The following is a 72,089-nucleotide window of genomic DNA, read 5'->3' on the forward strand; positions in this document are numbered from 1 at the left end:
TTTTAATTACACTTACATACTTCATGCTTTGCTGAATATGAAAGTCTGGGTGGGAGACTTTTTGATGGTTGGTCAGTTTGGTTTTTTCCTTGTAAACTTTAGTGATACAGTGAAACTGTCTTCTGGTTTCCATGGTTTCTAACAAATCAATTTTCCCCAGTTTATAATAGGTGTGGGTTTTTCCTGGCTACCCTCAAGATTTTGTCTTTATCTTAGGTTGGCACCAGTTTGACGCTTATGCTCTGGTAGGCTTTGTTGTTTCCAAATTCATCTAGTTTGGGTTTTGCTGAACTTTAATCTCTAAATTTATATCTGTCCCCAAATCGAGTCATTTTCAGGCTATTACGCTATGTTTCTGTCCTATTCTCTCTCTGCTCTTCTAGGAAACTTCCCAAATCTTACGTCACGTCATTAGAAATTGTCTCACAGGTCCCTGAGGTGCTGTTCATTTTCTCAAATATATTTTTTCTCTCAGATTTGAGAATTTCTATTGATTTTAGATTTTTAAAAAATATTTTATTATTCTCTTTCTTTAAAAGATACATAGATCACACAAATGTTACATTAAATAATATAAGAGGTCTGTTGATGTATTTTTAAGTTCACTGACTCTTCCCCATCTCCATTATTCTCTTAAAACCATTCAGTGAATTTTTATTACAGGTAATGAATTCTTTCTGTACTAAAATTTACTTCTGTTTTATAGTTTCCTTTTCTTTGCTGAGGTTTCTTATGTTTTCACTACCTTTTCCTTACCTTGCTTAACAGAGTATTGCCGTCAATATATATTTTTTATAGAAAATGTGTTTGCAATCTAAGAAAAAAAACATTACTTCACTTTTTTTTTATTGAATTACTAGAGGAATTTGGGCATATTTATGCAATTTATTATTTTTATCAATTAGAATACTTTGTTTTTTTTTAATTTGAAGTTAATGAAAATAGCTGGTGTGGAAGTGGGGTAGGTTAGGAGACGAGCATGTTTGACCTCTGATGGACTGATTGTTCCAGTTATTTAGTAAGAGATGGGATTTGGTTACTTATTAAGCATTTATATATTGAAAATAATTTTAAGTGGTAAGGACCAAGAGAGAGAAAAATGTTAAAAATATCCATTGAAATTGTACTTATAATGTAAAAAGCTAAATATCTAAAGAGATATAGCCATTTAAAATAATATTATATTTTTTAAAGTAATGTGAAGACACATGGGCAAGTTTTATATCGTGAAAAAAATCTAATGGGAAACGGATTTGGCCCAGTGGTTAGGGCGTCCGTCTACCACATGGGAGGTCCACGGTTCAAACCCTGGGCCTCCTTGACCCATGTGGAGCTGGCCCACGCGCAGTGCTGATGCGCGCAAGGAGTGCCCTGACACGCAGGCGTGTCCCCCGCGTAGGGGAGCCCCACGGGCAAGGAGTGCGCCCCGTAAGGAGAGCCGCCTAGCGCGAAAGAAAGTGCAGCCTGCCCAGGAATGGCACGGCTCACACTTCCCATGCCGCTGAAGACAACAGAAGGGGACAAACAAGAGGCAGCAAATAGACACAGAGAACAGACAACCGGGGGAGGAGGGGGATTTAAATAAATAAATAAATCTTTTTAAAAAAAAATCTTATTCTGGGCTTGGCTTTTGGATGAGAAGCTCCCCGACCACTCATAAATAAATTCTTTTTTCCTTCCCAAAATTATTACTGAGTCCTGGCCTTTCCATATGCAAATAATTGAACCTCTCTCGACATCTATACTGCTCTAGACTTATATTTAAACCTTTGATATATGATGTGAATTATAACTCTAGAGCATACGTTTCTTTAAAAGCAATATGTTCCTTATTTGAAGGGTTTAATATTGTTCTGGAGACCTGCCAAATGCAACTTGAAGAACCAAAAATACTATCACTCATTTATCAAAATGTTTCAAAAACCTAAAATGAAGGCAGGAACCATGGAGATTCTAGGAGAAATTGTAGGAAAATATCTTAAAGACCTGGTGGTAGGTGGTGGATTCTTAAAGGAGATAAGAGGAGGATACAGATGGACTACTGATTTTTAATATATGTAGTTTTACTTAGCTGTACTGTAAAAGTTTGGAAATGTTTAGACTGGATGGTAACAAAGAGTGAGTAACAACTGGTTTATAAATGGGGATGTGGCTTAAAATGGCAGCATAGGGATGTAAATGTTAACTGACAGAATGCTAGAGAATAATCTAGGAACTGAATAGCACAGTAAACCAAGAGGTGGATGAGAATTGTGGTTGATGGTCCAAATGCAAGACTGTCCTTTGTGAGCTAGAGCAAAAGTACATCACTAATGCAGGGTCGTGGGAATGTGCAGAACCATGGGAAAAACACCACTGGAGTGACCTATGGACTGTGGTTAGCAGTAACAATCTAATATTCTTGCATCTATGCCAAAGAGGTACTGTGTTGATAATGGGGCAGTATGGAAAATATGTGCCAAATGTACACTCTGAATGTGGTAACAGTCAAGTGATACTATCTTATCTGTAACAAATGTTCCACCACAATGTGGTGTGTTGATAGAGGCATGTTGTTTGGGAATTCCGCACATGTTCCTGATTGTCTTATAAATTTACAACTTCATCATAAAATTTTTTAAAAATAATAATAGGGTGTATTGGGGGGAAAGTACACCAAATGAAAGATAAGGACTATGATTAGTAGTAAGATTTTGACAATATTCTTTCATAATTTGTAACAAATGCATCACAACAATATAAGATGTTTGTGGAGGGTTGATGTATGGTACCCCTGAATGACGTTATGCATTTTGCTTTGTAAGTTCACAATTTTTACTATACACTTCTAGCTTATGTATGTTCATATATAAATGATAGGGTGGGTTGGAGGAACATACTTTGATTAGTACTATTTTGAAAATGTTCTTTATTCATTAGTTTAAAATGTTTAACAACAGTGCAAGCTATGGGTGGTAGGCTGTGTTATGAGAGTCCTGTATGATTTTAGAGATGTTTGTTTTCTAATTTCACAACTATTAATATACACTTTATTGTTTATGTGTATTTATGTGTGAGTGATGTATTTCAATAAATTAAAATGTATGTATTAATATTTAAATAATAAAATGTTACACACAAAAGTAATGATCCCCATATGCCCCACTGCACACACATCCCACCCTTCCCCGCATTAACAACTTCTTTCATTAGTGTGGTTCATTCATTGCAACTGATGAACACATTTGGAGCATTGTCACTTATCATGAATTATAGTTTATATCATAGTTTACCCTCTTTCCCACTCAATTCTGTAGGTTATGGAAAGACACATAAAGGCCTGTATCTGTCATTGCAGTGTCATTCAGAATAATTCCAACTCCTGAAAATCCCCCATATTACATGTTTTATTCCCCCTCCCTGCCTTCACCTCCTCCAGGGGCCCCAGTATCCACATCAATGATACAATTTCTTCCATTGCTAGAATCCCGATAAGTCTATAGTAGAATACCAGTAAGCCCACTCTAGGCTATATTTTATTCCCCAATCCTGAGAATTCTGGGATGGTGATGCCCACTCCACCTCTAATTGAGAGGAGGTCTCATTCTCATATGGCTGATGGATAGGACTCTCTTCCTTGCATTTATAGCCTTTCTCTGTTCCTTGCTATGATGGTTGTCCATTCTCACCTCCTTGTTAGTTGTCCTGGGTGAGTCCAATAAACTGGAGAGTAGGTGTGGCAACTCCATTGAGGCCCAGGGTCCAGCTGGTAAAAGGGCAGACCAAAGATTCAAGTCTCTTGGATGTACACATATCAAATCCAGTGCAAACTATAGGTTCAAAAAAAAGGACAGAAGAGGCATGTGTAGAGAAGTCACACATGAGTCCAACACTCAGGAGCAAAAATTTGAAAGAAGGGCCCACTCATTGGTGTGGAGAAAGTGGCCAGGGTGGCTGCTGGGGGTAGGGAGTGGGAGGAAGAGATGTGATGGGGGGCATTTTTGGGGATTGGAGTTGTCCTGGGTGGTGCTGCAGGGACAGTTACCAGACATTATATGTCCTCCCAGGACCCACTGTGTGGACTGTGGCAGAGTGTGGGCTATGGTGTAGACCATTGACCATGAGGTGCAGTGATGCTCAGAGATGTATTCACCAATTGCAGTGAATGTCTCATGATGATGGAGGAGGTTGTTGTTATGGGGTGAGGAGTGGATGAGGGGGGTGGGGGGCATATGGTGACTTCATATCTTTTGATTGTAACATTAAAAAAATAAAGACAAAAAGAAAAAAAAGAAGGGCCCACTGGCAAAGCATAAACCTCTGGAGCTATGTAGGATGACTAGGATATGTGTGTTTCCAGAGCACTCAGGAGCCCCACTATTTGGGGTAGTATCTACTCTGGCAGTCTATGAGATCCTGATGAGATGTGCATAACTGTTACCTATGGGATAAACTCACGACTCGATTTGATGCCTCTTAGCTATATGAAATCATTTTTGTTTACCTATTTCCCCTTTTATTCAAGGTCCTTTTCCAGATGCAATGCTACTTGCTGCTTGGTAGGAATCCCTCAGTGCCAGGGAAGCTCATCCCTGGGAGCCATGCCCTACACTGGGGGGAAGGTAATGCATTTATACACTGAGTTTGGCTTAGCAAGAGGCCACATTTTAGCAACATGAAGACTCTTAGGAGGTAAATCTTAGGCACCCTAGAGTACTAGGCTAAGCTGTAATTTCAGGAGCAAGGGGTCATAAGAATAGTCACAAATATCATGGGCCCATCATGGACCATCTGTCTTTACTAGTCATTGTCCCCCACTTGGAGGATTGTTGCTTTTCCATTAGAAAATGTGACAGAACTCCCTAGGAAGGGTATTTGATATTCTTTTGGTTAGTATGTGAAACTCTACCCACTGGGACAATGTCCCATGAACATTTCAACACAATTACATTACTTATATGTATGCCCAGGTGAACTTCCTCCCATGTATCCCCCATTACTGACAACCCACCGCAATGATTCTCCACTGCCACAGTTGTAACCCTTCCGTGATCCCAAACTTCTTCAAAATTGAAGCGAAGAATATCACCAAATACAATTAAAAGGGAAAAGAAATAACAACGATAGGTTTAACCATAAGATATAAAACACATAACAATTTACAAAAACTGAAACTTAAATAAAATGAAAAATATTTTTAAAATTTTTTGATGTTTTGCCTTATATTGCTGTAACGTCAGTTGTCCTGTATGTACAGTCACATTTTCTTCCATTTCTTCCCCAGTGTCTTAGTTTTTGTTTTTGTGTTCAAAGAAGTATTAGGTCACAGTAAAGTCACCTACAGAACACTGGGGACTCCCATATATCCAACATCCTCCTCCTTTTTCCCCTTGCCATATTAATAACCTTTTTAAATATGGATAGTACATTTGTTACAACTGATGTACAAATACTGAAATATAGCCACTAACCATGGGCAATGCTTTATATTATTTCTACACTCTAGACCATACATTAAGTTTATGATGAAATCCAACATGGCCTGTATCCATCATTGCAAGATCATTCAGAACACTTCCATTGCCCCCTAAATACTCCCTCCTCCATCTACTCTATTCCTTGTTGCCCCTCCCCTCAGAGACCACCACACTTCGCTCCTTGAATGACAAGATTCACAATTAACTTGCAACAATTCTCAGGTCTTGTCACACTGTTCTGTCCTTCCCAATTAGGAAACTCCCATGCTCTTGAGAGACACCCACCCTTTTGAGAACATATTGGCCCTCCCCAGGATGGGATTTCAACTCCTCCTCGCTCATTATGTGGGTTTCCACCTAAAGAAACAATGCACTATGACAAAACACTCACTCACACCTTCTCTAGATGACTGCCCCAATTGTGCCCTGTCCCGAATGCACCCCCATTCAACTCCCTAAACCAGTAACCCTTCCTTGTCATATTGCTGAGAGGTTTCCCAATATTGTAGTTTCAACCACATACCCACAAATCCCCAGTATTCACCTGCTCCTTCTTCCAGCCCTCTCCCCAGTTCCACGGACTGTTCCCAACCCACCCTCTGCTCCTGTTAAACTTGCACCACCCAAAGCAATAGTATCAATGCACCCGTCAGATCCCTTGACTGCACAACTACTCTCTTCCACCTTATCATAGATTTCACCTACATGGGCATTGGGTCACAATCTTTTTCTCCATTTCTATTTCCTGTAAACCTATCTTGCAGACTCTAGCTCTCTCAGTCTGTTCAATTTGTTTAATTCCTATCAGTGAGGTCATGTAATATTCATCCTTCAATGCCTGACTTCCTTTACTCAACATAAGGCCCTCAAGATTCATCCATTTTATCCCATGTGTTAGTACTGTATTCCTTTGTACAGCTGAGTAATATTCCATTGTATGTATATACCACATTTTGCTTATCCATTCATCTGTTGACGGGCATATGGGTTGATTCCAACTTTTGGCAATAGTGAATAATACTGCAATGAACATTGGTGTGCATATATCTTTTTGTGTCCTTGCTTTCAATTCTCTTGTTATAGATGCAGCAGTGAAACTGCTGGATCATATGACAGATCTATAGTTAGGTTTTTGAGGAACCACCAAACTGTTCTCCACCATGGCTGGACCATTCCACATTCCCAACTGCAGTGCATAAGGGTTCCCATTCCTCCATATACTCTCCAATACTTTTAGTCCTCTGTTTTTTTAATGGCAGACAGTCTAATGGGAGTAAAATGACATCTCATTGTAGTTTTGATATGAATTTCCCTAACAGCTAGTGATGTTGAGCATCTTTTTGTATGCTTCATAGCCATTTGTAATTCTTCTTTGGATAAGTGTCTGTTCAAATCACTTGCCCATTTTTTAAATGGGCTTTTTGTCTTCTTTTTTTCTCCCTTCAAGGTATAGGATTTCTTTATATATGCTAGATATTAGGTTCCTATCAGATACATGGTTACAAATATTTTCTTCCAATAGGTAGATTGTCTTTTCACTTTCTTTATCATCAATCTTTTATTTTGTTTTTTTATTTTTTGTCTTTATTTTTTAATGTTACATTAAAAAAATATGAGGTTGCCATATACCCCCCACCCCCCTCACCCCACTCCCACTCCTCCACCCATAACAACAACCTCCTCCATCATCATGAGACATTCATTGCATTTGATGAATACATCTCTGAGCACCGCTGCACCTCATGGTCAATGGTCTACACCATAGCCCACACTCTGCCACAGTCCACCCAGTGGGTCATGGGAGGACATACAATGCCTGATAACTGTCCCTGCAGCACCACCCAGGACAACTCCAACCCCCGAAAATGCCCCCACATCACATCTCTTCCTCCCACTCCTTACCCCCAGCAGCCACCATGGCCACTTTCTCCACACCAACGCCATATTTTCTTCAATTACTAATCACAATAGTTCATGAATAGAATATCAGTAAGTCCACTCTAATCCATACTCTATTCCTCCTTCCTGTGGACCCTAGAATGGCCGTGTTCACTCCACATCTATGTCACTTTCTTGACAAACTTCTTTGAGGTGCAAACATTTTAAAATTTGATGAAGTTTCATGTATTAATTTTTTTCTTTTGCTGTTTGTGTTTTAGGTATGAAGCTCAGGAAAACATTTCCTATTACAAGTTCCTGTGGATGCTTCCCTACATTATCTTTCAAGGCCTTCATGGTCTTCACTCTTAATTGATCAATCTTTGACTGGTCTTGAGTTGATTTTTGTGTAAGGTGCGCAATGGTGTTCCTCTCTCATTCTTTTGGATATAGATATCCAGTTCTCCAAGCACCATTTGTGGAAGAGGCTACCTTCTGCCAGTTGAGTGGGCTTGGTGGCCTTCTCAAATATCAGATGACTCTATATGTAAGGAACTATATCAGAACTCTCAACTCCATTTCATTAGTCAGTATATCTATCCTTGCGCCAAACATGCCATTTTGACCACTGTAGTTTTGTAGTATCTTTTAAAGTAAGGAGTTTGAGTCCTCCAATTTCATTTTTCTTTTCCAATGTGTCTTTGGCTACTTGGGACCACTTTTTATTCCAAACAAAATCATGGTTAATTTTTCCAATTTGGTAAAAAATGGTGGATTAATTTTTATTGGGATTGCATTAAATCTGTGGATGAGTTTGGGTAGGATGGACACATTTTTGATATTTAGTCTTCCTGTCCATGAACAGGGAATATTCTTCCATTAAGTCTTCTTTGATTTCTTTAAACAGTGTTATGTAGTTTTCTGTGTATAAGACTTTTACATCTTTAAATTTACTTCTTGGTATTTAATTGTTTCATTTACTGTTGTAAAGGGTATTTTTCTCTTGATTTCCTCCTCAGATTGCTCATTATCGGTGTACAGGAATGCTAGTGAATGTGCACATTGATCTTATAACCTGCAACTTTAATGATCTCATTGATAAGTTCTAGAAGCTTTGTTGTAGATTTCTCTGGGCTTCCTATATATAGGATCATGTCATCTGCAAATAGTGAAGTTTTGACTTCTTCCTTCCCAATGTGGATGACTTTTCTATCTGTTTCTTGCCTCAGTGCTCAAGCAAGTACCTCTAACACAACATGTTACACAGGAACATTGATAGTGGGCATCCTTGCCTTGTACTTGATCTTAGAGGGAAATATTTTGGGATTTCCCCATTGTACATGATGTTTGCTGTGGATTTTTCATATATACTTTATCAAGTTGAGGAAGTTTCCTTCTAATACTAGCTTTGGCAGTGTTTTTTTTTATCAGGAAGGGCTGGGGTATTTGGTTGAATGTTTTTCCTGCATCTATAGAGATGATCTTTTGACTTTTAAAATGTGATCTGTTTATGTGGTGTATTACATTGATAGGTTTTCTTGTGTTGAACCATCCTTGCATAACAGGGCTGAAACCCACTTGATCATGTATTATTCCTTTGATGTGTAGTTGAATATAATTAGCAAGTATTCTGTTGAGGATTTTAGCAACTAGGATCGTTAGAGATATTGGCCTATAATTGGTATTAGGGTAGTATGGGCATCATAGGAGCAGTTAGGAAATGCTCCTTCTACTTCTAGTTTTTGGAAGAGTTTAAGCAGGATTTTTGTTAGTTCTTTTTGGAATGCTTGCTAGAATTGACCTGCATAATTATCTGGTCCTGGGCTCTTTATTTGGGAGGTTTCTGATGACTAATTCAATCTTGTTACTTGTGATTGTTCTGTTGAGTTCATCCATTTCTTCTTTTATCAAAAAAGACTTCTTGTGTGTGTCTAGGAATTTGTCTGTTTCTTCTAAATTATTATTCTTGTTGGCGTACAATTTTTCAAAATATCCTCTTATAATACACTTTATTTCTATGGGGTCAGTGGTGATTTCCCCATCCTCATTTCTTATTTTGTGTATTTGTGTCTTCACTCTTTTCTTCTTTATTAGTCTACCGAAGGATTTGTCCATTTTATTGATCTTTTTGAATAATCAGCTTTTTAAAAAATATTTTTTCTAGTTCTTTTTTCCACCTATTTCATTTAGTTCTGCTCTAATCTTTGTTATTTCCTTCTTCCTACTTCCTTTTGGCTTAGTTTGTTGTTTCTTTTTCTAATTCCTCTGGATGTGTTGTTATGTCTTCAATTTTAGCTCTTCTTTTATGATATATGTGTTTATGGCTATGCATTTTCAACTCGGTACAGCTTCAGCTGCATCCCATAGGTTTTGATATTTGTGGATGGCATTTTCATTTGTTTCAAGGTAGTTACTGATTTCTTTTGTAATTTCCTCCTTGATCCACAGCTTGTCTAAGCTTATGTTGTATAACTTCCATATCTTTGTGTCTAATCTGTTCCTCTCCCATTACTGATTTCCAGCTTCATTCCATTGTGGTCAGAGTAATCACTTTGTATAATTTCAGTATTTCTGAGTTCATTGAGATTTGTTCTGCACCCAAGCATGTGGTCTATCTTGGAGGATGATCCATGTGCCCTGAAGAATCGATGTATACTGCTATATTTGTGTATAATACTCTGTGTATGTTTATTAGTTCCAGATCCTCAAGGGTGTTATTCAAAATTTTTGCTTTTTTTGGATTATCTGTCAAGACGTTCTCTCTAATGTTGATAATGGTGTATTCAAGTCCACCATTATAATTGTATAGGCATCTACTTCTGCACTTAGTTTTTCCAGGATTTGCCTCATGTATTTGAGGTTTCCCTTGTTCAGTGAATTAACCTTTACGATTGTTCTTTTTTCTTGAAAAATTACACCTTTTACTAATATGCAGTGTCCACCATTCGCTGTTTGCTTGTAAATTTGTTTTCCAGCCATTCATTTTCGGCCTTCTTGAATCCCTGGATCTAAAGTGGATTTCTTGTAGACAACATATAGATGGGACATTTCCTTATTCATTCTGCCAATTGTGTCTCTTGTCTGAAATGTTGAATCCATTAACAATTACAGTTATTACTGTCACGGAGTTATTTACATCAACTATTATTTTGCAGGGGTTATGTCATATGTTGTTTTTAGGTATTTTTAAAAAAATTTTTGCACTCTCTCCCCACTCTCTATATCCTGTTTTTTCCTTTCAACCTGCTGCATTCCCCTCAGTATTTCTCAAAGGGCAGGTTTCTTACTGGCCTACTCTCTTAATTTCTGTTTATCTGTGACTATTTTGAATTCTCATTTTTGAATGCCAGTTTACTGGATATAGAATTTTTGGATGAAAGTTATTTTCTTTTATCAGCATAACTTTGTACTACCAGTGCCTTCTTGCATCCATGGTTTCAGATGAGAGATCAGCACTTAACCTTATTAAGCTTCCCTTGTATGTGATGGTTCTCTTTTCTCCTACCGCTTTCAGTATTTTCTCTTTATCTTGAGCTCTGGACAGTTTGACAAATATATGCCTTGGAGTAGGCCTGTTGGGATTTATACTGTTTGCGGTATGATGCTCTTCCTGGACATGTACATCCATCTCACTAAATAGGGTTGGGAAGTTTTCACCTATTATTTCCTTCTGTCCCCTATCCTTTCTCTTCTTCCTCTAGGATATCTATAATACATGTTTGAGCGTTTCATATTCTTGTTCATATTCCTAAATCCCTGATGGATTTTTCCTATCATTTTATATGTTGTTTTACTATCTTTTTGATTTCAGATGTTCTGTCTTCCACATCACTAATTCGTTCCTCTGTCTATTCACATCTGCTGTTCTACCTTTTCAATATATTTTTTATTTCTTGGATTGTGCCATTCATCACCATCATATCCACTATCATTTTATGTATATTTACAATTTCTTCTATGTTCTCCCACTGTCTTCTTTTTTTTTTTTTTTTTTTTTTTTTTTTAAAGATTTATTTATTTATTTAATTTCCCCCCCACCCCTGGTTGTCTGTTCTTGGTGTCTATTTGCTGCGTCTTGTTTCTTTGTCCGCTTCTGTTGTCGTCAGCGGCACGGGAAGTGTGGGCGGCGCCATTCCTCGGCAGGCTGCTCTTTCTTTTCACGCTGGGCGGCTTTCCTCACGGGCGCACTCCTTGTGCGTGGGGCTCCCCCACGCGGGGGACACCCTTGCGTGGCACGGCACTCCTTGCGCGCATCAGCGCTGCGCATGGGCAGCTCCACACGGGTCAAGGAGGCCCGGGGTTTGAACCGCGGACCTCCCATATGGTAGACGGACGCCCTAACCACTGGGCCAAAGTCCGTTTCCCCCCCACTGTCTTCTTAATATCCTTGAACTCTTCCTTCACTTCATTTAGTTGGTTCTATAAACTGGGTTTTAATAATATGGCTTTACTAAAAGAAAAAAATGATGAGTCTGGGATCACACATATATTTATGGAAATCAAATTCACTAATATCCTTTTTCATCTTAGAGTTCCACATTTTGTTTATTGTTATATAATTAACAGTCTGGTTTAACATAAATTAAACTTTTTTTTGTAGTTAAACCAAGGATATTGGTTGGTTGCTGTCATTGAATGATGTCATTATGAAAAAATTTTTCATAGAGTAAATGGTTGTGGAAGTTTGTCTACATTTTGTTGCCAGAAGGTAAGATGTCTTCCCATAATACCTAGGACTGTGAATATTATAGGATAATATACCCCTCTGTAATTATGCTGTTAATTGGAAAAATGCAATTTTACAGATGTGATTAAGATTACTAATCAGATGACATTGTGTCACTCAGAAGGGAGATTATGTTAAGGGGAAAGTAGTCAGTGAACTATTTAAAAGTAGAAAATGTACTCCAACTTGTGGCAGAAGAGAAATCAAAGTAAGTGTGTGAAGTCAACATGTCATTGCTGGTTTGAAGTTACAGGGAGTCAGGGAGCTATGTAAGGAAGAATGAGGCAATTTCTAGGAGTTAGGACATGGGGACTTCATATGCAGGCAAGGAACTCTTTTCTGCAATGTAAATGAGTTTCAAAGTAGATTGAAAATTCAGAAAATGTCAACATAATCAGCACACACTTAAACGCATTACCTAATAGCCCTGTCATTAGAAATACTCTGATTATAAGCAGAGATCTTCTCCATTCACATATTTATTTGTTCAAACTGTCATATGCTGCCTTCTGCCAGTGACCTCCTTGGGGGTATAAATTGAGAACCTCCCAGGACTTTGGGTTTAGGGATGGGAGGGGATATCCTTAGCTCTTAATGAGTGTCTACTTTGACTTCTCAAGGTAAAAGAAGATGGGAGGAGGCTGACAGTGGTGGCGTTTACCCACCCATTTCTGGGTTCCAGCACCACACCAGAGATCTAATTAAGCAGTTTCTTCATCATCTATATTTAGAAGAAATAAAACAAAAATGCATTAATACATTTTGGAACTATTCAAATCGAGGCTCAATATAAATGAGACTTTATCCTGCTCCTTCTCATCCTTTAACATTATATATGTGTGTGGATGGAGAACAGGCGTAAGTGGGGAGACTGGGATTAGAAAAGGAAATATCCCATTGAACTTGCAAAATCGGTAAATTTGAAGTAGCTTTTATAGTACATGAAATTTTGAGGAGGAATTTGGAGGTGATGGGACCCTGTATTGACACTTAATAATAATACAATTTCCAATGATGAGGAATAGTTGCCAGCTGCCCCAAGCATCCTTTCCCAGGCAACCAGATTTGGGGAGAAATGTACTGCTACCCACCTCTCCATGTAGCTTTGGTGGAATTCTATAGAGGCCCAGCTACTTTCCCTCCTCCACCTTCACATACTTGAGAACAGGAGGGTACTGGAAACTTCCTGGTCTGTGGAGCCTAGGCACAGAGCAGGTTGGGAGGTGGTGGTACTCCTGTTCACTGACCTGCCTCAGTGGAAATCTGACCTTTGCTCAATGTCCTGTGTAAGAATGCTAAACTACTTTTCTCTTCCACCCTCAGAGAGGGAAGACAGCTTAGTGTGAAAGATACAGGTGTATGGCTAAGTGTGGAGTTATCTGGGCCAGGAGGCTGTTGTACATCATAAGTCTCGGTTTGAAGTCTGTGTGGAATTGGGGAATGTTCAGTAAAGCAGTATTCCTTATCTTCTTCTGATTCCTAACAAGGGGAGTCCAAAGAAAAGGCATAGCAGAAAAAAAGTACCAGCCAAACCTAGAGGTGAAGAAGCACATGATATTTTCACTTTATACAAGGTATCACCAACAATCCACAAGTATTCTCTTTCCAAAATCTCATTGGGAAGGTACTTTAAATGTAGGTACACAAGATTAGACCTCAGGGTGGGGTCATGTGTCAATGACTATACCCACTCTGAAGGGGGGTCTGGAACAGGAGCTAGTTTTTGATGTTATCTGGATACAGTGCTTCAGTGTTTCCTTTTTTCCCTCTTTTATTCTTAAGGACTTCTTTATTTATTTATTTATCTATTTATTTATTTTTCCCCTTCCCCTACTATCCATCTCTGCTGTTTTTGCTTTGTTGTCTTCTCTTCTCATTTTCTGTCCTCTAGGATTCACCAGGATTCGATCTTGGGGACCTCTAATATGGAGATAGGTTCACTGTCAATTGCATCACCTCATGTTCTGGTTTCTGCTGAGCTTTACCTTTGATTCTCCCTTTTTCTCTTCTGATGTGTCATCATTTTGCTGTGAGACTCACTTGCACAGGGCACTGGCTCATCACACAGGCACTCATGCAGGCAATCATGTGGACACTGGATCACCACACGGGCACTCATGAAAGCACTGGCTTGCTATACCAGCACACTTTCCCTTCGTTTTCACTAAGAGGCCCTGGGGATGGAACCCAGGCACTCCCATATGGTAAGCAGAAGCTCTACACTTGAGTCACATCTGCTTCCCAGCTTAGGTGTTTCTTAAGGAGATATTCCTTGATGTATCATGGGCTGGGTGGTGTGGAGCCTAGCAGTAGGATAGGTGCTACATATGTATTTGGCATGGTTGTCATTTAACTTTGAACTCAACACTGAGGTCTCCCCAAGGAGTAGTACCTTGAGGTATGCAGTCACCTCTCCACATTATCTTCACAGTGGCTGGCTTGAAAGTTCAGTCAGGTGGCACTGGAGATAATGTTTCCTGTGTGGCCACATAGACACCTTATGAAAAGTGAAGCATAAATGTAAGACAAGGTTTTGTGTTAACTAAGTAGAACAAAGAAAATGAAGAGGGAGAAAATGATCAGCTGATGAGAAGGAATGTAGGTACCCTAATAAACATTGATTCTCTCACTCTCTCGCATACACACAAACACACAGCTCAAAGACTCAATTCATTGTGCCTGGCCAATGCTCTGAAGGGCACTTTGTTGCCATGTCTGTAGATTTCACATGGGATTTGGATTTTGGTTCAAGAAAAATGGGTGCTAATATTAAAATCTCACTTTCTGAGCAAGGAGAATTCTTCCCTTTCTTCCCTCCCTACTCTGTAAGAATGGCTTAGATCTTCTTGACATTATACTGTTGCCCCCACTGTGATTGGCTTGCTAAAAATTGATCTTTCTAAATTAGGTAGAACCATTTAAATCTCCCCTGATTCAGCCTCAGGACATCAACCACAGGTGTGTCCCATACTTTGCATAAAGATTACAGTGGTTTGGGATCACTGGATTCCTACTCAGCCCCAGGAACTCTAAAGTACAAAATTCACCAGATGGGTCATCTTTGTCCTTATCTACATTTTCTGGTTGAAGCTTGTACAGGGCCAGAAAAAGCAACTTCTTGCTTCATTTCCCTGTCTACAACCTCCAGTGCAAGGTTAAATAGCAATAGTTAGAATCTCCATCCTCTTGTTTTCATCTTAGTTTTCTCCTGCATTGGTATTTGTGGAATTTTGTAGGTGGGATTTATCTGATTTAGGTAGTTCATTTGGTCTGCTTATCTTGAATGGGTGTTGGATTTTGTTAAATGCTCTCTCTGTTGATACAATCAGGTTTTTTTTTACCCTTAATTCACTCCAATACTTTTGAAGATGAGGGGTATACAAGACCATTTATAGGGAAACAGACTTTGGCCCAGTGGTTAGGGCGTCCGTCTACCACATGGGAGGCCCGCGACCCATGTGGAGCTGGCCCATGCGCAGTGCTGATGCGCACAAGGAGTGCCGTGCCACACAGGGGTGTCCCCTGGGTAGGGGAGCCCCACTCGCAAGGAGCGCACCCATAAGGAGAGCCGCCCAGCGGGAAGGAGGGAGCAGCCTGCCGAGGAATGGCGCTGCCCACACTTCCTGTGCTGCTGACGACAACAGAAGCGGACAAAGAAACAAGACGCAGCAAAAAGACACAGAAAACAGACAACCGGGGGAGGGAAGGGGAATTAAATAAAAATTAAAAAAAAAATAAATCTTAAAAAAAAAAAAGACCATTTATAGTTCTGAGAGTAATAAAAGCATGGACTGGGAGTCCAAACATAATTGCTTCATTTGTTTATGCCTCAACTATCAGTACTTTTTAACTTAGATAGACACATTTGATTCCTTCATTCATTCAGCAGACATTTTAAAGTTCCTATATGAAGCTAGGTTTTTTGTGAAATTCAGGAATGTCATAGAAAAGAGGAAAGCAGGCCAAATATAATGTATGGCTTGTTTCTGTATGACCTGAGAGTTAAAATTGTTATCCAAAATTTAAAGGGTTAAAAAATAAAAGGAAGCATAGTATTTCATGCAGGAAAAAACTGTAGGAAACTCAGATTTCAGTGTCTGTATATAAAGTTTTATTGGAACATAGCCACACTCATTTATTTATGTATTGTCTATGGTTATTTTTGTGCTAACATGTCAGAGTTTGTAGCTGCAACAAAGACTATGTGGCCACAAAGCCTAAAATAATTACTGCCTGTCCCTTTACCAAAAATGTTTACCAACCGCTGCTGGTGATGCTTCAGATGCAGGCTTTATTTTGAAGTAACCTCAAGAAGGGGATGACTAAGAGCTATTCAAGACAAAGTAATACAGACGGTACAATAAAAAGTCAATGGCATTATCACTGTGTCCAGGAATGCAATGGAGTTACAAATGTAGACTACCTAGTACCACATCAAATGAGAGGAGTATTCCCCTGAAGAAGACACTTCTTAAATACAGAGAAAAAACTTCACCATGCAAAGTAATTCTGTGGCAGACATTTCAATCAGAACAAGTTGGGGAAGCAGGGAATATTATGGAATAAGTGGGTATTCTATCAGAATTAGGAAGAGTTATAAACAAACAACCAAAAAGGACATGGCAAAAAGTATGGCAGAAATATGATGATAAATTTGAGACGCCACATCATGAAAAGCATTTTGCATCCTTGAGCGGGATTCAATTTCATTTATTTTTGCCATAGGATCTGAAGTACTCAAATTACACGATCAGGTTTATAGGTTAGAAAATAAGTCTGATGGATGGATTTTTTTTTCAGCAGAGAAGATTTGAGTGATGAATTTGAAAGCAAATAGAAGTGCTTGAATACCTAACAGGAGGTGAGAAAATGATTATGGTAAGTGTTCTGAAAAATATTCTGTGAGATAATTAGATGAGATACGGGAGGAATATTGCAAGGTTGCTATAGAGAGATGCAAGTTAGGGAGAAGAATTTTATGGTGGCTGTGATTTGAGCATGCATAAAGTTATGCATGAGAAAGTAGAGTGGGAGCTGTTCACTCTGAAGAGTGATGGAGTAGTGAGAGAAGGAGATGTACTCTAAATAAGGTAGGACAAAATTGAACCAAAGGTGTGTGACCCATAACAACATCATATATTATGAACCACACCAGGCACTCACACTTTGATGAAGGAGGAAATGACAAGTTTATAGCAGGTATTCTCACAGATGAGGATGATCTATCATGATGGATGAAATGTATTTTTTAGTAATAAAGTGGGTTGTCTTGTAAGAACAAGGAGGTGAATTCATAGTGGGTTTGATGAGAGTGAGAATAGAGAGTGTTGGATACTTTAAAGAGAATGTGGCACTGGATGCTTCTCTTAAGGAAAAACTGATGTTAGCATCTTGAGTGAAAATCAAGTGAAAACACATCGCAACAATATCATGTGTAAAAGCAAAGGAGTAATACAGCTTTAAAAGACTAAAAATTTTGGCATATGCCTTAGTAGGCAAAATAGCAGAATTCCCAAGGTTTCAAGACAATCTTTGAATCTACATTCTCAACTAGAAGCCAAGTTGCTGGATGGGGGGCAATGCATTTTTTTTTCCTTTGATATTTTTATTTTGATTGGAGAATGACATGGGGAGAGAAGAGGTTGGAAATATGGATACAAATCATGTTACAAAATGCCTATATTAGAGTGAAGGTTTGAATTTTACTTTGAGGATAATGAGGACTCACTGAAGGAATTTAAGAAGGGACTTGGTGAAACTTGAGATTCAGGAAATTCACTCAATACAGAATTGTGGATGACATATGCCTGAAGACAGAGACTAATGCCATGGAGCCCTCTAGTGTCCAGTGGGAGTAGATGACTACATTGAATGCGAGTTAAAAAAAAATCACTAGAAGTAGAATAGAGAAGAATGGCGAAATGAAGAGATGTGTTGTTTCTGCTAACAAGTGCTCAATAAGAAAGAATACAGAAGTTCAGTATTATAAAATAAAACCATTTTATCATGCTGAAATATACCAAGGATCAGAAATGCAGAACAGGGAAGCAGACTTGGCCCAGTGGATAGGGCGTCCGTCTACCACATGGGAGGTCAGCGGTTCAAACCCCGGGCCTCCTTGACCCGTGTGGAGCTGGCCCATGAGCAGTGCTGAGGCGCACAAGGAGTGCTGTGCCATGCAGGGGTGTCCCTGCCCACATGAAGAGCTGACACAACAAGATGACACACACAAAAAAACACAGATTCCCGTGACACTGACAACAACAGAAGCAGACAAAGAAGAAGATGCAGCAAACAGACACAGAGAACAGACAACTCGGCGGGGAGATAAATAAATAAATAAATGAATAAATAAATAAATCTTAAAAAAAAAAGCAGAGCAGACATAGGAGGGATGGCTTTTTCATATCCAGAAAGTATGGTATATCTCAAATGACTAAGGGCTGGAATAACTTAAGTTAGATCACCACTTCCATGTTCGAAATCTACCACACATGGGAAAGTAAGTGCCTACATACTTTTCCTAAATGAAGTGCTGGGGATTGATTTCAGGATCTCGTACATGGGATGCTGGAGCTCAAATCCCTGAGCTACACCCACTCTCAGTATAATCTTGACATGATAGCTCAACTGTAATGCAATATTTAAGTGGCCTCAATAATTTTGGTCCTTAATTTCAATTAATTACTCAATGATTTCTAATGGGTACATTATAATCATTCATTAACTGCTTCAACTTTTATTTGGCAGCTGCTATTTCAGAAATTTCTTCCTCCACTTATTATTTCAGCATTCTAAAAATCATGCTGTATGTAGCTACATATACCCACAAGCACATTGATTGCATCTGTCTTTGGAACATATGATGCAAAATATTTGAATTATTTTAAAAGCATATATTTTGACCAAGTCCTGAATGTGTACAGAAGCAAAGTACAGAAACTTAGCATTTTGTATGTATCTGGTTGTTTGTAATGTCAGAGAGTATCAAATTAGTTTTTACCTGCTTGAGAACACCATTGACTTCCCAATTTTGATAGTACTATTAAAATTAATATATTCTTTCAATGATATAAATGTCTACTGCACAAATTATTGAATAGAGTGATTCAAGCTATGGTAAATAAATTTAACATTATAATACATTTTGGAACACATATCTTCTTAAATATGTAGGTTTGGCAGTTTGATATTATTTATGAATTCCAAAAAGAAATATTCTAGTTGTAATCTACTCTGTTTGTTAGGCATGATGCCCCTTTGGATATATTAAATTCAGAGGTTTCATTTTTACTTTATTAAATCATGCTTAGGGCTTTGATTCTACCATGTCATATAATGGCCTGGTGTAAAGGGAGGGATGGAATTTGAATTGTACTACATGATTTTGCAAGGATGGATACAGATCACATCAAACTTATCCAAATTTATAAAAGTGTATGGTTCGAAATGTAACACACAATGCAAATCATCAATAATGGTTAGTAGCAACGTTTCAATATTTGTGTATCAATTGCCACAAATATACTATCCACGCTAAGATGCTATTAATAGGAGAAAGTAGAAAACGCACAATGGGTAAATGGGAATCACGTATATTCTGTACGTGACTTTTCTGGAACCTAAAGCTTCTTTGAAAAAAATGAAAAAAATCTGACTCTGGGTGAATAAATGGAAACAAATGTCACTGTACATACAAGACAACAGATCTTAAGAGTGATGATAGCCATATTTTTTAAAAAGTAAATAGTGGGGCTCCTGAGGGCTCTGGAGACATCCAGACACTATAGGTAGGGCAGACAGCCCAGGAGGTTGGCACCCTGTCAGGGGGACTTACTTTGGAATTTACACTCCCCGGTGTGATAGGGTTGGATTCAGTTGTGTTTACCCTGCACATGGCTCTGTTGCCCCTCTATTTGAACCTACACTTAGTAGAATTGTTAGTTGCATGTCCAAGAGACTTAAATCTTTCGACTGTTCATGTGACAGTTTCGCCCTGAATTTCAACAAAGTTGTAATAACTACTTTAAGGAGAGTTTTAAGAGCATTATTGATGAATACAGGTAAGAAACTAAGAGTTCCATTTCTTTTATAGTCATTTTCATTCTGAACCACTGGAAAGACCTTTTCCTATATTTACTAATCAGTTTGGTAAATGCTCATTTAAAAATATGTGCATAATAATATTATTTTGGCTGGTTGGATTTCTCCTGTAATGGAATCAAATTGGTTTCCGTTTATAAAATGGGTCAATCTAAAGGAAGCTGCTAACATAGTTATTTCAACTTATTAGTTACTTTAATAGTTAACTCTGTCCACAGAGTTCCCCCTATAGCTATTATGTATCTTAAAGTATACTGTGACAATATTAAATAAAAATGTCCTAAACAGTATCTCACACAGATATTCCAATGACTTATTAAGTCAATGAACTAAAATTTTTAAATTATATTTGAATTCTGGATGCATATTTAAATACCAAATTGCAATTAAAAAATTAATAAACCCCACTGTCTTCTTAACCATATTTTAACAATTATAACTACTTTTTAAAAATGAGACTTCTGTAAAATTATGTTACTGGCAAAAATAATACTGTCTTGAATGTCTTAAGTCACTTTCAGACATATTTTTTTTTAATTTATTTGAATGGATATTACAGTTTTAGATCATATTTTTTAGGTAAGTTTATAATATACTAACTTTGTATAATAGATTCTTATGACAGAATAGGAAATATTTTCACTGTATAAATACAAAAAAGCTTCATATTTCACTTTGCAAAATATATTTCTAGATTGATTACTTAAGGCTCAGAATTCTTGAATATGAATTGTCTGACTTGGTAAATTTTTTAAAAAGATGCCTAGGAGTTGTTCAAGATATCTATGTTTTTCTCTGAGATTCTTATGAATTCTACAGAGTTGGAGACTTTGAAGACTGTTTTACGGTAAACTGGCGCTTATATACTAATCAAAATCTGAGAAGACTAACCAATCTGGAATAATGTAATTCATTTTAAGAAAGGACTGTAGCTTGTCAACAGTGTTGACAACCATAATTTATTCAGAACCAACCACAGTTTAACTGAACACTACTAGAAAACAGCCACGTTATTCTAATGAAACAAGGACTTAAATTTTTAAGGAAAGAGAACTTTTCATGAACAAGAAAACTATTGTTTTAAAATAATTCCCTCTGCTTATTTTTTTGTGAAAATTAAATCCAGTATGGAGAAGATAATAAACACATTAGATGGCTGTTAGTACATTACTTTAATTGGTTTTAGTATTTACTCTATGATCTAATTTGAACATGAATTTTATGTTTTGGTCTTTATGTTCTATTTATATTATCACAATGAAGAAAGATAGAACAGTAGAAGTATTCTAATGACATAATTAGAAAAGGTAGCATCACCTTGAAACAATATTTTTAAAAGATATATATATTTTTTTCACCCCGACTAAAGCACTTATTTCCATATTTGGAAAATGGGCTTGAAAACACAATGAAATCAAATTAAACTTTATATTCCATTTTTTATTTCAAGCCATGGATATACCATCTAAATATGAATTCAAAGATTCAGGTTAAAATTGCAAAGTAATTTATACATGTAAAAACATGAGTTTAAATGGAGTGTTAAAGGTTTATTATGGAAGCAGCTGTGGCTCAATCAATTGGGCGCCTGTCTACCATATGGGAGGCCCTGAGTTTGTGTCTTGGGGCCACATTGTGAAGGCAGGCTGGCCTACACATCATGGAGTGCCGCCCGGCCTGCAAGTGCCACAGAGAGCCGACTCAGCAAGGTGATGCAAAAAAAGGTTATGTAAAAAACACAGAAGAACGTGCAGTGAATGGATACTGAGAACAAAGCACAAAGCAAGCCACAAGGGAAGAGCATAAATAAATAAAATAAATAAAGACACACAGAAGAACACACAGCGAATGGACACAGAAAGCAGACAACAAGCAAGACATGAGGGGGGAGGATTAAAATAAGATTTATTATGAGACATGATACAGCTATACAAAGTGTTATTAAATTAATTTTTTAAAATTATAATTGTACATAATTATGTATTAGACTAATATCAGGATTAAAGATTACAACTAAATAATTTTTTAGTTATTTTCAATAATGTGGAATGGTAAAATACAGAGGTGAAATTAATATTTTAAAAGTAAACTGATGCTTTTTTTACTCCTTCACTAGAAATTTTATCCTCATGGGATGTAAGTATTTAGCATTTCAAAGGTCCATGGAGTTGGCAATTTCATTATTTTTCTTTCAAAGGTATTGTGTTTTTAATGTTAGAATATTAGTTTTAAAGTAACTTTTCTGTTTCATTTGCATTCTTCATAAACAAAGTACTTGATCTATTTATTTTACCTTGATATTGCAATAATTTATAATAACTCATGGAAATTAGATAGCACACAGAATTTTTAAGGTAGCAATCCCTCCTTAGAATTAGAACATTCAAAAGTCCAGGTCTCCCTCTCTCACCACTCTCCATTAACTTCATTTCCTACATCTCCTAAGAAACCCCCACCATTGTGCACTATTAAAGTAGACTACTTTTTGAATTTTTCCCTAAAATATTCCTGCATGTCTTTCCTTATATGTGCAATGGTATGAAGCTATATGGATCCCAGAAAAGTATGTTCTTAAAGTTAATCCTTTCCTGTGGGTATGGACTCATTATAAGTAGGAACTCTTTCTGAGTAGGATCTTAATTTAAATGTGACGCTCCTCATTCAGGTTGCATCTTAATCCTCTTACTGGAGACCTTTATGAGAAAACGGAATTTAGACCAAGAGAAGTAAGCCATGGAAGCAAGAAGCTGAAAGCCATGAAACCCTGAAGAGAAGGGAGACACCCACAGATACAGCGATGGACCTTGCCTTGTGGCAGAGGAATCCAGGATCGGTGGTAGCTGGTTGTATTGCCTGAAGATGCCTTGATTTGGACATTTTTCTCAGCCTTGAAACTGTAAGCTTGCAAACTACTAATTCCCCATTGATAAAAGCCAACCTATTTTATGGTATCTACATGAGCAGCTTTAGCGCTGTTCTTCTAGTTAGAATGTTCCCTAACTCCAAATATGAAACTACTACATATCCTTCTAGAACACACTGCTTCTTCTCGTTAGAATGATCCCTATCTCCAAGTATGAAAAATCATTCAAGGCCCATTACTAAACTGAAATTTTTTAAAAATATTAATTAATATATGAGAATTACAAAAGTTAAAACAATAGAAAATATCTAGGGAAAATTAATAAACTCTCTTCCCCCTTCTAATGTCTCAATTTAACATAGGCTTTCTACAGTTAAATGCTACTGCCAGCACAAAGATTTATTTCCTTGATCACATTCCAAGTATATGTTGTACTTTGTACGTGCAATTCATTATCATATTCTCTACGAATCTGGTTTTGCTTAAAAATTTGTGTTTCATATATTCAGCCATAACTCACTGAATGTACTGGGGCAAAGTGTGAACTACAGGGTAAACTATTATCATGGGGTGCAGCAGTGCTCCAAAATGTGTTCATCAAGTGAGATGAGTGTGTCACAATGATGAAAGAGGTGGTTGGTGTGGGAGGAGTGGGATGGGGAGGTGGCGGGTATATGGAAACTGCTTATGTTTTTTAATGTAACATTTTTTGAGAAGTATAGATCTTCAAAAAAATACCATTTACAAAAATGATGGGGATAGGGGATGGGGAGTGGGTTATATGGGAACCTCTTATGTTTTTAATGTAACATTCTTTGTGATCTATTAACTTCAATGAAAAAAATTGTTAAAAATTGCACACACTGTTTTAAAGAGAAAGAAAAGTTGTAAAACTCTCTGTACAGTAAACACCACTTCAAAATATTAATTATTCATATATATACACATGCATCATAAATGTATAAAATTAGCAATAAGGAAAATACTGGAATATACCCCAAAAATTGTGTTTATTATTTTGTTACCCTTTGTATTAGTCAGCCAAAGGTGTGCTAATGCAAAACACCAGAAACTGGTTGGCTTTTATAAAGGGTAATTATTTGGGGAAGGAGCTTACAGTTTCCAGACCATAAAGCATAAGTTACTTCCCTCACCAGGCTATTTTCACCTGTTGGGGCAAGATAGCTGCTGATATCTGCGAAGGTTGAGGCTTCCTGGGTTCCTCCCTTCCTGGGGCTTGCTTCTCTTTCCTCTCTAGGCGTACTTCCTGCGGCTCCAGCTCAAGGCTTCAGCATCAAACTCCAACTTCAGAACTTCAATATCAAAAAACCCTCAACTCTGTCCTTTGCCATGCCTTTTATCTGTGAGTCCCCACCCATTAAGAGGTGGGGCCGCAATGCCCTAATGACATGGCACAATCAAAGCCCAAATCATAACTTTATCATGCCCAGGTACAGACCAGATTACAAACATAACCCAATATCTAGTTTTGGAATTCATAAATATATCGAACTGAAACATCCTTATAATTCCCTGGAGGACCAGGGCCTTTATTTAAAGCTCACTGGCATTTGGTGTGTTCCTGAAATACCAAATAGGCTCAGTTTAGAAAAAGAGTCTCAATAAATATTTAAGTAAATTAATGAATTCTTGAATATGTTCATTTTAATATTTAATGTGTTAACATAATAAGAACATGAATTGCTCCCAAGAAAAATTACTAACTTACCATCACATCTTGGAAAAGGATAGTTCCAAATTCTGTTGATCATGTGCTGACAAGCGAGGGCCGGATGGCCTATTAAAATGTACCCAGGATAATACTCAAAAGATATTGATTGTCTGACACCATAATCTGAACTGATCATATACCCATTTTGAAACGGAGGAGGATCTGGGCAGTTATGTAACTCATAGTCTGAAATAAGCAAATAAATAAAATCAAATTATGACAATAAATTAATCTAAAATTTATAGAAAAAATATGATTACAAATAGCTTTTTATTTCTAAAGATAGGTTTTTAAAAACGAATTTTCAAATTAACATCTTGAAAAAACAAACAACACAGCAGGATTAAAACAACATGCATTTATGAAGACTTACTATGTCCTTTAGAAGTAATATGACGCATACCAAAAATGAATTTGACAATATTTAACTTAGAAAGTATATCGAATGAATTTGATAAAAAGTCAGTAATACAGAGGCTAATAAAAACGAGTCTATATGGAATGCCTGATACAAATATCCCTACTATTCCCTTTTAGTTTAAAAGTGAAATATAGGACCATGCTAACCAAAGTGCTTCTAAGGAGGAAATATATAGTTGTTTCCTTTTGTTTTTAGTTTGTCTGGTACATCCATAATAGTGAGATTTATTTGATTTTATTTCTTGAAAAAACACCTGTAGAATCACTAAGTTAGCAATTACCATCAGTACAACATTTTTATAACATATACTTTATTATACTTTATCATTACGTCCTTTGTGTGCTCTAAAATAAATTCTAGGTAAGATGATAGATAATAAATGTTACTTGCAATCTGTGTGATTCAAAAATGTATCCATAAATTAATAAAAGCTAGATAATCCATAAATTAGGTGCAATTTCCTGATGATCATATCATCTTTCAACTAACAGAGACAACCTGCAGACAATTTTCCCCTATCTACACTTGTACAGGGGAATGAAAATTTTAAGCACTAGAAGCCCACTGTATCATCTTTTAGAGTATGTTGTTACACACAAACGTGACAGAGAATTCACTTCTAATACAACAACGAAGCCACATTGTGCAGAACCGATTCCAGAGGAAACTGTGCTCAGCTTCTCCTTTCCTGTATTCCTGCTGAAAACAAATCAATGATTCTGAATCGCAGGCAACACACAATTTAAAAAGAACAAGAAGTAATCCATTATTTTCCTCACTATCAACTGAATGTAGAGTAGTAATATAAAGGATGCAAGTGACTGCTAGAGAGGCCTTTCATAGGGAGAATAAAGTAAAAAGGAAATTTTAATTTTATATTTAAGTTCTTTTATCAGGTGATAAACATTGGTGAAAGTGTAGCGTTGAAATTTTAAAATAAATGCTGAAAAACTTTATGCTCTTTGATTTGTGCCAGGCATTTCCCAGGGTTTGGAGTATAATTTTCTGCATGAATTACCTGACAAAATAGAGGCAGAAGAGTTGAGGATATGGCAAAAGGAAAAAAATAGCTGAATGTGCAAAATTGATGGACATATGAAAATGTCTAAGGCAGAGGAATATTAAGTAGTTCTTTAAGACTGAAATACAGAGTACGGGATTTGGAAATGCCCAGAAATTAGACTTCTGTTTTCCTGGAAGAGGAATTGGACTGCATATCATACTAAGTGGACTGGATTTTACTATAAAACCAATGTGGGAAGCGGATGTGGCTGAGGCAATTGGGCCCCCATCTACCATATAGGAGGTCCAGGGTTCGATGCCCAGGGCCTCCTGGTGAAGGCAAGCTGGCCCATGGGGCGAGCTGGTCCATACAGAGTGCTGGCCTGTGCAGATTACTGCCCCAAAGAGGAATGCTGCCCTGCGCAGGAGTGCTGGCCCATGTGGAGAGCTGGCGCAGCCAGATGATGTAACAAAAAGAGACAGAGAGGAAAGATAATAAGAGATTAAGCCAATCAGAGAACTGAGGTGGTGCAAGAGAATGATCGCCTCTCTCCCACTCCATAAGGTCTCAGAACTGGTTCCCAGAGCCGCCTAATGAGAATACAAGCAGACACAGAATAACACAGTGAATGGACACAGAAAGCAGACAGTAGTGGGGAGGGGAGGGAGGAGAAATAAATTAATAAATCTTAAAAAAAACAACCAACCAACAAAAAGAACAACGTGGGAGCCCCATGGAAAGATATTAAATAGAGCTACAAAGTGGACTTGAAATTTGAAAGATCAGTGTAGTTGCTGTTAGAAGTTTAGTAAAAACGTGGACATTAATTATCCTGTGGAGTTGTGAGGTTTTATAATTAATAGATTTTTCTTATTTAATAGCTCAGTGAAATGGCATTTTCCTCTTTATATTTAACAATATTTGATGCTAGTGAGTCAACTGGATCATTTGATTATGGAAGTATAATTTGCAATAATCTTTTGTGAAAGCAATTTGAATAGAGCTATAAAAAATCACTTACACCATTTGACCTAGTAATATCATCTACAGACATCTCTACTATGAGAAAAATTTCAAAGAAGAAAGAACTCAGTATTCACAGTTGTTAGTTACTACATATGTATTTGTTTTTTCATGTTTTCAAAATAATAAAGATACCATGCACCAGAACAAAAGACTAAGACGGTTAGACCCTGTGATGGTTAAGGCTATTGTGTCAACTTGCCCACATGTTTGGTCAAGGAAGCACTGGGGTAATTGTAATTACAAGGGCATTTATGGACTTTAGTCACCATTGAGTTTACTGCAGTGGTAGATCATAGATAGCTGGTTATAATTACATCCATCAGGGAGATTACCATCAGCAATGAGTGACACTTAACCCAATCCTTGAATCCGTTAAAAGAGGAAGTGATTCCAGCATGGAGAGAGAATTTCCTAGCTCATCTTTGGACAGCCAGCATCTCCCAGACCTCGTCAAGGATCTTCGTTGGGCTTCCATCAGAGCTCCTGGTTGCACTTTGCCTGCAGAACCTGGACTTGTGCATCCCCACGGCTGCATAAGAGACTCTGATAAATCTCTTACTATTGACAGATATCCCTTACTGATTCTGTTTCCCTAGAGAACCCTAACTAATGTCGACCCTTTCTTCAGTTAGCAGATTAGAAGAAATCCTGAATTTTACATTTCTGTTTTCCTTGATTTGTTTATTATTTTCATATCTTCCACTGTATAATGTCTCAGAACAAAAGTCAAGTAAGCAGTTGAAGAGAAACTGAGAGCAAGAAAGACAATAAATGGCAAAGGCTTTTTTCAACATTGTTGGATAATTCCTAGCATTGACTCCCCAAAGAACCAGAACTGAACAAAACCTAGTGTTAGACAAAGTCACACCATAATGGGAGTGAAGTCAATATACCTACAGGAAAGAACCGAAAAGTATCTGAAAATCACGACTCCACAACTCATTTTGTCACATAAACATGAGGACCTTGTGTAATTATTTCCTAATTGTTTCCAAAGTCACATCTTGATTGTACCATATCAAGATGGAATGAAGCACTTCCTAATCATCAAGATTGTAATGAAAATTAAATAAGTTAATTTATAGAACTTTATAAACTATAATATGCTATAAATGGAGTAGTTTTGTTTTAATTTCTAACATACCTGAATTTTATAAAGAGTTACATATAGGATGTATTCGTAATATGAAAGAGGGAACAAGTGTCTGAAGTTGAGAATTTACAGTAATAGGATGCCATTCTTCCACAATATCCTTTAGAATTAAATGAGTCGGTGTAAGTTTTATTTACAGAAAATCAGACATAATTTACCAACATTAGAATGAATTTTATGGTGAAGTTATATTATACTATGGAACTTCCCACAATTAGAAGGAGAAACGCTATATAAGAAATTATGCCAGGTCAATAAACATCATAAGCATAACTGTTAAAGAAATTTAAAGTACTAAAAATCATTTGCAAAAGGACAAGAGCTTTTAAGTCACAGTTATTTGAAAATGGAATTTGAGTTTACCATAAAGATGATACTTGCATAGTCTGTAAGAGTGAGTTTTCTGTTTTCACATCTTATAAGTACAGTATCCGACTGCTCGAATCCTCCGCATAATACAGGCCTTCAAGGAAAAAATCTAGAGGTGTCCAAAGGAAAAGAGTATTCAAAACCATAAGAAACGAGTCTGTCATACTAGAACACACCCTCCGCGTGATGGACGCGGTGGTGCTCTGCTGTCCCTGGCCGGGCCTGAGCCGCGCGGGACTCGGGACCGACATGGATGGGGAACGGGACCGCTCCCCGCGCTCTGCCCGCGGGGCCTGCCTCTTCCCCACCTGCTTGGCTGGTGCGGGGACGGGCAGGGGCGCGGATCCGGCCCTCCGCCCAGTGGCCATCCCTCGTTCGCCTGTCCTGGCTCTGTGTTCCCGCTCAGCCCCTCTCCGCGGCGGGGTGGTCTCGCTGTTGCTGCGGGAACGCGCCTCGCCGGCCCCTCCTGGGCCCCTGGAGCGCTGCGGGTTGTGCCTCAGGCGCCCGCGGCGAGCGGCGGCGCTGCTCCCGTTCCCGGCGTCCCCTGCGCGCCGCCGCAGGCGCCTTTCCTGTGTGTGCCCCGGATGACGCCAGGGGGTCGAGAGCAGTTACGGGCACTCCTCTGCCTGGGAGGGGGCCCGTGTGCGTCCCAGGGGCAGCGCCCTGGCCAGCTTTTGGCCAACTCGAGGGCTGTCCTGTTCTGCCCGAGTTGCCCCGAGGGGCCGTGTCGCGGGGCCCCCACAGACCTGGTGTTTGCAGGAGCTTTAGAGTTGGGCCTTCCCTAAGGAAATGCGCGAGGGAGGCCGGGAGCTGTGTGTGGTGCCTTTGGGTGCCAGGAGCGCCCTCGGGGTGCCTGTCGCTCTCCAGCCCGCTGCATCCAGTGGAATGGAGAGGGGCCCTCAGCGATAAAAAGAACACACCTCAAAGGCTAGAGTGGCATGCCTCTCGTTATTTGATTTTCTAAAGTTATGCCCTGTGTGATAAACAGGGTGCTTGGAAAATTATGCTAATAAATGCGGAAACAGGAAACATTAAAGCAGAAAGTCAACACAAACCTTTCTTTCCCTTTCTTTTTCTCTATTTCCCACACATACACGCCTTTTTCCCGTGACTCCATTGTGCTTCTCCCTAGGACAATCTCACAAAACACAAAGCCAGGCCACTATTCTCTCTTCAAAGCGCCAACCCAAGTGAAGGCCATAAAAACACCTCTTGAAAGCCAGGGCGAGTCGTCCGGGAAAGTGTCCACAGGACATGGTATCCCTCCTTACAAAATTGTTTTTTGACTAAAATTTTTTCATAGACTCATGTCACAAAAAGAACAAATAATTCCAAACTGTGTTTTAACGATCAACAAATTCCCTTCTGAGTTATACTCTGTAGATAAAATAAGCAGGCTTGTTCTCATTCTTGTATTTGCTTGAAAAATAATTATAATAAGAAAGTCCATTGGAGAAATGAGTCCTCTAATATACAAAAACAAGGCTAAGAAAGAGAAAAAGCGATCAAAAATGGCTTGCCGTTTCCATGGGAGGAGAATCAAATGAAATTATATTCAACACAACCTAACCATCATTGGATGGTTTCACTCCTGATTTAACGTGCGTTTGTGGTATTAATACAAGCACACGCACATACACTCACACATCACTCATGCATTTTAACAAAACTTAATACAATATTTTGTTAAATTTTGTTATAGAGTTTGCTGTATCGTTTTAGAACTGCAGTCATGTTCTCTTTAAAGCTAGATAAAACTAGAGCTGAAAGGTGCTGACCTATTTCTGCTAATATAATTAACCTCTGTCAAAGGGATCAATATGGAAGACTGCAAAGTCGCCTTCCAGCTTAAAATCCCATGATTCAAATAGCCATGGAATACTCTAATAGTTGAGAACATTGATGTTTTCCCTCTCTTTTAATGGCTCTAACACAATTTTCCTGTGTGGGAAAATATATGAGGAAGTGTGTCTATGTATGTGCAAGAATGGTTTTTATCACCTCTTCATTTATCGAGTGAAATAAATATTATTTATTGTCTAAGTTATAAATGCTGTTATAAATGGTAACTCAACAGAAATGGGTCTTGCTCTCATGAAGCTTACATTTTAAGAAAAACAAAAAATTATTTGATAATTATATGAAATAGTTTTAAGTTGTTTTAAAATAAAATAAACAACTGAAATAAAAGCAAAACCAGGTCAAAGGTATGCAGGGGTGGTCAAGATACCCTCTTTTGAATAAGTGATGTTTTAGCTGAGTTCTAAATGGAGAGCTGGTATAGAGCAGACAAAGACCAAGGAAGGATGGCTTTTCAGGCAGAGGAAGTACTATGCTGCTCACAAAAAGTCACTTACCTGGGATAAAGTGGAGAGTTCAAGGAGACAGATTTTTAAGCCATTTCCCCCAACATTTGTGTTCACAACCTTGCTTGCTCCTATGACAAGAGGTACCAGGAAAAAATAGGAGAGCCAATCAAACATGTTTTAGAAATAAAATAGATACTTCTTCAAAGTCCAGGACTCATTTCTTCATCTCATAAGGAGTATCTGCCAGGCAATAACACCAGAAATGCATGGCTTATTTCAGAAGTTTCTGAAGAATGTAAAAGGCCAAGTATTTTTTAAATTATGAATTATACACCTAGCTTATAGATCAGTAAACATTTTTAAGATCTTTGTGCCAACTTTGTTATTTAATGCAATAGTTCAGTATTTAAATAATGGCATGAATGTTTTCCCAAACTTTTGATACATAACTTCACAAATCACTTTTTTGTGTAAATATCTTTGCTGAATTTGTATTTATATAAAGGACCATTTTAGGAGTCTCAGGTGAAGTAACTAATAGTAATAAAAATAATTATTTAGTATGCTAAAATAGATAATTTTTGGAAGACGCTTATTATTTTTTAGAGTAAGTGCAACAGGTTTTCCATGACCTGTTTTGATATTTATCATCACCTCTAAAGATTGTGGCACATAGAAGGGTATGGTTTGGGAGAAGCTGTGGCTCAATCAGTTGGGCTCCTGTCTACCATATGGGAGGCCCTGGGTTCGAGTCCTGAGGGTTCCTTGTGAAGGCAGGGTCACCCACATGCTGTGGCCTGCAAGAGAGGCGGAGTGCTGCCAGGCCCAAAAGTGACACAGAGAGCCGACTCAGCCAGATGACCCAAAAAAAGGGAGACAAGCAAAAAAAAAAAAAAAAATCCGAAGAGTATGCAATGAATGGACACAGAGCAGACAGCAAGCAAGCCCCAATGGGGGGGAAGGGAAATAAATTAAAAAAAACAAATACAGACACAGAAGAACACACAGTAAAAGGACAGAGAGCAGACCACAAAGAAGCTGCTGCAAGGGGGGGGGGGCGGGAAGGCAGTTATTTTTTTAAAAAGTGTGTGGTTTTTTGAGGTATAAATTTGAATTATATGTACTCTAGGCTTGAGGATGGGGAAGCACTCAAGCCTAGAATCCTCATCAAACTGTCAGAATCCTCATCCAAGCAAGGTTCTGTTCTCTACTCATCATGAAAGCATTAACCTGTATAAATTGATTTTTTAAATATGAAAAGTTTAAATTTAAGGAAAACAGCCATCAAGTAAGAGAATAAAAATTTAAAAGAAAAAAACTTCAGGTGAATTTGATAAAGTAGTTACCTTCTAGTGTACAGAGGTAAAAAGCAACATTTTCAACTGAAGTCTAACAACTTGTTCATAAATTTCTACATTCATACTTGGCAATTGCTACAGGTTTTCAAAAATGTTATTTAGTAAGTTGCATAAGATTTGTTGTACTATCATAGAAAATTGAAAGAGAATCATCATCAACAGAGAAATCTTCTTCAGAAGTCCAAAATCTTGAATTAGGTTTGCAGACCAGCTCTGTGATGTGAAATAGACATACATTCCCCCATATAATGCCTGTGGCATCTTGGATATATCACTTAAATTCCATGTCATCATTCCTTCATCTATGAAAGCACAATAAATATACCCTTCTTTTAGCAGAACTACTAGAATTAAATGTGATGTTAAATGCAATGAACCATGATTTTCATACATTAGTTCAATAAAACCTAGACTAGCCTGCAAGGATTCTCTAGTTTCTGATAGAATGTTACACAAATTAAGTTAAAACACTTGACCCATTTCTGATATAATCTCTTTGATGAAGGTAAACCAGAGAGAAATAAACTACTGCTTCTAATGTTAGAAATTAACGGGAAGGATTTTGAGAAAACTGAACCTTGGAACAGGAAGATGGCAGTTTATACAGTATACTAATTTGAAGCCCTACTTGAGATCTTGAAGCCGGGGTATCTGTAGAAGCTGAACCACGTATTGTGGTCCACAGACTCTCAAATCACACATGCATAAGCTTACCAGTGTCCTCATAGGCTGTTCTAACTTCCTTATAGAGTGCATTATGTGTCTTTTGTAACCAGAGGTATGATCCTGGCTTTCAGGTTTAAGATACATATTTTTTGCTTAAATGTTAATGCCTTGATTTGGTACCTATTTGGGAAGCCAACCAATATCGTTAAGAGAGCAGGCAATCCTAGAATTTTGGGACTAAGTAAATCCTCTTCTGGGAGATCTTTAACCAAATTCCTTGCTCACAATTGCAAGTACCAGTGTATCTCACATTTGACTAACCAAGCAGTGAGTGTCCAGTGTTATTTATACATTACAGCCTCTGCATTTTGGAGAAAGTATAAAGTTGACCCAGATGAACTGTTGAAGTCACTGAAGTCAAGGACTGTGGACTCACAAAACATTTGATTGTAAATATGCTGCCTGGACTCAGAATCTGTGATCTTAGCTGCCTCACAATTTTGGGTTAGACTTCGAAGAAGGACGGAGAATATGGATACCTGAAACTAGTTTGCAGGTGGTTAAAAAAAGAGAGGAAGCCCCTTGCCCTTGCTCCTTCAGTTAAATCAAGGTTGCTCAGGATATTCTATTGAAAAGAAAGAGTTATTCAGTTTTAGAAACATTTCAATTTCTTCTAGAAGTTACGGGTGTATCCATAAGGAGCAGTTGATACAGCCATACAATCAGTTAGAATGAATTCTTCAGTTACTCATTATACATAAAATCAGTTTAACTGCCTCTCCTTCCAAAAGGGGAAATGATATCTATAAACTACAGCCCATTTTCACATAAATCCAATTCATGCAAAATTCAGCAGTTTTATGATTGTTTTGAGGAATAAGTGGATTGAACATTGCCTATTATGTTTTTTTTTTTTTTTTTAATTTTTTAATTTTTTATTGACTTTGTAATAATATTACATTAAAAATATATATGTGAGGTCCCATTCAACCCCACCCCCCCACCCCCCCCTCTCCCCCCCCCCCAACAACACTCGTTCCCATCATCATGACACATCCATTGGATTTGGTAAGTACATCTTTGGGCACCTCTGCACCTCATATACATTGGTTCACATCATGGCCCATACTCTCCTCTATTCCATCATGTAGGCCCTGTGAGGATTTACAATGTCCGGTGATTACCTCTGAAGCACCATCCAGGGCAGCTCCATGTCCCGAAGACGCCTCCACCTCTCATCTCTTCCTGCCTTTCCCCATACCCTTTGTCCATTATGTTAAGGTATTCAACTTCTCCAAATGCCAAATTACAGAAACTAAAAGGAATTCACAAAAATTTTTAATGTGACAAAATTTTTAAATATTATGAAAAGTCTAAGGGTATGAAAGCCCTATAAGAGTAAGGGAAGGCAGAGAATTTTATATAACTCAAGGCCGTTTGTAAATAGATATCCACTGTTTGGATCTGGGGAATGACTACTACTTACATCTATCTATCCTGAGCATAAATTGTGTCATGTTTAAATCATAAGCACTTAATGTGACTGCTGATGGGCTCATGTATCATCTTTCTAATCTCTATTATATTTGGTAACTATTATCTAATTAGTTGAAAGCTATCTTTACCTAATCATCTGTTTTACAATAATTGATTTAAAAATAGGGTACATAAACTTGACTAAGTTAACAAAGTTCTGTCTCTGCTATTTCATTTCTCAATTCTTTATAAGAAATTTAACTCAAGACAGCGATATCTACAACCATTTTTAACCATTTTATAGCATAAATATAAGACACGACTTAAAAGCAAGGTGTAGAACACAAACAGTGTTTGGAATGACTAGAAACATTTGCATGATTTATGCATCGTCTTATAAGTTATGAATTATATCCTTAGCTTATTATAAATCACAAACAGAATTTAGAAATTTTAAGGTGACTTAATAATGAGTTGAATGTCATTTTGCCAATTTATCAATTTTATAAAATGATAAACACTGATAAACTAATTAAGCTTGAAATGTAAATATCAGATATGATATCCTAAACTCAAAAATATTTTTTTATTTCTTAAATTTAATCTGTCTTTATAACTGCCAGTTATAGAAAATCTATTATGTAAATAAAAACGAGTATTTTATAGGGACATCTTTTTAAAAATGTGAATAGTTAGAATCAGGTGTCAAATCAAGAAAACATTCAGTCAACCAACCAGAGGCTTGGCCTACTTGAGGATTCACCAATTCAATGCTTATGGGGTCAAGCAGGCCACTTCAAAGAGCAAAGCATTCCAGAAGCCACAGAAAACTTTTTAACTTTTAAAGTAAATGCTGTCCCACTCCGAAAGAAGCTATCACTCTGACACCTCTTCTGATTGTCCCCATATGTGAATGCTAAATCAATGTTTTTAGATTCCAATACCAGGAGAGAAAAAGGAAAGGTGAATCCATGTGTATTTCCCAACTGATGTGAAATCTAATTCTAAATACTCACAGTACTTAGCATATTGTACAAGCCAAATACAAAAACTTTTCTGGTCTAGATGATTGTTAAATAACTGTTTTTGTTTTTGGAGAGTGACCTAATTGGTAGCTTTTTAAACTCTATAGACATGGCTTTAATGAGCCAATTTAGAAAATATCAAAAGAAGTAAAACAAAATACATGTATTTGAACTACGGAGGTTACAAGTTATGTAAGATAAAATATAGTCTCAAAAATATGTGATAAACAATACTAGGATGGAATCTAATTTGAGTTCTTTGTGCTTTAAATAAGGAAAGAAAATTAAAATTTGAATGGGGTACAGCAAGTATTCAAAATGGAGGAGGTTTCTTGAAAGGATTCAGTTTTAGTGGAGATAGACATCTTAAATAGTAGTTCATGGTTTAAGACATATAATTATATATTTTTTCCATGGCTCAACTGTTAAAATCATGCTAATGAACCAAGTGAAGATTACTATCTAGTGACCAAATATATAATGATGATCAAGAACGAAATGTTGAGCTTTTAACAGAATGTATTTAAATAGGAATAAATGCAGGACTGAAACTTATTGGAGAAAATAAAAAATTAAACAAAGTAGGAAGAAGTGAAGCCATATAGAGAAACATGAAAAAGAAGCATAGAAATAATAGTAAACATTATTCCATTTTAAAATTTTAATTCAAGAGCCAGGTTAAGGTAACATTACGGAAGAAAATTTTGTTGAAGTTGAAGCCATCGTCTCTCTTTTAAGCCTGTGATAGCGTGCTAAAGGATTTTGTTGTGTTCCAAAATCCATTCTCGCATTGAAGCAAATTTCTTTTCATTTAAAAATCCTTTAGTGACTTCACATTGCACCTGAAGAAAACCAAAAATCTGAGACCTGTGAATCTCTCAGACCTTATTCTCCGTTATTTTCTAGCCATATTTCTCTGTTCTTTGACTGCATCAAGCCTCTCTCCACCTGGAACACATCTCCCTTGCATTTTGCAGACTTGGCTCTTATCTGTCAATCTTAGCCTCAATTCTACTACTAATGAAATGCAGCTCCCCAGGTCTCCCCATCATTTTCTTTCTATCACCCTAAGTGCTTCCTTCATAGCGGGTACCAATAATATTGCTTTTATTTTGACACACTTCCTCACCCACGCCTGAGATTCTAATAGTAAGCATCTAGAGGGTCTCTTTGCCTGCAGTCTCCCTCTGTTTCACATACCTGCTTCCTGCCCCATACAAGTTCCTCATCTACTCTATATTTGATTAAGCTTAAATAAATGTGTTTATTACTATTTTAATTCCCTGTTTAAAAACCTTCAGTAATTTTTATTGCTTGTCGAGTCCAAAACCTTTTATATATGGACTCTTTTGGAAATTTAGTGAGTCTATTAAACTTCCCAGAACAATGCTTTTGAATGCTCCAAACAAAATTCATTAGATTGCAAAGGAAATCAATCATATTAAAATATAATGATTAAGGTGTGTTAAAAACCAAATATGGGAGGGGGCAAGATGGCGGCTGAGTGAACATCCCTGTTAGAGTCTTCTGCAGGGAATCGGCTGGGCGGCGTTGGAGACTCTTTGGGACCGGATTGTTTCGGGATTTTTGCTGGTCCGGAGGTGTCTGGACATCGATTTGGAGGGAAGGTAACAGAGAGGATTCGTCTGTGAAATATACACGGAGATCCCAGCTACCTGTAGAGGATTCCCTTCTTGGGTAGGCGGAGACGAGGCATCTAGCCCCGCTCGGTGGGGCTGAGCCAGGCCGGGCCGGGCCGCGGTAGCGTTTGGAGCCGGGCGGGGCCGGTGCAGGCCCCGGCTGCGGGCCGCGGTAGCGCTTGGAGCCGGGCGGGGCCGGTGCAGGCCCCGGCTGCGGGCCGCGGTAGCGCTTGGAGCCGGCGGGGCCGGTGCAGGCCCCGGCTGCGGGCCGCGGTAGCGCTTGGAGCCGGGCGGGGCCGGTGCAGGCCCCGGCTGCGGGCCGCGGTAGCGCTTGGAGCCGGGCGGGGCCGGTGCAGGCCCCGGCTGCGGGCCGCGGTAGCGCTTGGAGCCGGGCGGGGCCGGTGCAGGCCCCGGCTGCGGGCCGCGGTAGCGCTTGGAGCCGGGCGGGGCCGGTGTAGGCCCCGGCTGCGGGCCGCGGTAGCGTTTGGAGCCGGGCGGGGCCGGTTCAGGCCCCGGCTGCGGGCCGCGGTAGCGTTTGGAGCCGGGCGGGCCCGGGTCAGGCCGCGGCGGGTACGGAGCCGGGCAGGGCCGGTCCAGGCCGCGGTGGCAGGAGGTGGATGCCGGAGCCGACTGGGCCGCTGTAGCGAGCGGAGCTGGGCGGAGCCAGGCCAGGCCAAGGCGGCGTGAGGAGCCGGGCAGAGCCGGTCCAAGCCTCCGCGGCGGGCGGAGCCGGGCCTGCGGAGGGGTTTCTGTTTTTTTTTGGTTTTTTTTGTTTTTTTTTTTTTTGAGCATCTGCAGTACTGGGGAGTTCGTGGGCCCTGGGCGGCCTATTGGGGGTTTGTGGGAAGGGAGGTGCTTGCAGACCCATTTGGGCAGACAGACGGGGGGGTTTTAGGGCAAAGCGGGGGGAAGTTGTTGTTTTAGATAGTGTTGCAATTGTGACACGTGTGTACCTGTATCTCTCTTCTCCCTATCCGTTTCCCACCGTTTGCCCATCCTCTTTTTCTTTCTTCCTTTCTTCTTGCCTTTCTTTTTTCTTTATTATAATTAGTTTGTTTTTTTTTTTTTTTTTTTCGGTTTTCTCTTTCCCTCTTGTCCCTCATCTTCCACTTATTTTTACTTTAATTCAAGTATACAATAGGTGCTACAGGGAACACCTCACATTTGCTGGGTTTTCCCATCCTCCACTGCCTCATTTCTGTGTGAACTGATTTAGGCTACCTACACTATCCCCCTTCCCCTGCATCTTGATATCCACTATCATCTACTGTCTCTCCTATATTCCACCCCCCACCTCCCGTTCTTTGATCCACAAACTGTCTAACTCTTAATTTCTAATACCTTTGTTCTGTTTTCTGTCTATTATCCACTCTTGAAACTATTACCTTTCTTTTCTTTTTCCCTCTCTCATGAAAACAATAGCTGTGTAGTTCATACCATATTCCTCCCAAATTCAGTCATCAACTTCATAAAAGGTACTCTACCTACAGCTATAACCCTATAAAATCTACATGAATCTAACCTCCATCCTTCCAGATCTCATATTCCTGCTTTATTAACATACATCACCAATACAACTTTACACTTTTCCCTTGCTTACACAATTGCCTTTCCCCAACACTAATACTTTCCTCTAAAGTGAACTTAACCAACAACAAGTAACTAGAATAAGAAGAAAAAAGTGACAAAGAGAAGATATAACACCTGTGCAAAAATAACAACTAATTAACCTCCAAGAGCAGACAAAGAAGCTAAGGAACTGATTAAATTCGTCAAAATAAAGAGATGACCAGAAAGCAACAAAAATCTACGAACCAAACCAATAATCAGGAAAACATGGCTGAATCCAATCAACAAACCAATAATCACGAAGGGGAGCAAAACTTGGCACAAGCAATGAAAGATCTCAGAACATTTATCACCGACAAATTTGATGCAGTAATGAAAGAGGTTAACAACATGAAGACATCACTTGGAGGGGAAATTGCAGACATACGCAAAAACATAACAGATATGATGGGAATGAACACCACAGTTCAAGAAATCAAAAATACACTTGCAGCAAATATCAGCAGACTAGAAGAGACAGAGCAGAGAATTAGTGATGTGGAAGACAGTACATCAGAAATCAAACAGATAGTAGAAGGGGTCAATAAGAAGATAGAAAAAATCCAATTAGGATTTAGGGACCTGAATGACAATGCAAAACGCTCAAACATACGTATTATAGGCATTCCAGAAGGTGAAGAGAAGGGAAAGGGGTCAGAAAGAGTGTTGCAGGAAATAATGGCTGAAAACTTCCCAAATCTACTGAAAGAGACAGATGTACATATCCAAGAAGCACAGCGCACTCCACAAGTCATAAACCCCAACAGGCCCACCCCAAGACATATACTTGTCAAATTATCCAATGCTCAAGACAAAGAGAAAATCCTAAAAGCAGCAAGAGAAAAGAAAACCATCACATACAAGGGAAGCTCAATTAGATTAAGTGCTGATTTCTCTTCTGAAACCATGGAGGCAAGAAGACAGTGGTATGATATAGTCAAGGTACTAAAGGAAAAAAATTTCCAACCAAGAATACTCTATCCAGCTAAACTAGCATTCAAACATGATGGAGAGTTCAAAATATTCACAGACAAACAGAAACTGAAAGAGTATACCAACAAGAAACCTCCCCTTCAAGAAATTCTAAAGGGAGTTCTGCAGGAAGAAAGGAAAAAACAGGAAAGGCAAAGTTGGAGGAGAGTATAAGACCAACAACAACAACAAAAAAGACAAAAAAAAATATACAAACAAAATATGACAAACACAAATCCAATCAAAATATGGCTAACACAAATAATTCCTTGATAGTAATAACACTGAATGTCAATGGATTAAACTCACCTATCAAAAGATTCAGACTGGGACACTGGATAAGGAAATATGACCCATCCATATGCTGTCTACAAGAGACACATCTTAGACCCAGAGACGCATGGAGATTGAAAGTGAAAGGCTGGAAAACAATCATACAAGCTAACAATAACCAAAAAAAGGCAGGAGTAGCTATATTAATATCAGACAAAATAGACTTTAAATGTGAAACAATTGTGAGAGACAAAGAAGGATACTACATTTTAGTCAAAGGGAAAATCTGTCAAGAAGATCGAACAATCATAAATATCTATGCCCCTAACAAGGGTGCCTCTAAATACGTCAGGCAAACGCTGGAAAAACTAAGTGAAAGAATAGATACATCTACAATTATAGTGGGGGATTTTAATACACCACTATCAATTCTGGACAGAACATCTCAAAAGAGAATCACCAAAGAAACAAAACATCTGAATAGTATATTAGAGGAGCTCGATCTAATAGACATATATAGATCGCTACACCCAAACACAGCAGGATATACATTTTTCTCAAGCGCACATGGATCATTCTCCAAGATAGATCATATGCTAGGCCACAAAGAAAGGCTGAACGAATTCAGAAAGATTGAAATCATACAAAACATTATCTCTGACCACAGTGGAGTCAAGCTGGAGATTTGCAAGGGAAAGAAGCCCAGATTTCACACCACGACTTGGAAATTAAACAACACACTCTTAGAAAAACAGTGGGTCAAAGAGGAAATCTCAAAAGAAATCAATGACTACCTTGAAACAAATGATAATGATAACACAACATACCAAAATTTATGGGATGCAGCAAAAGCAGTACTGAGAGGGAAGTTTATAGCCATAAATTCATATATCAAAAAAGAAGAAAGAGCAAAAATTGAAGAACTAACTGCACATTTGAAGGAATTAGAAAAACAACAACAAAGTAACCCAACAGGAAGAAGAAGGAAGGAAATAACAAAGATAAGAGCAGAACTAAATGAAATAGAAAATAAGAAAGCACTTGAACAAATAAACAAGACCAAGAGCTGGTTTTTTGAGAAGATTAACAAAATTGACAAACCTTTAGCAACACTAACAAAGAAAAAAAGAGAGAAGATGCAAATACACAAAATAAGAACTGAGAAAGGTGATATCACCACTGACCCCACAGAAATAAAGACTATCATAAGAGGATATTTTGAAAAACTATATTCCAACAAAAATGACAATCTAGAGGAAATGGACAAATTCCTAGAAACACATAAACAACCCATATTGACAAAAGAAGAAATTGATGATCTTAACAAACCAATCACAAGCAGAGAGATAGAATCAGTTATTAAAAATCTCCCAACTAAGAAGAGCCCAGGGCCAGATGGCTTCACAGGTGAATTCTATAAAACATTCCGGAAAGAACTGACACCAATCCTGCTGAAACTATTCCAAACCATCGAAACAGAAAGAACATTACCCAACTCCTTCTATGATGCCAACATTACCCTAGTACCAAAGCCAAACAAAGACATCACAAGAAAGGAAAATTACAGACCAATTTCTCTAATGAACCTAGACGCAAAAATACTTAACAAAATACTTGCTAATCGTATTCAACAACACATTAAACGAATTATACACCACGACCAAGTGGGATTCATCCCAGGTATGCAAGGATGGTTCAACATAAGAAAATCAATCAACGTAATACACCATATAAACAGATTGAAGGAAAAAAATCACATGATTATATCTATTGATGCAGAAAAAGCATTTGACAAAATACAGCACCCTTTCTTGATAAAAACACTCCAAATGATTGGAATACAAGGAAATTTTTTGAACATGATAAAGAGTATATATGAAAAACCTAAAGCCAATATTGTTTACAATGGAGAAATCCTAGACTCCTTCCCTCTAAACTCAGGAACAAGACAAGGATGCCCACTGTCGCCGCTCCTATTTAACATTGTCTTAGAAGTACTTGCTCGAGCACTGAGGCAAGAACCAGAAATAAAAGGCATTCAAATTGGAAAGGAAGAAGTCAAAATTTCATTATTTGCAGATGACATGATCCTATACATAGAAAACCCTGAGAGATCTACAACGAAGATTCTAGAACTCATAAATGAGTTTAGTAAAGTCGCAGGTTATAAGATCAATGCGCAAAAATCAGTAGCATTTCTGTACACCAATAATGAGCAAGATCAGGAGGAAATCAAGAAACAAATACCATTCACAATAGTAAATAAAAAAATCAAATACTTAGGAATAAATTTAACTAAAGAGGTAAAGAACTTATACACTGAGAACTATACAAGATTGTTCAAGGAAATCAAAGAAGACCTAAATAAATGGAAGACTATTCCTTGTTCATGGATAGGAAGACTGAACATTATTAAGATGTCTATCCTACCAAAATTGATCTACACATTCAATGCAATCCCAATAAAAATCAATGCAGCCTTCTTTAAGGAACTAGAAAAACTAACTATGAAATTTATTTGGAAAGGAAAGAGACCCCGAATAGCCAAAGACATACTGAAAAAGAAAAACGAAATTGGAGGAATCACACTACCTGACTTCAAAACATACTATAAAGCTACGGTGGTGAAAACAGCATGGTATTGGCATAAGGAGAGACATATAGACCAATGGAATCGAATTGAAAGCTCTGATATAGAACCTCACATATACAACCACATAATATTCGATAAAGCCACCAAACCCTCTCAACTGGGAGAGAGTGGCCTATTCAACAAATGGTGTCTGGAGAACTGGATAGCCATATGTAGAAGAATGAAAGAGGATTACCATCTCACACCTTATACAAAGATCAACTCAAGATGGATCAAAGACCTAAATATAAAAGCCAAGACCATAAAAACCTTAGAAAGCAGTGTAGGGAAACATCTACAGGACCTTGTAATAGGTAATGGATTTATGAATATCTCACCAAAAGCACGAGCAGCAAAAGAACTAATAGATAAATGGGACTTCCTCAAAATTAAAGCCTTCTGCACCTCAAAGGAGTTTGTCAAGAAAGTAAAAAGGGAGCCCACACAGTGGGAGAAAATATTTGGCAATCATATATCTGATAAGAAACTTATAACTTGCATATATAAAGAACTCCTACATCTTGAAAATAAAAAGATAAACAATCCATTTAAAAAATGGGAAAAAGACTTAAACAGACACTTCTCCGAAGAAGAAATACAAATGGCAAGAAAGCACATGAAAAAATGTTCCAAATCTCTAGCTATCACGGAAATGCAAATCAAAACCACAATGAGATACCATCTTACACCCATAAGATTGGCAGCTATGAAAAAAACAGAAGAATACAAGTGCTGGAGAGGATGTGAAGGAAGGGGAACACTCATCCACTGCTGGTGGGAATGCAGAAGGATCCAACCATTCTGGAGAACAGTATGGCGGTTTCTCAAAAAACTAGCCATAGATTTGCCATATGACCCAGCAATACCACTGCTGGGAATATACCCAGCAGAACTGAAAACAAGAACACAAACCAATATATGTACACCAATGTTCATAGCAGCATTGTTCACTATTGCCAAAAGTTGGAATCAACCCAAATGCCCATCAACAGACGAGTGGATCAATAAAATGTGGTATATACACACAATGGAATACTACTCGGCTGTAAGAACAAACACACTACAAACACATGTGATAACATGGATGAATCTTGAGAACCTTATGTTGAGTGAAGCAACCCAGACATTGAAGGACAAATACTACATGACCTCAATGATATGAAATAAACAAGCTGCCCTAGATAGCAAGAGACTGAACGATAGGCTTGCAGGAAATCGGAGGGTGGAGGAAGGATATGAGCCGATGTCTGCAGGGGTGGAATTTAAGACGAGATGGTGGTAAGTATGAACACAAAGAAGAGATAAAAGGGGGGCAAGGGGTTGCCTTTGCTTGGGGCTTTGCGGGTTTGAGGGTGGCTGGGGAGGGACGGGTGGGTAACGTTGCCCAAAAGTGGGGGGAGGGAGGGGTAGCATACGAACCAGGAGAGGGTCAGGTGTTGGTGGAGAGTAAAATGCCGAGAAAATCATATCAAAATATAATAAAGAGGGTTACCTGTTTAGAATGCTCGGAGGGGAGGGTCTGATGCAGGACGGGCTCCTGGGGAATGTCTAAATGCTCATTCTGCCAGAGTGGGTGACACCATGGGGTAGAAACCCAAGTAGTGAGAGTGGGGGTGGACCCACATCCTGGGGAGGACTAATGCCATCCAATAGAGGGAACTGTATCCCTCGAGAGAAAGGGTGGCTCCCAGGGCATTGGGGCAGTTGAGCAAGTTAGGCCCTGAACACTATTCCATCTATCTCTGGAAGTGGCTCCTCAGGAAACGGAGGTTGGCTATCACTGAGGGCACCAAGGTGGAAGGGAAAATGGACGTTAAATGTGTGGAACCAAAGTAAATGGGGGGTAAGAGAGGAGTTTCTTGAGAGTACACAAGGATGGATATAAAACATGTAATATTACACCATAACATATAGGAGATGACAGACTGATAATGTAAACCATAATGTAAAACATAGGATAACTAAAAATGTAAAGAACTGTGTATCCTAAAGTATGCACCATAATGTAAACACAGATGTCACCTTGTTAGAAAGCTAATGTCTCAGACTCTGTACATCACTTTAAGTAAATATGATATGAATAGGGCGTAAGAGTATCACTGTGGAAGGGAAAAGGTTTTCTGGTGGATGTGTGGGAGTGCTGTATATTATATATATACATTGCTGTGGTCTAGGACTCCTGTGAAGAAAAGCTGAATAATTAGGGGGGGGGGGGGGAAAAAAAAAAAAAAAAAAAAATAGGATGTGGAATTTTTTCAAGTCAACATTCTTTATCTAAGTTCTTTATCTAACTTTATCCAAGTTCTTTATTTATCCTTTAAACTCATCGCTATATGCCATTCCCTAGTAAGGGACCATGACATTATATTGGGCTTCAAATTTCGGGGAGTTCTGGATCACAGAGTGTTTCAACAATGGCAATGGAGGGATACTGGTATGGGATACCAATGACAGATGATATATGACTGACAGGGAGCTGTACAGAACATATGTCCAGGGTGCATGGTAATGTTTGGATATACTCATAGTGGCAACAATTAAAAACCACAGTAGGGGGGGTACTGGGTTCCTGGCCAGTGGTGCTCTGTCGTGGTCCCTAGGGGAGCAGCGACAGTCTCCCAGGTACAGTGGTGGGGACCGGGAGGGAGTGAGGGTTCAACAGTGAGCCCCTGATACTAATGACTATGCTTGTGAGCTGATAAACCCAAAATAATAACAAGGCCTAGAGCAACTTTGTGCCTGGGAATTTCCTTCTGTCAGCCTTCATGTTACTCAAATGTGGCCAGTCTCGAAGCCAAACTCAGCATGTAAATGCAATGCCTTCCCCCCAGCGTGGGACATGACACCCGGGGATGAGCCTCCCTGGCAACGAGGGACCACTATCAACTACCAACTGATGATGCAACTGGAAAATGACCTTATACGGAAGGTTCAATGCGGATCAGCAGAATATCCATGTCTACATAAAATACCATGACTTTAAAATGCTGTTTGACCTAAAGTAAGGGGGAAATGGAAAGGAGAAATGAGTTTATATGGCTACGAGTTTCTAAAAAAGAGTCTGGAGGCTGGCAGAAGGTTTGCCCTCATGCACAACTGAGCAGAGTCAGAGAGACAGATAAAGCAGATACAACCCCCAGATATTGGTTCCTTTGAGGGCTAAAGAGACCCATGGGAGTTATGGTCATGGCCGATGGGGTTAACTACCAGGGCAGATGGCCCCTCTTTGGAAATGGTGTTTATGTGTGATGAATCTGGACTCAGATGGGATCTCCCTTCATAAGACTTTCATGCTAATGTGCTGGAGGTGCAGTTAATGTTGGGGTTTAAGATATATTTAGGGGATTTGAATCTCTGGACTGACAATGTGATAGCCAGATCCTGAGCCTCAACAGACTCCAGCACCTACAATCTGATTTATTGGACTTACCACACTCAGCTAAGATGGAGGTGAAGAAGGACAACCACCACACCATGGAGCCTAGAGTGATTACAACTGAAAATGGGAGGATTGCATCCAGCATCCAGGTGGAATCTGAGCCTCCTCTTGACATAAAGGTGCAATGGACACAACCAATCCAGTGTCCACATAGAAGAGGTGGCATTGGATTGGGAAAAGTGGACATAATGGACAAAGGGTATGGGGAAAGGCAGGAAGAGATGAGAGGTGGAGGCGTCTTCGGGACATGGAGCTGCCCTGGATGGTGCTTCAGAGGTAATCACCGGACATTGTAAATCCTCACAGGGCCTACATGATGGAATAGAGGAGAGTATGGGCCATGATGTGAACCAATGTATATGAGGTGCAGAGGTGCCCAAAGATGTACTTACCAAATCCAATGGATGTGTCATGATGATGGGAACGAGTGTTGTTGGGGGGGGGGAGAGGGGGGGTGGGGGGGTGGGGTTGAATGGAACCTCACATATATATTTTTAATGTAATATTATTACAAAGTCAATAAAAAATAAAAAAATTAAAAAAAAAAAAAAAGAAAAGAAAAAAAAAAAAAAAAAACCAAATATGTGGCATAGTATTATACAGGCTCTTATTTCATTAAATGACAGGGGGCAAATTTAACAAATACCTGGTATAACTACAAAATAGTGTATAAATAGTATTTTGAGATATTTGCAATAAGTTTAATAAGATATGAAATTACTTGTGATTTGCTAACAAAGTGACATATGGTAATATTTTATTAGTTTGGCTGCCTATGATCAAAACTCAAGAATATGCAAAATATCAGTTAAAACTTAGGAAAAATAAAGCTTTGACTGCAATATTGAATTCTATATATAGGTCCCTTGAATTCTATACGTAGAGCCCTCTAACCAATTTTTAGAGAATAAAATCAAGTTTTTAACACTGGGAGCAAATGACTTCAGTCAAAAATCATGCATCCTACCCAGTTTATTTCCAAACACTTCCTTCAGTCACTCATGAATTTCTGATACTGATAAGTCCTTGGCCAATCAAAGCTAATGATTCCCACAAAGGCACTTTCTCAGTAAAAACCTTGTATGTTTTGCCTAATCTGGTATATCATAGAGTGTGTTCCCCTCTACTGGATTCTTCCAAATGGCTGCAGATACTTCAGTTAAAGAAAGTCTCTCATTGGATTTAATTTGTATTCAAATACCTAGTGCTCCCACTAAATTATGTATTCAAATATCTAGTGCTCCCACTAAATGAGTTTAGTGTTGAGAAATAAAAAGCATAACCTTGCAAAAATATCTCATAAGTCACTCATGCCCCTGCTTCTGTAAATCAGCCTGTGAAAACAGGGCCTTGCAGGAAAATATCAAATGAATGACTCCTACCCATTTGTGTATAAATTAGCCTGTGAAAGCACAGCCTTGCACCTGCATTCTGCTTCTCTAAACCTGCTTAGAAATTTCACCTAGCAACGCATTAGCCAATGAGCAAAAGTTATGCTAACCCCACCTGAAATCCTATACCAACCTAAAGAAACTGAAAAACAGGGCTCAGAATTTGAGGACTGACTCTCTTCTGGACCTGCACATAATAAATCTGTTCCTCCACTTCTCCTGAGTGCTGGATTTGGGTATCTTCTGTGGTTCAGTACTCTTGGCTTTGCTGCAACATTAGCACAGCAACCAAGACTTATTTTAATCCCTATTTTTAATAGGATTGTTAAATCCTATTAAATAAATTGATACCTTCAAAAAATTGACTTAAATTGCAGTTGAACAAGTTTAGATTATAGAGACTTTAAAAAAATATGTTTTAAGACCCTTAATATGGGAATTTTACAAACTGGAATGATTAAACATGGATCTATACTCTGAAGCTAAGCTGATTTGACTGAAATTGTCAGTTTTCCTTAGTTCTATTGAAACAGATCTACTTACTTGACAGACCTAGTATTTTATCAATAATGGAAGCATCAATCATAAGTGTTTACTATTTATGCAGTAAATGTAACAGCAAAACAAACAAAAGGAGTGGCTGAAATTCCCTAGTCTAATTAGAAGAAAATAAAATGTCATGTTTATGTTCATGTTTTTTCATTTATAAAACATATTTGATATTAGAACATTATTATGATTTTGTCTTTCTATTTCTAGCACGCTGTGGTTATACGTACACATCTTTTAAATGAATTGGAATACTTTCACTTGGAAATATTCAAACAAACCTAATTTTATTTTACTTTATTTTTTTAGTTTATCTCCCCCACCCCCCCCAGTTGTCTACTCCCTGTGTCCACTAGCTGTGTGTGCTTCTGTGACCACTTCTATCCTGATAGTGGCACCGGGAATCTGTGTTTCTTTTTGCTGTGTCGTTTTGTGTCGGCTCTCTGTGTCTGCAGTCCTAATTTGATTTTAAATTGAATCCACAAGTCTGAAATATAACTGAGTTCTTCAATTAGTTGACAATTTCTATTGAGAAGTAAGTCAAAAGCAAAATTAGCCTTCAAAATGTAGTTAAATATATGCACGTGATCACAGTCTGACTGTATTGCTGCAGCAGGCTGCCTAGCCACCCTCACCCTTCCCTTTGTCCTTAAGAGAGGAGTCTTACTTTTCTTTGAAAAAGAATATGCCTGGGGTGAAAAAATATATATTTTCCAGCTTTTCTTTAGCAAAGGATCTTTACGAATTGAGTTTTTGCTAACTAAATGCAAGAAAAATTCACCACTTGAAATTCCCAAAAAAGGCTCTTCAAAGCTGGTTGACTTTATTTTTTTTCTCCAGCCTTTCTTTGCATGTCTGAATGTGGCTCTGATATGGGAGGTGGAATAGCCATCCTCCCACAAGGATGAAAAGACAAAGCAACTCACAGAACTTTCTCTGATGTATTTCAATCAGTAGATTGGATAGCAGAAGTCCAGTCCACATCTGGACCTTTCATTAGGATGCACATTGAGAAGTCTTCAAGCATTTCCATTTTAAAAAGAACTGATATACATATATGTATACAAAATAATTTTATTTGTTTTTAAATACTGAATTTGGAATAAACACCTTCAGAGAGTTGCTTGTATTCATATACCGTCCTTTGGGAAACAACTCATCTTGTAGAAAGCCAGATACTGGTGTAGGTGTAAGCGTAAGGTCACACTGGGAAAATAGGAATAGAACTACATTGGGAGGTGGGAATTGCAAGTGCCTTCAAATAGATAAATGACTTAAGACAGTCTGTAAAGAGAGTGCCAATAAATAACTTAGGATGGAATGATAAGGAGAATGCCAATAAATAACAGGACGGCCTGTAAGGAGAGTACCAATAAATAATATGGGACTGCTTACAAGAAAAGCCTTTCAAAAAGAAAAAAAACATAGATACGTTATCTTCAGCTAGCCACAGTGTTCCGCTTCTGTGCCTGCTTGCTTGCTTGCTTATTAGTAGACGCCCCCCTTCCTAAAAAGCTATAAAACCACCCCTTCCCTGAGACTTGGGGCGGCTGTCTCTCCTCTGCAGAGGAATGAGACAGTCGCTGCACAGCTAATAAAGCTCTCAATTGGAACTATATTCAAAGTCTGAGTCTGGTCAGTATCGCTGGTCTATAACATAGGAAAGTCTAGGTGATTCTTAATGACTCAAAACCTGTAACATCCTCATGTCTCTGGAAATTGGGCCCACACAATTCTTTCTACTTTACGTTGTAACTATTCAGGCAATTACTCACTAGGACATGACAGTCTAGTCTAGAGGCAAAGTCAATAATAATAAGTTAAGATAAAACTTCCCATGTGGAGACACTTCAGACTGGATAGCAGAAAACCAATCCACACCAAATCCACTTTCTTATGAAGTATTAAACCTGGACACAGGTAGTTTTCCCTTAATTAATCCTATTCTGCAGGTTTACTGTCTACCAGGCTGAGACAATAATGTCTTCCTGGAAACTAGTACCAGATACACAAAGATGGGATTATAGCAAACATTATGAATGTGATCAACAGCACGGCATTATATATTTAAACGTGGTTAAAAGGGGATATTTTAAGTTGTATATATGTCATAAAAATTTAAAAAAAATCAATAGGACTGTACAACACCAACAGAGTACCATAATTTAAACCATGGACGATAGACAGTAGTAAAATGTGCTTTCTTCAATTGTAACAAATGTACTACATGAATGATAGGTGTTAATAATAGGATGCTATATGGAGACTCTATATGGGTATGATTTTTCTGTTAACCCACAATTTTGCTAATAAAAAATGATTTCATTAAAATGATTTTCTGTAAAAATTAAAATAATGCCTATAGTGCAATATATATTATACATCTTTTTTAGCATGTCAGGATCTTCATTTCAAATGGAAAGTTTTAAGATTAAAAAAAAATTAGAACAGGCTTTTTTCCAAAAGTAAACTGCTGCCTGAAAGAATAATCATTTAAATTATTAACTTTATTTGCATATCAATACTGCATGGAAGAACTTCAGATATCTGTGTTAAAGATGTTCGAATGTTTGTTATACATGTAATTTTTTCCCCCCCAGTTTGCTTAGGTTTTATAGAAAGGGGAATAGCGATCAAAGTTTCAATTGTTTCAGAATCTACAAGGACAAAATCCAGCGACCAGCATCCAATAAGAGCAATGACACAGGAACACAGGTATCCTGAAAAAGTAAAACATGGATATAAAGGCAGAAAATTAGCATGGATTGAATCACATAGAAATGTGTAAAGTTGCCTAATTATCTACTTATTTATGTCCTCTTTTATTAAGGTGACAGGAGAGTGTGAAGTGAAGAAAGAAGCCAATTCAGGAAGCTGGTAATAAGTCATGAAAGAGCCATATGTCTTGACCCTCCTGTTTCCTATATTGTTTTAATGTGGCTAGAATGTGAACTTGAAGATAAAATTAGGCAAATATAATTGTTAATGCTTGTTGTTTCAGGAAAATGACAGAGATGTTTATATAACTTAATTTTAGAACTTTAGATTTATTTGAACTTTGTTTCTGTTGTGTGTGTGTGCCCCCTAATCACTTTAGTGTTGAATCTTTATACTTATAAACTGAATTTTAAATGACCACAGATAATTTTGATGGATGGAAAATAAGGTAAGAGGCAGAAGCCCAAAGAAGAATGCTGCTATCACTCATCACCATAGAGTTTTCTTTTCTACTCAAGAGAAAGATGAGACAATATTTGGTCAAACATTTATAGAAGAGATAAAATATTCAATTCATCATTTGAAGTTTTTCAAATCCTTAATATGCATGACTTTGCACTTTCTCTACTGCTGTACCTCAGAGTCCAATTTTCCTCCTTGTTGCTCACTTCGTGTTTGTTTATTTTTGCACATAGCATTATCTACCAATTTTCTTTTGGATTCTAGGAAGAGGACTAAGTGGCGTACATACATACAGTGTTGTTATCAGTACACCTGTGTTAATTGGGAGCTCCAGTGACTCTGTGTTAAGAGTGATGATGGGATCCTGTACTAGTAGGGGCTCAGAGTCTGAGCTCCCAACCCTAAATTCATTCTCTACCCACATTTGGGCATGATTGTTGCCTTGGCCTCAGGGGAAAAGAGAAGCCATTCTGAACAATAAAGGAGTAACAATATACAGCTGAGAGCATGGTGAGACGGGCAATCAGGAAGGGACTGAGAAAAGCAGGTTAATAATATACAATGAGAGAAAAGATTTGTGAGAATGCACCCAAGCCTAGGCTTGGAGCATGCAGTGTGGTAGAAGTAGAAGACAAAGCTGGGAAGTTGAGAGGAGGAAGGATGGAATATATTGTAAGCATTAAGATCAGGTGACAGGTTTGCAGAATTTGAGGCAGCAGCAACTACTGGTTGAGAGCACAGGCTCTAGCGCCAAAGGTCCTGGACTCAAATCCCCATCATTCTATTGACTAACACTTGGCCAAGATATTTGATGTCAAACTTGACCTCAGTTTCCTCACTACTGGTGATTTGGCCAGCAGAGGCCTGTTGTAAGAGTTAAGAAAATGATTCCTTGTAAAGTTCTCAGAAAGTTCTATACAAGTGCTTGATAAATACATCATGGAGTAAGTTTCTGATTTTCAGAGGCCATGAAATTATATGATGCCTACAAAATTGCACCTGGATCTGTAAGAGGAGAGCCACAGCTGACATGTGAATTATGTAGGATACTAAGAAAAAAGCATAGCAAATCTTAAGGCATGTGTTAGAAATATTTATGGAGAACATTTGACTCATAGATTTCTAGCAAAGCTATTTTAGCAGCCTCAAAACTTGAGTTTAAAGAAGTAAGTCTGTCAGGTGTCATGTCTGCACACCAAAAAAAGTTATTTATGTTTTCCCATAGTCAGTGTTCTTCAGATAAATGGTTTACTGGTTTTGCAAACTCTGAGAGAAAATTGGACTTCTTAATCTTACCCGGTTATGATTTAAACACAATTTTTATATTAATGTGGTGACAAAAGCATTGAACTTAGAATCTAAAGATCTTATCATTTCCCTTTCTTCAATAGAATGACTACTACTTTGCAGTCAAGAAGATTACTATGGGGTTGAATTTCAAATCATAATCTGCACATAGTTATTCATATCTCCACAGTTTGTTCTATCTCCTTGAGTCTCATTTTCCTTATCTATAAAAAGTGCATACTGTTAATTTAGAATTTAAAAGACAAAGCATGGGATGTGGCACACAATGAGTGCTCAATAATAGCTACCACTGTCATAATTTTTAATGTACTAAAATATGGACATTTAACTCTTTAAAAACAACTCACACTATTTCAAGATCAAATGAAGAAGCATTATGGGTTGAATTGTGTCCCCCCAAAAGATATGTTGAGGTACTCGCTGTAGTACCTAAGAATGTGATCTTATTTGAAAATAATGTCATTTCAGATGAATTTAATTATGATAAAATGAGATCTAATTGGAGGAGGGTAGACCTTTCAACCAACATGGTGGGTACGCGTATAAGAAGAGAAGAGATGGAGACACACAAGGGAGAAGGGCATGTGAAGACCAAGGCAGGGGAGTTACAGTGCATGAGCCCATGGAGTGGCAAGGAATGCTGGCCACCTCCAGAAGTTAGGAAGAGGCATGGAAGAATTCTTACCTAGAGCCCTCGGAGAGTGCATGGCCCCCTGAAACTTTGCTGACTTGTAGACTCCAGAACTGTGAGAAATACATTTCTGTTGTGTTCATGGTAACTTGTTATAACAGCCCTAGAAAGGAATAAAGGAAGCATGTATGAAAGCACTAATAAAATACCTCTTTATTTTACAGATTTAATTAGCATAGAAATATTTAGTTTATGCAGACTTTTGTTCAATATGTAAAAAGAAATTTGTTGTGCATTTATTTTTTTTGGTGTTTCAGAGCCCCTCTTGCTTAAGGAAACTTCTCCTCTCTCTCAAACTATTCCAATTTCAAGAAGTCTGTTAATCACATTTTCTTACCATGTGACCCGAGCTGAACTTATATAGCGTACCAATCTACCTGTTCTCATAGATTGGACTTGGGAGTGGTGTCACATAACTCATGCTGGTCTATTAAGAATGTGTTCCAAAAAGCTGCACTAGGGAAGAAGAGTCCTGTTCTTACTGGCTAAGAAAGGCTAGAATGTTGCCATCCTCAGATCTCGAGTCCTAGATTCCAATCCTGCACCAAATGCCCTGGAACACTGAATTACTGCTTAGACTAGCTTGATTTGGGTTCCTGTCAGTTACAGTGGAAATAAAAAGTTTTCTTCCCTACAATATTAATCAGATCTAGCCACTAATTAATGGTACTTATTTATGGACTCCAGGTTAATCCAAGAATTTGATCAAGATTGTGTATCTTCACTCTTTTATTTCCTACCAATGTATAAGCATATCTATAGAATTCAAAGTGAGCAGGGAATTAATTATGGTCCTTGAGGTTCTTCCCTTTAAGTTTTGGGGTGGGAATGGAAGAAATAGAATGAAAATAAGAAATGCATGGTACTGGTTTTTATTTCAATACTGGTAGCTCTACTCAAGGTACTTCCAAGGCTATTTGCACACATGGATAGAACAACCAGGGCCCGAGGTAGTCACTGATAAGCACTGCAAATCCCATCATCTTTGCTAAAACAGAAGGTACAATTCAAAAATGAGCCCACTAAAAACCAAACCATTATGATGGTTGGACATGTGATATTTGTGCCAGGATCTGCATTGGATAAGCAAATTGGCTAGCAATATCTGGCAATGAGTAGGGATTAAAAGAGATTCAATTTAATGACACTGTCAGAGCATAGAACTTAACCTAAAGGGCTGTCTAAAATGCATCTGCAGCACAGCATAAAGCCCTTGGCATCTGCGGTAGTAGAGCATTGAGTATGGAGGGCACAATTATACACTGGGGACCTACTGTGAGTCAGGGATTGGACTTCATGCTGAGCATAGAGCGAGGTAAAAATAGAAATGATTCCTCTCCCCGTGAGGTAAATTCTTTCTGATTAGACATTCTTTAAAATATAAATATGCCATTAATTCCTTATCTTAATAAATCCTATGGAATATTATCCATAAAGGCTAATTAATACCACAGTAGCAAAAATCATTCCAATTTCATTGCCTGTGATGGCAGGAGGACTCTACTTATGGAGTTACTAAAAGACCCAGCCTGACTGAGCAGCCATCATCCTGGTGGCTGCTAAACTCCACTTAAGAAAAGGATGGAAGAGTGAACCAGGTTCTTATGACTCCCATTTTATAGGGCATTCACTTCTAGGTCATCAACCAAAGCAAGCAACACCACCACCAACTCTTAAAAGGGTAAGGCAGTGCATCATGACTCTGTATCCAGAACTCAGAAGGATGGGATCCATTTGGAGAGCAGCACCAATGACTACCACACACAGAGAAGTCCGAGGTGATGTGAAGCTTCACAACAGGAGATTTAGCCTAGTCTGGGTGATCAGAAGATGCCTCTTTTAAGAGGCACAAACTGAGTGTAAAATGATTAACTAAAGGAGAGTAGGGTTAAAGAAGAGAGGACTGCATTTCTAAAAGCCCATCAGTAGAAAGAATCTTAGCCATATATGTTATTGGAAAGTCCATTTGGATGAAGTGCAGTGAGTGAGATTAAGGGTTCAGGAATAAAAAGCTGAGGGATTATGTCTGTTACAGAACTTTTTACTGGGGATTGATCCCAGAACCTTGTCATGCACTGAACAACTGAGCTACATCTACTCCCCAAAGAGAGTTGGTGTTTTTTCATTTGTTCATTTGTTTGTTTGTTTGTTTATAGGAGGTAACAGGACTTTGCACATAGGAAACAGGTGCTCAATCACTTGAACTACATCCATTCCCCTGTTACAGAATTTTCATTGTAGTATAAGAATATAGGAAAATTCAGTGCGGGCTTTAATCAAGAAAAGGACAAATCACATTTTTTTTGGAAAGATGAGAGAAGTAATAAGAAAAAATGTGATAAAACCTTTAAGAGGCAAAGAATTTAGTAGGAAAAGGGTGAGGATGGTTAAGACTATTAGTGGTAATGGAGATAGAGAAAATGAGATGGATTCCAGGAATATATTTGAGGTGGATGAAGGTCTTGGTGATTGGTTTAATAATGGGGTGATGAAGAAACATGTACCCATGAAAGGCACGAATTTACAACTGGATAAAACATGTACCACTCATTTACTATGGACAACACCAGAGAATGAGCATATTTGCCAAGCAAAATAGTAGAGATCGTTTCAGTCACAGAGTCCAAAGGCATGGGTAATACCTAGTAGACATGTGGCATTGTGAGTTGGAGATCTAGTTCTGGAACACAAAGAAAGACTTGAATCAGGGATGTAAATATAAGAGTTAATTATTATTACTATCATGGTCTTTGAATCCATCAGTGTTTGTGATCCTCAGGGAAAGAATGCGATGGAAAAATATGGAACTCCAACTAATTCCTCAACTAAAGTTGTCAGAAGACAAGAAAGCAAAGAAAATAAGGGAATAACCAGTGTGATAGCAGAAAAAACAAGAAATTATGTTCTCATTGAAAGAAATGGGAAAAGGGTATTAACTCAGAAGAAATGGTTAATGGTACTGAAAACTTCCAAGAAATATGAGAAAAGAAGAATACCAAGTGGATTTATTCATCCAATTGAAAAAAAAAAATGAAAGAACTTGTCAGTAGAAGAGTGCTAAAGCCAGATCAAAATGATTAAAACAGAAAGAAGTGTGGAAATTGAGTAAACTAATGCAGATAATTCTTCTGAATTTTTTCCTTAGAGCACAGACACTGGAGGAAGATAAGGGGTCAAAGATGCTTTAATATATATGATATATATATATATGCAAATATGCGTGTGAGAGAGAGTGTGTGTATACATGTGTCCGAGAAATTTTTGAGTATATTTTGAACGCTATTGGGAAAGATCTAGTAGAGAACTGACAGTTGAAAATGCATTGGAAGGAAGTTTACCCCCAGTTTAATTTTTCTGAATCAGTATATAGGAATGGAGTCTAGAGCCTAGAGCACGGAATGGATTAGACTTTGGTAGGGGAAACATGCCCATTTAAATGAGAGAGAAAGACCAGAAAATAGGTGCACATGCAGGAAGATTCATGGATTTGTTGTGGGAAACCACTTCTATGATGCCCCTTATCTGTTTATGTGTGAGTGTGTCCTTGTATGCCTTTCAAATAAGAAGTGATAGTGTTTGCTGAGAAAGAAGGAGTATGCATGTATTTATGTAACAATTTCAGTAACAGTTTCTAAGAGCTTAACATAAATTAGTACTCTCTTTCAGTATTAAAATATTAAAGCTCTGTTTCCAAGGTCAGTCTAGAAAATAAAGGAAAGCAAGTGCTTTAACCAAGTTTTTAAAAAGGTCACTAGATTTGTCATTTTCTACTTCATTTGATTCAATATTCAAGAAAAGGGCAGCTAAATTATTTCATATGAAATGAAATTTTTCAACATTTTCATACATCAGAAATTCTTTGGTAATGTTGATTCAAACTTCCTTAATGATTTCATATTTAGATTGACTGAAAGGGATACAGTTCATTTACCGAGATTTTTTTCCCTCATATAATTTGAACATGACTTTATAGTACTTGTAGCCATTAATTTGAGCTGAGCGACCCTGCCACTGCCAGACCAATTTCACCATAAATTGACTCTTTCTACGGTATTCAGGAAGGAACATCAAAAAAGTACAATTGGTTAAGAGGAGACACAGTGGAAACTACTGTCTGAAAGTTTAGTGACAACGACCTTAGGAGAGAGTATAAAAAGGAGGAGTGTGGATGGAGCTGTGAGAATAACTGCAGCCAGCTATGCCTGCAGAGTCTACAGGAACAGCTCCTCTACTGATCAGACAACTTTTCATTAAAAATTATTTCCGTTCTACACTTTATTAACTAATGAGTGACCTGCAATATAAACATCAAAGGCACATTTGCACTTTGGATTCCTTACCTTGATAAGCCACTCTAAAATCTTACCAGCTTAGTGAACGATCACTGTAAAAGTGGAAGAGGGTTTCATGCGTTGTACTCAGCAACACTGAGGGTAGATCTGTACCACTGAACTGCCCAGTCATAGAGCTGCAGTGATAAGGGCCATTTTGAATTTCAAGGTTATCATGATTAGCTTCAGTAGAAAAATTGAGAAACTGACCACAGGTATCTATGAAAAAATATGCAAAATTAATGAAAATTAATATTGAAACTTATAAAATAAATGTTAGAAAAAAGAATTCAAATATTAGTTCCCCAAAATAACAGTTCTCAATGAAACAGAAGAGTGTAAGGACTTAGGGCACTTAGTTCGGATTACAACAGATCTTGCTTCAATTTTAACTCTGCCACTAGTGGTTGTGTGATCTTTATTACAATTAACATCCAAGTCAGCTTTTTGTGAAATATGAATAATCATAGCACCTGCATCATAAAAATATATGGGTATAATTCTTAGAATAGTGACTGATATATAGGCCAATTATTTTGCTTTATAATTATTATAAACATACACACATGTCTATAATAATTGTATGTCTTTGCATTCATAAGTTAATCAACAGCTTTATCAAGGCAGAAGCTCTTATAGGTCTAAAAACTGTAAGAAACTTTAAGTGGCTTTTAAACCAATTGAATGATCAAAGCATTGTCCAAGAGATTTATTAGTTTAGCAAGTGATTATTTTCAACTGTATTTTATGCCAAAAAATTATTGATGTTTATAAGAAATCCAATCTGAAAAAAAGGTACCATAATTCACATGATTCAGTCTAACAGCCTGGCATAATTCACCATACCGAAAGCCAGTCTAAATGACTGGTATCACTGGTATCATATTAATCTATGTAGCAGATATACTGTAGTTGATAATTTAGAAGAAAATTAAAATAAAAATAATTTAGAGTTATTTACTCTGGGATTGTGTCATATTTGAAAATTTATATGATTACTGTGACTGAAATGTTTGAATACATTTCAATAGTTTGATTTGAAAAGTCATTAGGCTTTACACAAATCCATGCAATCAAGTTGGTTAGGAAACTGTGAACTAAAACTTCCAGAGCTAATATAATATTCTCCCAACATATGAGAAAGCTCTACTTTGCACTGATCTTCTACTGCTTTTTTCTTTTTCTGTTTCTTTTTTTTTTTTAATGGGTGACAGTGGCTTTATTTTTACTTTTCACCTAATATGTTTGATACTTATTTCCTAGATTGGGAATACTATGGATAATACTTATTTTGGTTACCCTACATAAAGGTAAATTCAGAGAAACTTTCAGGGATAAAAATTTACATGGGTATTGAAAGAAAACACAGTTAACAAAAAATAGATTTTGGTGAAAAAGGAAGTTAAAAAAAGCTCAAGTACACAGAAAAAACTAAAATTATTCAATAAAATTTAAAATCATTCAAGAAGAACAATTTCATAATTTATGAAGAAATCTTTGCAAGGACTAATATAGTAAATAACGGCCCTTTCTATTTTTTAAAAAAAATTTTATTGAATCATATCCTTCGTACATGAACATACATAAACACTAAGTGCATTGTAAATGTTGTGAGCTTACAAAACAAACATGCATCTCGTACAGGGCTCCCATACATCACCCCACCTGTAACACCTAGTATTGTTGTAAAACATTTGTTACAAACTATGAAATAGCATCATCAAAATACTACTATTGACTACAGTGTGCTTCTTATATTTGTTGTATTCTTCCCCCAATCCACCTGACTATTAACCCCTTTATTAGTAGTACACATGTAATGGACTTTTCTAATTGGACATATAGTAAAGCTAAAGTTATGGGTGGAATTGCATCCTCCAAAAATATATGTTGAAGTCCTAATCCCCAGTACCTCAGAATTTGAATTTATTTGGAAAAAAAGGTTGTTACAGATGGAATTAGGCAAGTTAGAATGAGGTCATTCTGGATTATGGTGAACCCTTAAGCCAGTATGGCTGTAGGCTTCCTAAGAAGAAAGTTGACATAGACTCAGATGCTGCAGGCAGAGGTTGACTTAAACCACAAACCAAGGAATGCCAGAGATTACCTGCCACAAACGGCAGCCAGAAGAGAGGCATGCAACTTATTCTTCTCTACAGACTTCTCTACAGGGAGCATGGACATTCCAACACCTTAATTTAGCCGTTCAGCCTCCAGAACTATAAGACAATGTATCTCTTTTGTTTTCAGCCATCTAATTTGTAGTACTTTGTTATGTAACCTTGGAAACTTAGGCTGTCAAGTATCATCACTGAGGATAGATTTATTAACTAATTTTTTCCTCACAATTGTCCAGCAAGGCAATCAATATTATTATTAGAATGTAACAGGTAAGTAAGCTGGTGTTCAAAAATATTAGGTATTGTGTCCAAAGCAATACTGGAAGAGAAAGAGTTAGAATTTAAACCCAACTCTGACTTACAAAGCAGTCAGAATTTCTTGTCTAGCATCCAAACATGATAGACAAGAGCTAGGAATCTTAGGATGTTAAAAATATTCTAATCCTCCTCAGATAAAATAAGTTTGTATTAAATTTGTTCAATCTAGTTTGGAGGAGAATAAATAAAAGGAAGTAGAAATGTGGAATGTTTCAAGGAGAGGCAAAAGAAGCAAAAAGCAGAAGAAAGTATTCTTTACCAGATCAATAAAAAATTATTTTAGAATGGGCAATGGGATGCATATCACATTGTCCAGCTGCATTTATTAGTAATACATCATCATCAGATGAGGAATATCCCCGACTATGCGTGTCCTGGTACTCTAATATCATATGCAATACACAATTTTCCTTTTAGTATTGGAATTACTCTAAAATTAATTTTAAAACATTTCTGTAAATATTTGAAAATGTCAATTATTGATATTTGTTTAACAGCCTTCAATGAGCAAATACTTTTCCTGTAAAGATTAGCAAATATATTTGCAAAAAAAGAGAAACACTGGAAGCAGGAAAAAGAAAGAAAAAGTCAAGTGAGTAATAGCAGTGAAATAGCAGCCTCCACACTGCCCTTAGGGGTTGGTGGCCCAGGGTAGCTTACACACCAGTTTCTGACTTGTTGCCTCACCCATTGCCCAACACCCATTGCCAAATTAAGAAGAGTTTCCTTTATAGCATGCCCCAGAAATAAGGCAAAAAAGGTTTGACTCTAGTAAAAAGGCTGTACTAGACACTGTTTTTCTTGTGACTACTCTAGGGATGCCAGCCCATGACGTCTAAAGAGTTCCATAAATACCCAGTCTCCTCTATCCCAGTCAGGTGGAGTGTGAAAGCTGACACAAAAATAATCTGAAACAAACTTTTGAAGTACTGGCATTGCTCTGTAGACCCAAAAGTATCAAATAGGATGTAAAACTAGGACAAGACTGGGCCATTTAGAAATATGTTATTCTCCATTTGGGTGGAAAATCAAATAGGAGAGAAATGGCTTGAATACCCTAATTTTAAAGGTGGATTTGCAGGTTTAAGATGTATTTATCATGAAGGATTTTGGAATTCATGGATAACATAAAAAAGAAAGAAATGGAAGACAGCAAGCAGATCAAAAGGTAAAAAATATTGAAGATGCCAGTATCTTAGAAGTATAAGAAATAGTGGAAATAGTTATTTACTGATTGAGAATTAACCTTGAAGTGGAAATGGAATTACAATTATGACAATTACAGTACTATGAACAGAATTAGCATTTTAAGCAGGGTAAAATATCCATCCATATATCAAACCACCTAATACATATTAGGAAATAGAACAAAGCTCAGCTCTGATCTGCTTTAAGATAGATTTATTCAGCTATTTAATTTTCAGCTATTTTTTTTCGATTTGACAGCATAATGTCAAAATGAAGGGATTAAAATAAGAATAACCTCAGTATCCTTTTATTATCTCACTGAATATTTTTTAATGTTATTCCAGCAGAGAAACCAATCTGAATGCCTACCTTTGGGTGGAATTTACACAACACATTTTCATCCAATTCTACTTACATATTGAAAATTAAGTGCCCCTAAAGAGTTACCTGCACAAGGGTTTTCCCATCTGTGCTTGGACCAAAATTGAATAGCTATGTGACAATGATTCAAAGTTAAACCTTCATAATAATTGATAGAACATATGACTAATAATCGCTCTATTACACATCTTCTTCATGTAAAAATACAAGCCAGAATATTTAATAGTTACAGAATTCACTGAAAACTGTTTCTACAGAATCTTCTGTAAAAGCCCTGCCTTTCTTGATTGTCAAAAACCATGGTGATTTTGGACAGCATGATATGCAATTTTAGTGCACTGATTATTAAATTATAAATGTAAAGCACAGAATACTTAGCTTTCTATTTATTGTACTCTTTCAAGAAAACAGACAGAAATTCTGAGTTAAATGAGCGCATGCAAAGCAACACAGAACAGCAGCCCCAGTTTGTGTAAAGGAAAGAAAACTACCTCATGTTATCAGAGAATTTGATTTAACTACTAAAAGCAATTAACAATTAAAACTTGCCTATCCTGTGTCAAGCATTTGTATTTACTTAATCCTCCAAAGAGTTCTATGAGATTGATATTTTATTATAGCTATTTATAAGATTAAAATAACAGGGTTTAAAAAATATTTTTGTAATGTGAGTAGCCAGTAATTGATAGAGCTAAGATTCTAATCATCTAACACAGAGCCCCAAAACATGAGCGACCATCACATACACTGCCCATGCATCAAATATTTTCTGCCAGAACTGCCTTTCATCATTGCAAGACACAGGCTGCCATTCTTTCACTGACACAGTGTGTAGGATAGTTGTCACTGCAGTGAAGAGAGGAGAGGAAACTGGTTTTCCCTTGATACCAAAGCAACCAATCATTTTTGCCCATTCATATTAAACAACTGGCTGATTCTTAGAAATGGAAAAGAGGTATGATTAATCAAATCTGACTAAACTGATAACTGTTAACTAATGAATTAGATAATCTATTGGACAGTCTGATGTATATCCAGGCAAATGGAAAGATTTGAAGCACTGTGGTATATATGTTATTAGAATAAAAGTTTAAGAACAAAACAAAACAGAACTATACAACACAGAGAAGCATATCATAAATGTTGGACTATAGTTAATAGTACATTTACACAAATGTTCTTTTTTGCTTAAATGAATTGTAGCAAATGTACCGCACTAACGCAAGGTGCTAATAATAGGGTGGTATATGGGAACTCTGTAGTGAATGCATAATTTTTCTGTAAACCCACAACATCTCTAATTGAAAAGAATGCTCTGTTAAAATCCTCTATGAATGAAAGGCTCGAGAATAGGCAATAATGTCTCCTATTCTAGATTAATGGCGTTATTCAGAGTAGTTGGAGGAGCAAGAGTCATTCATGCTTATCAATTCAAAAATCATTAATGTGATGGGCAATAAAAAATTAATACTGCCAGTGAAGGAAACAGGGCTGTACATTCAGATACTACAGAAAGTATTTTAAGAAATGAGGTAGCTAATTTTTTTATATAAAACTTATTTTTTTAAATGCTCTATACAAGAAAAATAGGAACATTTTGTTCATTCTCTCTTACTAAATAATATACTAGCTCCACTTACAAGCTGCTAAAATCTTATGATTTTCACATTTCTTTTCACCAAGCCAATTTCTCCACCATACATAATATTTATGTGTCTCTTATGAAAATCTTTGTGCATTTCTTATCTTTCTAACATTAAAAGCACACTTCTTTAAGTGCAGAGAATACTGATTCTAGCCTCCAAAACATCAAAAAGTGTTTGGTGAAAATGCAGAATACTTTATTTCATTCAGCCATAGGAACTGAATCAGAAAATCTAGGGCCCGGGAAGAGGAGTCTACATTTCAACAACTCTACCTCCTCCAAACATTCCTGTACACAGTATTATTTATCACTGAACTAAGCTTGTTCTATTTCCCTTGTTACAAAATGTGCCAATAAATCTCAATAAATCTAACATTCTCCTTAGATCCTAAGTAAGTAATATTCCCAGAATTTCTGTACTGATATTTATGGTGATACTGCAAGGAAACATTTTATTTTTACATTTTTTAAATTTATTCACTAGAGTAGTTGTGACCTTACGAAACAATCATTTATAATATGCAGAAGTCCTGTATGTCACCAACACCTTACATTGCTGTGGAACATTTGTTACAGATTATAAAAGAACATCATTAGACTATTATCACTAACTATGGTCCATAATGGTTATTCACACAAATATAAGAATGTTCTCCTGTGAACTAGAGCAAACGTATGTCACTAACACAAGGCAATAAGAATATAGTGATACATGGGAAAACTACAACTAATATAATTAATATAACTTATGGACTATAATTAACAGCAATATTGTACTATTCTTGAATCAATGTGGAAGAAGATACTATATCAAGTATCAAGGGCCAGCAATAGGGGCATGGAACTATTGTTTTGGACTGAGGAAAACATTTAAAGATTTCCTGGGTGGATGACTCTACAACTGTGTGATGACAGTGAGAGTCACTGAGTGCACACTTTGGACCGAATGTATAAGGCATGGGACTATATAACACAGTGAACCACGTGCTGGAAGATGGACTGTGGTTAACAGTACAAATCTGAGAGTGTTCTCTTATTAACTATAATAAATGTACAATACTGACACATGTGTTAATAATAGCGGGCATGTGGAAAAATATACCCAGCATTTTACTTTTAATTATATCCCGAGAGAAAGCAAAGAGAGAGGAGTGGTAGATCACTCTTCCCCTACAATTCCCAAAGCAGGAAATCTAGGGTGGACAAAAGGAGATGAATTGTAGTAAGTGTGCAAGTTTATATACCTGTCAAGAAAAGTTAGTTCACCATACATTATTTTTTTTTTTTTTTTTAAAGATTTATTTATTTATTTAATTTCCCCCCCTCCCCCTGTTGTCTGTTCTCGGTGTCTATTTGCTGCGTCTTGTTTCTTTGTCCGCTTCTGTTGTCGTCAGCGGCACGGGAAGTGTGGGCGGCGCCATTCCTGGGCAGGCTGCACTTAATGTAAACTACTTATTCCATTTATGTCTTTTCACAACATTAACAAAAAAATATCTTTTTACTTTCATCTTCCATATGATTGCCAAGATCATCCTGACAGCAGAAATTTTGCAGGTAGACATTTATTGTGATCTCAGCAGGAATAATTGCCTACCCGCTCTACCCTCCTCCTTGTCTCACTACGAAACCAGGGACCTTTTCTCAGCTGTATTTACAAAAAATCTTTCAGCGCTATCCTCAGGTTGGGGAACTGAAAGGGAGCGATATGGGAGATTAAAGAAGAGGGGCAATAATAATGAAAAGAGACAGTGGACACCTTTGCTATGTTTCCCACTTGTGTTTTAATAAGAAGATTTTGGAGCTCTTGATTGAAAAATACAGATTCCTGAACTTCAACTCAAATGTACTTTCTTAAAATTTCTAGGAAAGAGATTTGAGGTTTGTTTATTATTTGGAAGATTCTGTGAAGCACCTCCTACTAAAACCAAGGAAATGAGAGCACCTATGTTAATGGTAGTGTTACGGGTATAATGACAGAATGAAATAAGAGAATCTAGTTTGGAATAAGCTGATGAAAGGGGAAGAAGAAAGTGATTATTTAATTTTATACCTATTGAATCTGAGGTGACCCAGGTAAAAATATTTCATGTGCACATGAAAACATGATTTGTTTGACAAGACATGGAATGCTATTTTTTTTATCTTTCTTTTTAAAGACACATAAATCACACAAAATGTTACAATAAAAAATATAAAAGGTTCCCATATACTCCACTCCCCAGTGCATCCCCCACTCCTCCCACATCGACAACCTCTTTCATTTGAGTGGTACGTTCTTTGCTTTTGATGAGTACATTTTGGAGCATTGCTACACAGCATGGAGGGATGCTGTTTTAAGAATCATATATGAAGAGAATTAATAAAGCTATTAGGTGATGATGTAGAGTAAAAGAAGACTAGAAATGAATCTGAAACAGAAAGTGTGTTCAATTATAAAAAGTGATGGAGGTTTGAAAACTAAGCAGTAAAATCTTTTCTGCATCTTCAAAATATAAAAAAATTAGTTAAACCCTTATAAAGTCAATCTAATGGGACTAGTGATTTTCCAAATATCCACTCTGTCAAGAGATCAACCACCATTGTACCTTACCCTTCACTAATTTTGTAACTTCATGTTTTGAAGTGTATTTATATATTATCAATTCATAGCAGAGAAATCTAGTCTATTACTTAAATTTTATCTGTAGGAAATTGTTCTAAAGCATAAATTCATCTATTATAAAAAGCTAAGGACGGTCATGCAGTTTTGTATGCATTTAAGTTTATTTTGTCTTTTCTGCTGGATGCTTTTTAAACCACAATACTATGTAATATTGAATATTTTAAGACATTTTGTTTCATGGTATTTCATAATTTTTTGGTGCTGTTGTATTTTGGCCTTACTTCAAATAAATATTTTGCTTAGTTTCAAAGATCTTGATCATGAATTCAGACAATTTGGTTCAAATGATTTTATTTCCCTTAATTATTCTCTTGCATATTAGTTTATGAATGAAGAGATTAAGGATTTATACCAATCAAATCATCGTTCTCAGAAATTTTACGATGGTAAATTTGGGGTGAGAGAAAATAAAGGAAATATTTATACCTTTCAAGAATAAAACATTTCAAATGAGTTTTGAAGGGAAAGTGAGAAATATTTGAAATAATAAAAAAGCTAACATTTTTACTGTTTAACATATGGCAAGCCATGTGCTTAACTTCTTGCCTGAGTTATTTCAGTCAATCCTCACCAAAATCCTATGACGTTATTTGAGCTCTTTAAAATTCTTGTATTACTTTTCTTTCTTTATTAAATTTTTAATGTTCCCCTTTGCCCTCAGGGCTCCATCATCTGTCTGTTCATTGTCTGCTTATCTCCTTTAGGAGGCACTGGAAATTGAACCCAGGACCTGTCATGTGGGACACGGGTGCCCAATTGCTTGAGCCACATGCCCTACAGCAGTTTGAAAGTTGAAGAAATGAAGGATCATAGAGATTCATCCATTTTTGTATGGTCACAGCTCCAAAATGATGGAACTGCAATTTGCAGTAGATTTTTCATTCTTTGCTATTTTCTACTATGAGAATATGTAAAACAATGTAGAAAGCCTCTGTAGATCTGCTGTTGAAAAGCTCTTGGGTTCCATGTGTCTCTGATGCAAACCTTAACAACTGACTCTAAAGAAAAGGACTAACCAAGTCCTTATCTTCAGACTTCAATCCTAAGAAAATTCCACACAGCTTTTGAGAATAACTGAGACTATGTTGGTTTAGTAGATTCAGGGCCCTCTGTTTTATTAAGTTCAGAGAAGAATCATCGTTTCCATGTTTAGAATGTTTATTATTTGAAAAATCAAATAAAACTAAACTAAAAAGCCTGGGAGGAAAAGAGAACTCCTGTAATCTTTTCTGCATGTGAAGAGGGTCTTCTTTCCTTATCGCAATGCCTTCTGGGTGAATCTTCAAGGACTCACTAGACATGAATTCCCACAGCTGTTTACTCTCCCTGAGGATGGTCCTCCATGTTCCTCCTCTCTCTCTGGTGTTGCACAGCATTTCAACATGCACACACCTTTCCATACCCTCGCCAGCAGCTCATGCCTGATTATTCCTCTTTTTTTTTTATTTTTTTAAATTCATTTTAAAAATATATATATTACATTTAAAAAATATGAGGTCCCATTCAACCCGACCGCCCCCACCCCCCACTCCCCCCACAGCAACACTCTCTCCCATCATCATGACACATCCATTGCACCTGGTAAGTACATCTCTGGGCATCGCTGCACCGCATAGTCAATGGTCCACATCATAGCACACACTTTCCCATGTTCCATCCAGTGGGCCCTGGGGGGATCTACAATGTCCCATGGTTGTCCGTGAAGCACCACCCAGGACAACTCCAATTCCCGAAAACGCCTCCACATCTCATCTCTTCCTCCCATTCTCCGCACTCAGCAGCCACCATGGCCACCCTTCCCACACCAATGCCACATTTTCTCTGTGGACATTGGATTGGTTGGGTCAATTGCACATCTATGTCAGTGGGGGCTTAGATTTCACATGGATACTGGATGCAATCCTCCTGCTTTCAGTTGTAGGCACTCTAGGCTCCATGGTGTGGTGGTTGACCTTCTTCAACTCCATGTCAGCTGAGCGGGGTAAGTCCAATAAATCAGAGTGTAGGAGCTGAAGTCTGTTGAGGCTCAGGGCCTGGCTATCATATTGTCAGTCCAGCGATTCAAATCCCCTAGATATATCTTAAACCCCAGCACCAAGTACAATTCCAGTAAAGTAGCATGAAAGGCTTGTGAAAAGAGATCCCATCTGAGTCCAGTTCCATCACGTAGAAACACCAGCTCCAAAGAAGCACCATCTGACATGGCAGGGAACCCCATCTGTCATGACCATAGAACCCGTGGGTCTCTTTATCCCTCAAAAGAACCAATACCTGGGGTTGTATCTACTTTATCTGTCTCTTAGACTCTGCTCAGTTGTGCATAAGGGCAATCCTTCTGACAACCTCCAGACTCTTTTTTAGAGACTCGTAGCCATATAAACTCATTTCTCCTTTCCATTTCCCCCTTACATTAGGTCAAACAGCATTTTAAAGTCACATTATTATATGTAGACAGGGATATTCTGCCGATCCGCATTGAACCTTTAATTCAAGGTCATTAGAAAGTTGCATCTTCAGCTGGTATTTGGTAGTGAGCCCTCGGTGCCAGGGAGGCTCATCCCTGGGTTTCATGTCCCACGCTGGGGGGAATGCACTGCATCTACATGCTGAGTTTGGCTTTGAGACTGGCCACATTTGAGTAACATGAAGGCTGACAGGAGGAAACTCCCAGGCACAATGCTGCTCTAAGCTTTGTTCTTATTGCAGGCATATAGGCTCACAAGCATCGTCATTAGTATCAGGAGCCCACTGTTGGGCCCTCATTCCTTCCTGGTTCTTACTGTTGCACCTGGGGGACTGCCGCTGCTCCCCTAGGGACCACGACAGAGCCCCCCCGGCCAGGAACCCAGTACCCCCCCAGCTGTTGTTTTTAATTGTTTCCACTACATAGAAAACCCTGAGAGATCTACAACAAAGCTTCTAGAACTAATAAATGAGTTTAGTAAAGTCGCAGGTTATAAGATCGATGCACAAAAATCAGTAGCATTTCTGTACACCAATAATGAGCAAGATCAGGAGGAAATCAAGAAACAAATACCATTCACAATAGTAAATTAAAAAATCAAGTACTTAGGAATAAATTTAACTAAAGAGGTAAAAAACTTATACACTGAGAACTATACAAGACTGTTCAAGGAAATTAAAGAAGACCTAAATAAATGGAAGAATATTCCTTGTTCATGGATAGGAAGACTGAATATCATTAAGATGTCTATCTTACCAAAACTGATTTACACATTCAATGCAATCCCAATAAAAATCAACACAGCCTTCTTTAAGGAACTCGAAAAACTAACTATGAAATTTATTTGGAAAGGAAAGAGGCCCTGAATAGCCAAAGACATATTGAAAAAGAAAAACGAAATTGGAGGACTCACACTACCTGACTTCAAAACATACTACAAAGCTACAGTAGTGAAAACAGCATGGTATTGGCATAAGGAGAGGCACACAGACCAATGGAATCGAATTGAAAGTTCTGATATAGAACCTCATATATATAGCCATATAATATTCTATAAAGCTACCAAACCCTCTCAACTGGGAGAGAATGGCCTATTCGACAAATGGTGCCTGGAGAACTGGATAGCCATATAATTATTCCTCTTGACTCCACTCTGCTGAGCAATCTGTCCTGGCAGTCCCATGCAATAGTCATATTACTACTGCCATTCTAGGCAGACATCCTTAAAGCCAAACCTGTGAAATCTTAATAGAAAAATAAAATCATCTTCTGGAGCAGTGATTCAGTCACACTTATATTCAGTCCTCATTCAACTAACATCTATTTAATGCATCGGTTCACTATTACTATACATCAGTATATTTGTGAGCACTCATATTGGTACATCTATTAGAGTGTGCTCTCGTGAGAAAATCTCATGTGGGGAAAACCTTGATTAATAGATTTTATCAGTCATTATAGTGAATTAATTCATTATGATGCAATAGAAACCATTTTCTCATAAGGAAGGGAATGAGAGGGAATCCTAATTTCACAAAGACCATGCATCTCTGAACACTGGTCAAAATGGAGTTTAGTGTGCATGGCAATTAAAAGTATTAACTAAGGTGGATAACCTGAGAGTTCATAAAATATTTCTGAAGGAATAATGTTTTCAAATTGTGTGTCATATTCAACATAAAATATGTTAGAATTTTAAAAGTCTGAAAAATTTCCAAAAGAAACAATACCCATTATTGAACTCTGGTGATAGATTTGAAAAGGAGGTATTATAAATACAGAGATAGATAAATGAATTAGAGAGGTTGCATTTTACACCTCACCTGCCCAGTTTATCATAATTCAGCTCATTTAATTTGCCTTGAAAAGAGCTGCACAGCTAACATGATTTTTCAAATAACTTTTAGTTTTAAAAGTGATTCCCTAGAGCTTCAATTTGTAAGCCACTTTCAATTAAAGGCACAGTTGTGTTAACAGAAGTAGGCATAATTATTATTCAGCTTAATTCTGTTCAAGATAGAAGAAATGAGAAGGTGAACTTTAAGAATGGGAACTGTGTTCACTTACCCTAGCCAATAGGCAGTGAGATCTTCCTAGGGCAGTCTAGGGTGTTGGGGAAGCTGCCTGGAATTCCTGGACTCAGGATCACGGCCCCAGCTGGGCAACGTTCCTCCACATGTGGCTGTTAAATGAACAACAGCGTCAGTCCCGCGAGGGCATCCTTGTCTCCCAAAAACATGTAATTCAAACAACTCTACCACGCTAAGTGAAAGCAAGTCTTCAGAACTGAATTTTGCTTCTAATTACAGCATGTAATACAAATGTTTTACTTTAGTTGCTTAAGGGACTTTTGCTCCCTCTTAACCATGAATCTGCTTAAGTTTAAAGACAATTTCTCAAAATGTACCTGTTCCTCGTACATGGAGGCTCTCAGTAAAAATTAAATTAATGTTTATATTTTGGTCACATATCTTTACTAGAAAGTATTTGTTAATGATATGCTACATACTATGCAGAGATAAATAGATCAACTCTCACAACAGCTCTAAAAGTTGATATTACTATTAATTAATTTTTTTAGTAGCTACCACGATGGAACCTGGGACCTCGTGCATACAAAGCAGGTGCTTAACCACTGAGCCCACTTCATTTTTATAAGGTTTAGACCTTACCACTGCTATCAAAAAGCAATAAAACAGAAAAAAATTTTATGAACCATGGTGTTTTATTTAATAGTATCAACAGATATATTTATTTGATCATTTCAAATATTAAAATTTGGACATTTAAAATATGCTGACATATAATTAGGATTAAGTATAATATCTCACAATAGATGTTTAAAATCCTGGCACTCTAATGTGGAAAAGCAAAGAAAACAAAACAAAGCCATAAAAAGACAAGTTCCCTAATTTGAACAGAAATACAGTTTAATGACTTCACCCACTATGGACCATAAAATGTAAAAGCTATGAAATAGACAAAAATAATAAGCCTCATCATGTCTCTGGAATTTATTGTAGGCATTAATCCAAAACCATTACACAAATTTCAAAATATAGTTTGTTTAAAACTTATAAATGAAAATTACTCTGAAACTTATGATAAACTTGCAATTTTTATCAAATGTTTAGAAAGGAAAAACAGGATTTTGTAGGTAAAATGAGTTGAAGTACATTTAGACAACTTTCTTCTACTTGGCATTGTCTTCATATTGATTGAGATGGTGAATTTTACCATTAGAAACTTAAAAAATATGCTATTCTAACTAAAATCTCCAAGTTGCAATGAATGAAGTAACCAAAGAGAGAGGAAAGCAATCCAAGTGGAGAGATCAACTGAGTTGGACATATAGGTAGATAATCATACACACTATAGAAAATTGGGAAGACTATCCTCTATCTTTATTAAGAAGAAATCTTGCTCACACAGTTTAGTGAAAACAATTAAACAACAAATCTTTTGGAAAAACTCATATTTTGTAAAAATTCATCTTTCTTTATGTGCATTTAAGTATAATACAACCTAAGACAGAATTATTTTCAACTGTCTCTGTAAATCCAGACACAGGTGGAGTAAGAAATCACAGCTTCACTTAGGGAGATCCATGTAAGTTTGATTATACAGAAAATAAATGACAAAATGCCATGGTCTCATAGACATAATATAAATGTGTTACTCTGGATACAGAGTTTTGTACCTCATTGTTTATTTAATGAGTTTATAAACTTTT

At 37.5% G+C, this 72,089-nt stretch overlaps 1 long non-coding RNA gene across 2 annotated transcripts; it reads right to left on the minus strand.

Moving 5' to 3' along the window:
- Window positions 1–24,722: 24,722 nt before the first annotated feature.
- LOC101429279 (uncharacterized) lies at window positions 24,723–29,266 on the minus strand. 2 transcript variants are annotated; one of them, XR_009182991.2, is made up of 3 exons: window positions 29,039–29,266; window positions 28,725–28,839; window positions 24,723–24,944 (listed from the first exon to the last, which is right to left on the minus strand). It is a non-coding gene; the product is annotated as an uncharacterized lncRNA (long non-coding RNA). The 2 variants fall into 2 exon arrangements; XR_011647205.1 differs by lacking the exon at window positions 24,723–24,944 and adding an exon at window positions 25,010–25,878.
- Between the last annotated feature and the right edge of the window lie 42,823 nt (window positions 29,267–72,089).

Source organism: Dasypus novemcinctus, chromosome 23, assembly GCF_030445035.2.
Source record: "Dasypus novemcinctus isolate mDasNov1 chromosome 23, mDasNov1.1.hap2, whole genome shotgun sequence".
NCBI lineage: Eukaryota > Metazoa > Chordata > Mammalia > Cingulata > Dasypodidae > Dasypus > Dasypus novemcinctus.